General features: G+C 33.6%; 3 protein-coding genes across 3 annotated transcripts; 2 read left to right on the top strand and 1 right to left on the bottom strand.

The window, feature by feature from the left end:
- Window positions 1-9,043: 9,043 nt before the first annotated feature.
- On the top strand, window positions 9,044-9,724 carry LOC111409578. The gene has a single exon (XM_023039609.1). It carries the CDS (start codon window positions 9,044-9,046, stop codon window positions 9,722-9,724), a length of 681 nt encoding a protein of 226 aa, XP_022895377.1.
- A 25,932-nt stretch (window positions 9,725-35,656) lies between these two features.
- LOC111409579 lies at window positions 35,657-36,121 on the top strand. Its single transcript, XM_023039611.1, has one exon. It carries the CDS (start codon window positions 35,657-35,659, stop codon window positions 36,119-36,121), a length of 465 nt encoding a protein of 154 aa, XP_022895379.1.
- An 18,860-nt stretch (window positions 36,122-54,981) lies between these two features.
- Window positions 54,982-58,785, bottom strand: LOC111409326 (CASP-like protein 4A3). The gene is made up of 3 exons (XM_023039370.1): window positions 57,970-58,785; window positions 57,648-57,789; window positions 54,982-55,392 (listed from the first exon to the last, which is right to left on the bottom strand). The coding sequence occupies exons 1-3, from the start codon at window positions 58,692-58,694 to the stop codon at window positions 55,198-55,200; spliced, it is 1,062 nt and encodes a 353-aa protein (XP_022895138.1). The 5' UTR covers window positions 58,695-58,785; the 3' UTR covers window positions 54,982-55,197.
- Between the last annotated feature and the right edge of the window lie 8,659 nt (window positions 58,786-67,444).

Below are 67,444 nucleotides of genomic sequence, written 5' to 3' on the forward strand. Positions count from 1 at the left end.
ATGCAATAATATATAAAATACATTATATTATTATAATAAATCGGATCAGATTACCTATATCTATATTTGCTCCATTTAGTTAACGAATTATTGGATTTAGATCTTAATCGAGTTATCGAACTGATGTCCTAAATCCAATCCATTGACCACCCTACACATACATCGGCGTTGACACACCCCTCACAAGAGGGAGGCCCATGTTTTTTTTATTGGTTGTTGGCCCCTCCCTCTTGTGAGGGGCGTGTACACTTGTATGTCAACGAAGGTGTACAAATAGCAAAATTCTTTTTGTCTTATTTCAATTGGATTGGCTGTAGCATACTATTACAATATTCAAATTTTTCATTGTAATTTGGGGGGAAATGGTGCCCAACCAAACGCTAATGCCCCGTTTGATGCCCATTTTTGTAAGAATGAAAATAAAAAATTTAGTGGTTAGGAGACTGATATAAGAGATAGAAAGTCAAATATGATAGTTTGATATGATGAATGAAGGTCATATTTTTTATTTTTGTGGTCAAAGAATGGGAATCAAACGGGGCTAAGTGTTGATTTTGAATTGAAATTTTAATCCCCTCTTTTATTAGAATAAAATAGATACTTAGCCCCCTATTTGGATGGAACTAAAATCAAATTTTTAATAAATTTTGATAATAACTAATAAAATGTATGATTGAAAAGTTTGAATATCATAAAATATATTATTAAATAATTTTAATCATAAATTAAAATCTAGAGTTTAATTCATGTCAAACTGGTAGGCGTAGCAAATGGGCCGAGCGTCTCGTCGGCTCACGAAAACGAAGCTAGTGGGCAGCTCGAGCTCGATAAAAACACGACCCCGAGCCGAGCGGGCCGGTTCAGTGGACGAGCCGAGCCGAGCCCGCTCGGCTCTCAAAATAAACGAGCCGCTCGCGGCAAGCCCGCGAGTGACTCGTTGAAAAACGAGCCACTAGCCGGGCTCGTGGGCTCGTTTTGGAAAGTGACCGTTTCGATCACTTTATTAGTGACCGTTACGGTCACTGACTTTTGTCGGTGACCGTTTCGGTCCCTAAATTTATTTTTTATTATTTTTTATAATTTGTGAGTTGTGACCGTTTTGGTCCTTTAAAAAAAATTCTTCTTCTTCTATAAATAGTGGCATTTAGCCATAAAATTTTCTACAATTCACTCTCAACTCTCAATTATCTTTCTCTCAAATCTCTTGTGTTCTGTTGATTGTTGTGCGATTTTTATATACAATTTATACAATATATAATTCTCATTTCTCAGTTCTCACTATATTTATTGAAATTTCATCCAATTTTCATTTCTCACTATATTTATACAATTATTCTTTTACTAGTTATTACTTATTACAATTAAACAAATGGATCCACGCACATTTGTCGAAAACTTGTTCGGTGTGGGAGGAAACGAATCGCCTATGACACCGCAAAGTCAATTTCAGAATCAATTTGAAGGTCTAAATGAAGTACCCCTACTTGAAAATATTCCAGATTTGGATCTTTATTATCATGTAAGCGGCAATCCAAATTATCCAATTAATTTGGATGATATTAACGTTCCCAACGCGGAGCATGATTAGGAAGAAGAGACTGAATTAAACATTCCTGATGCGAGGGAAAAGCGAAAGGGAAAAAAACAAGCAAAATGTTGGGATCACTTTAAGTTGATTTCAACGGGAAAAATCGTCAATGGAGTCCAAGAATCCAAAGCAGTATGTAACTACTATCAACAAAGATTGACATGGCAAAGAGGAATTGGTACCACCCATCTCAACCGTCATTACAAAGTATGTGCGGCCAAACACGGACTTATTCCAGGCTGTCAAACACAATTGCAATTTTGCAGTACAAACATCGATGGTTCTACTGCACCCCTATCCACGTGGGTGTATTTGGAGGAGAAAGCTCGAACCGGAATGGTGAAACTTGTTGCTGGTGCTGAGTTACCTTTGGCATTAATTGACAACCAACACCAGTCTCGTATGTGAAAGAATATCTGCAGCCAAGGTACGTTGGGGTAGGTTGAAACACTCTTCGTTCCGATACAATACAATAATTTTCTTCAACAAAGCAACAACTAATTATGGATTTGCAAAAATATGGGGGTGTCATATCTTTAACTTCGAATATATAGGAATGGATTAATAAAAAAGCATATATAATTGTAACTGCACATTATATAGACCCACTTTGGTATATGCATAAAAAAATTATTGCTTTTAGAATTATTGAGTTTCCTCACAACGCTAATAATATATTTAATGCTATTATTAGTATTGTTAGAGAATATCATTGTGAAGGTAAAATTCGTTCATTTACTTTCGATAATACTAGTGTTAATAAAGTAGTTGCCGATAAATTGCATAGGGTACTACAACCTGATTTTGGTGGATATTTGTTTCACATTCGTTGTGTATATCATATTTTGAATTTAATTGTTCAAGATGGTGTAAAACATATAAAGGATGAACTTCAAAATATTAGGAATGCACTAATATATATCACAATCTCCCCAAGTAGAAAACAAGCATTTGAGAATTATTGTGCCGAAATAGGAGTGCCAAAAGCTAAAATATTTGTTAGCGACGTAGGTCATAAGTGGAACTCTACTTACTTGTGATTAAAGTCATGTGAAGGTTTTGAACATTTAATAACTGACTTTTATAACAATAGACATGTTAGAAGTGATGACGAGGGTATGTTGACTGAACGTGATTGGCAAATAGTTTTGAAAGTTAAAAGATTTTTGACATCTTTTTATGAAACCACTAAGATTTTATTGAGCGTTTACTATCCCACTAGCTGTATGGTGCTTGAATGTCTTTATATAATTGCAAGAATGTTTCATAAATACAGAAATGACCCTGATTTTAGAGAAATTATAATTGTTATGGAATTAAAATTTAGAAAATATTGGGAAGATTTGCCTATGTTATTTCCTTTAGCATGCGTGATGGACCTCTGATATAATTTATTGGGAACTAAATATATAATTGATCAAATTTCAAACGCCTTAGCATTTGATACACCTATCACATATTGAAATTTAGAGCAAACATTAGGTGAAATGTATGAATTATATGCGAACCGATTGGGTACCAATATTAGTCGGGTACCATCTGCACCTACTCCTTCCGCTGAAATTGAAGGAGAAGATGCAAAAATATTTAATTTATTTCAAGGCATTAATTTGTATAGATATGGTTCATTTGTAATGTGTTCATCTACTACCACTACCATGTCGTCACTATCTGTATCTCATTCTCATCAAACATCTACGGGCTCAAGCCATAATCATTGTCTGCTGAATTAATTGATTATTTCAAGCAGAATATGCCAACAGATAAAATAATTAAAAAAAGTTCAGACGAATTAATTGAATTCTGGCGAGGGTATGAACGACGTTGGCCAGTTATATCTGCGATTGCAAAAGATCTGTTGACACCTCCGGTTAGCACTGTTACTTCGAAGTCTGTTTTTAGTGCAGGTAAAAGAGTTTTGAGCGAGGTCAGGAGCCGACTAAAAGAAGACATTTTAGAAGCGTTAATGTGCGTCAAGGATTGACAGGATGCTCATTTTTTACTACAAGATAAATATGTCGAAATTGCATGTCGTCAAGTAAGTGATATTTGATTTAATTATATTAATGAAACTTTTCTTTTCTTATCGTTACTTTTAATTTTTTTTTAAAAATTGTACACGCTACAAAAAATTGTTCGTGTACAATTTTTAACTCCGCCTATTGAAAATTTAAGTAGCCGGTCCCAAGCCCGGATAAAGGAGAAGGGTTTATATTTTATCCATTTTAAAAAGAAAAATAAAAAAATAATAAAGATTTCATTTTATTTTTTTCTATCTCTTTTAGTTAAAAATAAAGAATAAAAAATTTCTTTCCACCAATTTAGTTAAATTTTTGTTAGTACTTGGTACTATTACTACTATATATCTACATTTTAAATTCTTTTCTCGAACAACAATGTGCGTACCTTTGCATATAATTTTCGAAATAAATTCCTTCTAAAAATTGAAAGGGTAATCGAATGATTGCCGTTTCAATTGTCAGAAGTCTTTCGCTTCGAAGATTATATATAATCTTTGAAGTGAAAAACTTCTATATAATCTTCAAAGTGAAGACTTATAACAATTGAAAGGGAATTCGATTACCCTTTCAATTTTTAGAAGGGATTTATTTTGAAGATTATATGCAAGGGGACACGCAACGTTGCTTAAAAAATAATTTTTAATACTGTTTTAAATTTTCTTTAAAAAATTTTACACGAACAAACAAACAAACAATATAATTTTTAACTCCGTCTACTCTAAATTTAAGTTGCTGGTCCCAAGCCCGGATAAAGGAGGAAGGTTTAAATTTTTTACCTAGTTTTTTATATATAATTCACGATTTAAAAATTAAAATTACTTTTTTATTTTCCAATTTACCTATTTGTTTCAAAAAAAAATAAATTGGAAAAACGACGTCTGCTCGCCAGCTGGGCTCGGCTCGGCCCACGAGTTGCCCACAAGCCACGAGCTTGCCCATTTTTGGACGAGCCATGCTCGGCCAAGTAATTAGTCAAACAATCATACTATATGTACATTTTTTTTATATCGTGGTTGCTTTGTGCCACGTGACGATATATGATTCGACAATTTTTTTTATTTAAAAAAAAAAAACTTTTTTGCCCTACACTTTTTGAATTCCCACACAATATACATCAAGATATAAACTAGGTAATGTAGTCTTAGCATAATATTTAGTCAAGTAAGCTTGAATCAAGCAACCCTACTTAGATAAATTTTATTGGGAAAAGAAAAAGGGAGACAAAAAATGAATTAGTTTCTTTCCAAAAAAGGAAGGTATTTCATGGAATACTATTGTTATTCTATTTCGTGCATGATATGAGATTAGGTTTCTAGAAATTGTATCATAATAGTACTCAATCTGGTTGTTTACGGCGAACCTGGTTGTCAAAGCCACAGGAGCCCCTTCAATAGCACCACCGAACAATCAGGGGGTTATTCAAGTGGAATAACTCATTATTCAATTTGCCAACTTTTACTCACGGAGTGGATCCCACCAATGGAAGCACCTGAATGACTACTTTTGATAAATGTAATTTATGCACTTATTTAGGCCACATTTATTAAACTTGTAAGTCGTCAAATTATTATTTCTATTTAACTTAGGTTAATTTTATTCTTATTTTTAGTGACAAACCCGTTTGAAGCAATTGAAAAGGAAGAAGGACAAAATCGAGTCAAATCTATAATTTGGGATTAAATTTCACAAGTTTGAAATTGAGGAGGACATTGGTTGCATGAATAAAATTCATATTAAGGACTAGATTTCATAAAAAGGGAAAAGTGATGCCTTGAATTGAAATATCTTATTAACTGGGCTGGTCCAAGTGATACAAGAGGGCAGGCAAGTGAGTAAATTTAACCAATGCTCATTTAACTTTAAATTTGGTTACTACTTGCTCATTCATCTTTCACGAGTTACTGAATACTCACTCATTTTTCTATATAGTTACTCATCCACCACTCGTATCTTCAAATAATTGGGTGAATTTTACGGCAACTTTTCGACAACTTTTCAGATTTTTTGGGCGACTTTTAAGGCAATTTTTTGGCAACTTCCGTCCATCAAAACTGCCGAATTTTGATACCGTTGGAAAGTCCACAATATTCTCTTCAATTACCACCCAAAATTTCTCCATAGCTCCAAAGGATTCGATAGGAATACCCACAAAGTCAACATCCCGAAAAGGTGAAAATTTGGACAGAGTTCGGGATGCTGATTTTGTGGATTTATTGTGACAGAATACTTTGGAGTTACGGAAAAATTTTGAGTGATAATTGAAGAGGACATTATAGGCTTTCCAAGAGTATCAAAATCCGACAGTTTTGATGGTCGGAAGTTGCCGAAAAATTGCCTTAAAAGTCGTCCAAAAAATTTGAAAATCTGAAAATCTTGGCAGATTTTCAGAATTTTTGGACGACTTTTAATACAATTTTCCGATCGAACCCCTTGGAGTGATAGGAGATTTTGGATGGTAATTAAAGAGGACATCGTGGGCTTTCAAACGGTATCAAAATTCGACATTCTTGGTGGCCGGAAGTTGTCTAAAAGTTGCCGCAAAAGTCACCCAATTATTTGAAGAGACCAATGGTGGATGAGTAACTATATGAAAAGATAAGTGAGTATTCAGTAACCTGAGAAAGATGAACCAAGTTTAAAGTTCCATGAGCATTGGTTAAATTTACTCGCAGACAAGTTGATGAAATAAGAAAAGAAGTGGGGTTCTTTTGAAAATAAAATAGGATTGGCTGCTGAATTTTATATATTTTTATATATATGTATATATATACACACAACAAACGGAGAGAAATTGGGGTGCTCATGGGAGGAATTACACGCCAACTGGGGAGAGAAAAAATCATAGAAAAAAGGTCGACGGGAAGAGGAGAAAGATAGGATTGCCAATTGGTTGAAAATATACAAACATTGAGGTTGCTTGGGCCGATTTTCATACATACAATTACGTGAATTGCCAGCTGCTTGATATATTATAAAAACATCAACAGGCAGCTGGTGGGGGGAGACAAGAACCATTGAAAAAGACGCCAACATTGAGGATTGCTGGGCTATATATACAAACTTTGACACACACAACAGGAGAGGACTGTAGGCTGAGAAATTGGTGTGCTGGAATTGGAGATTACGCGCACAGAAAAGTGACAACCAACTTTGGGGAATTGATTTTTATATACAAACAATACACACAATTTGGCATCAGCTTGTTTGGGAAATAAAATACAAAAGAAGGGTGCCTGGAGTTAGATATACATATCCATACACATGCGGAAGCCAAGAGAAAGTGTGGGATTAATCATGTTTCATCAATTTTTGGTGATGTCTTTCCTCTTTTATATGTTTAATTTCAATATCATGGTAGGTTAATTTTCTAATGTATTGGATGAAGATGAAACTCTTTATTATTTATTTTAATTCAGAACACGTGGTTTAGTTAAATTCTTGTAATTTCTTGATTAATCTTGCATGCTTAATTTAATAATTTGATTGCTTTATCATCAATTAAATATATAGTTGCTTATTGTAGTATTGGGAGGTTTACAATAAGTTTAGAACGCTGTATGATTAACATACGTGCAATAAATTTTAGGAATAAAATTTATCACGTGTACAATTTTTGAGATAATTGTGAAATTGAATGTGTTCTATTCATATGAATTCGGATTAGGAATAGGATCGGGTCGTAAATAGGATAGATTTAATTTGTCTTGGAAAGGAAAATTAATTATAATAGAATTATTGATTGTCAGGAATGCAAAAGAGAAACTAGCTACGTAGTCGAGAATTGGAATCGATAATAATAGGTGGATTCGTAATCTAATACACTCTTCCCATATACATTTTAAATTCGCATTTTATACGTTTTCATAGATTAAAGTAGAATAATTAAAAATCACAAAAATCAATTTTAATTTGTTCGCTTTGAATCTAATTAAGGATTAGTACACTCAATTAAATTTTATTCATTGTGGGACGATATTGTCAACGATCCCGTACGCTTGTGGGTTTCACACGAACAATTTTCACTGTCGTAGGATAGTAATTCTGCTTTTTCATTACATATTATTTTTTCACATTTTATTTTAAGGTACTCCATCTCTATTTAGTCATTACGGTTTCCATCAAAGAGTCGTTAAATTTTTATTTTTTTTCAAAAATATTATATTGATTAGGAGTAAACTCAAGATTATGGTTCAGTGGGGATGAGACACAACTCAGTAAAAAAATTATTTCAAATAAATTGGGAAAGAATCCGAAAAAAAAAATCTGAAATTTTGAATTTAAAAAAGTCGCATATATGGGAGACGGCACCCATTTGTCCCTTCTTATGTCTGCCCCCGATAATGATTTAAATAAGTAAGACACAGGCGTAAAAATAATCCGTCGTCTTGTTTTATAGCTACTACATTTTCATTACTATCAAAAAAAAAAAAAAAAAATTCATCAATGGAGAACCCATACAATTCATCTTCAAACTCATTTTAAACTGTACAATTTTCTAATAAAAAAGGAGAAGCAAAGAAAATCAATTTAAGAAAATTGAAAAGATGATTATGGCGAATAGTTGGAGTTTGGAATTCCAAAAGGATACTTTAATAATTTTTTTCTTGAACTTTGTCATATGATATCCAATATAATCTCAACTTTTTTTGTCTCAATTTTCCAAAAGATGAGGCCATCATTTTCTCGAGTCAAACGAGAGTTTATAGTCATTTTGAGATTTAGTTCTAAAAGATACAGATTTGTGTGTGTAAACATACTCAAGGAACCCAATTTTATTAGGGCTCAAAGCTCGAAAATCACGAAAAAATTATGAATTTCATGATACTTTAATTTAAAGTTTGAATTAACTTGATCGAATTAAGTCTAATTAAATTTTGGGTAAACCCACATTGATAGAAGAATGTTAACAAACGCTTTGAACAAATGAGTGTTGGCAAAATATGATTGGATGAAAAAATTTGTCTGTGATTTAAACAGTTCAATAATATAATGTCATGTGACATTATGTTAAGAATTATGTACCATTATGTTACTATAGAATGATTATTAAATTTTAATTGATCAGATTAGTTAATGTAAAATAGTAACCGAGTTAGTTTATATGATTTGATTGTGTTACATTTGAGTGACATGATAATCATGAATCAAGGTTAATGTTTAAATTTTATATATAACTCAAGAAACTTACGTGTGAACCCGAATTTAATTCTAGAAACTCACGTGGGAATTACCGCATAAATTTTGTGACTAAGTAACGACCGTCAAATATTTCCCTCACATTATAAGAAGCACCCTTCCCCCAACATACTCCTCGTCTCCCCATTAAAGAAAACCTTCGGGCTTCGTCTCATCTCTCTCTTTCTCTTTCTCTTTCTATACGTATGTGCTTACAGTTATATATTAATATACATAGAACAGTCTGACGCTAAACAAAATGGCGGATGGTGAAGAGGAGCTCTGCATTTGCCCGAGTTTCAACAGCTATTCGGCTCATAGGATTGCAGAAATTGCTAACAAAGTCACAGGACTTAACACAACCGATACTGAAGACGATGAGAATGATGATGATGAATTTGAGTTTGCTTTGGCAGGTGAAAACCAAAGGCTTTTGGCTGAGGAATTCATCTATGACGGCCAAATCAAGCAAGTGTTTCCCGTATTTAACCACGATCTTTTGGTAAGTTATGACGATTTTGATAAAGGTTTGTCTGGTGAAGGAGTGGAGAGTGTTAGAATTCCTTTGAAGAAGAATTTTATGGAAAAGTACGAGAATGAGTATCTTTCATCGTCCTCATCGAAAGTCGATGAGTTAGAGACTATACCTCTGGGAACTTACTGCGTATGGAGGCCTGAATTCTCGAAGTCATCGCCGAGTCAATGTAAAAAGAGCAAGTCTACCGGATCAGGATCGAAGCGGTGGAAGTTCCGAGATTTGGTCCGCCGATGCAACAGCGAGGACAAGGATTCTTTAATCTTTTTAACACCGAAACACAAAGAAGAAGAACCAAAGAAATTGTATATTCAAAAAAATCAACAGCGAAGCGAGTCGTCTCCGGCGAGAAATCCGCGGCGAATTCACTTCATGAAGCATGTTATGTACGTAACAGAGCAATAAAGGAAAGTGAAGAGAGAAAATCGTTTTTACCGTACAGGCAAGACCTGGTAGGATTTTTCCCTAACGCAAATGGATTGGACAGGAGGAGTTTTCCAGCTTTCTGGAATATGCATTGTTTTCGTAATGTTCATTATTTTCTTCCTTATAGCAAAATCAAATGTCTATTTACGGGAGAAATGTACTAGCCTTTAAAGCAAATAAAAAATGATTACGAGATATACCTCTGTTTGACCTAAAAATTCGAATTGAAAATCAAATAAAAAATCCATAGTTAATTTTAATTGTATATTTCGTGGTATCTTCAATTTTTAACATGCGTTCTATCAATTTATTAAAATTTATTAAAAATCTAATTTATATCTAAGTCAAATTGGGGCATAATATACTTGCTTGTGTTTGGGCAAATATATGTTATAAGATATTAAACGAAAACATGGTGGGAAATGAATATATTTTTATGATGAGTTAGTTTGTATTATGTTTGAGTTTAAAACTACCTGTTGACACGTAAAAATTCAGCCCAAATCGAACGGCCCAAAGAACGAAGCCCAATTGGAGGATCCACAAATCAGATAGCCCAAAGAACGAAGTACAATCAGACAATTCAGGATGAAGGTCCAAATAGGGAAGCCCATGAACGTGGTAACACCATCGCCCAAGCTTGCAAATCGCCCAGGATCTGAGCGAATGGAGTGCCATGCAGTCGCCTAGAATGCTACTCTATTCTCGCCCAAACCTTCGAGTCGCCCAAGGTTTTAGCAAACATGAAGTGTTGTGGTTATCAAGAAGTGCAGTTATCAAAACAGTTATTAAGCAGCCCTATCACGTTTCACGATTCAAGAAATTCAATCAAAAACGGTTGAACGACAAAGAGTAATGGCACAGTTAAAAAATGCAGTTCCATGACAAGTTGGCCATTACGAAGAAAGTGGGCAGTTATAGAACGATCAAGTAGTTTTTAGGCGGTTGATCACAAAGAGGTCATCCAGGGAGTATAAAAGGAAGGAAAAACATAGAGCAAAGGACCCCGAATAAAAAAACTCTCGAACAGAGAACATGTAATTTTAAATTTCTTAGTTTAGATTTAAACACTTTTTTCAGTAACTCGTGTGCTTGCGCCACTTGGAGGCATTCTGTTTTTACTTTCCGATTGTAAAGACACCGCCAATAAAGAACACCCCTTTTTGGGATTTTATCTCAAGAGGTTTGTCCCTTAAACAATCGTCTGATCCCTTTTTAATTGTTAGCGACGAACCCGCGCGAAACAATTTGGCACGCCCAGTAGGACAGTGGTGTTTGGTGTTGAAAATACAAAAGGTGAAACAATATGCCTCAGAGATCCGATAAGGAAGCAGCAAGTCAGGGAGGAGTCCAGTCTGTGATCGAGCGATATGAGCAGCATGCCTCTCCACGAACAGATGGACAGAATCAGAGCAGTAACAGTCGTTACGAACCAATGACAGAGTTGAGTCCTCGAACCATGCGCGCACTACCTAGAGAACTCACACAAGATGCCGTTGAACAGATAAATCTTTGAAGTATTCATAATATGGAAAGATTTACCCAAAATGGGAATGCACATTATGACAACATGGCCAAACAATTAAATACTTTGAACGAAATAATGAATAAGTTAGTAGACCAAATATGTCAACCGGTTATGCCTCTTGCAAATCACTTTCAAACTAGGATAATTGTGGGACATAATCCCTCAGCCCTAAATCCGAATCAAGGGATAGAACCACTTTCTGGTCCCTCTACTTCAAACCAAGGGAGTGGTGCAGTGCCAAATCAGAACAATGGTAGTGGTACGCCTAACTTGGGGGGTAATCCAAATGCAAGAGCTAATGTCCTAAACAATGGACAGAATACCCCACGTGTTAATGAGGAAATAGATGTTCCCTAATCATGGTAACTTTGTTGTCAATCAAGGACCAAACATCATGCCTCATGCAAATCAACCGGTTAACTAACCTGCAGGAATTCCATATGACCCCAACGTCATGTTGAGGAATCAGATTATGGAAATTGTACAGGATCAGATGGCTTTTGGGGTGCATCCTGTCATTAGGCCTACTTACACAAAGCCATATCCTGATTGGGTAGACCGAGCATATCCATGGCCTAGAGGGTATAAAGTACCAGAATTCTCACTGTTTACCGGTTTAGGGGAGGTGTCTACTTTAGAACACATAGGGCGATTCACATTGCAAAGTGGTGATGTAACTGATTACCATAAAATGAGGCTTTTCCCTAGTTCATTAACAGGAGTAGCTTTCTCCTGGTTCATCAACTTGCCAGCGAACTCTGTTCAAACATGGCAACAATTGGAAAAATTATTCCACGCTCAGTTTTATAAAACTGAGTCTGAAGTTACTTTGGCTGATTTGGCGAATCTACGTCAAATGTCGAACGAATGGGCAGAAAGTTTTTTCCAAAGGTTCAAGACAGTAAGAAGCAAGTGTTTTGTACCTCTGCCCGAAAAAGAATTTGTTAAAATCGCTCAGGATTGCTTGAGCTTTGATTTAAAAAAGAAATTCCAAGACAAGGAATTTCCTGACCTTTTTCAGTTGAGTGCGAATGTGATTAGATGTGAACGAGTGATAAGAGAAGAAGAACAGATGAAAAATTCTAGTAAAGGGACTTATTACAAAGACCCAAACTTTGACGTTCATACCATCAGCGACGAGTCATACTATCAAGCCGAAATATGTTTGGCCGAATTGGTCAAAGGAGACACGTATACTTGTCCTATAATGGCTAAGCCTAGACCATCAGGCAAAGATGAGCCCATGAAAGATGGAAACATAAAGGCTAGAATGTTCTCGTTCGATATAACCAAAGCTGACCTTATATTTGATAAATTATATGGGGATAAGCAGATAAAGCTAAGCGATAAGCGTAAATTGCCAAACCCTGAACAAATTAAGGGTAAAAAATATTGTAAATGACATAATGCATGGTCACATTTGACTAACAATTGCTTGGTTTTTCGCCATGTATTGAAGGATGCCATTGAATCAGGACAAATTACGTTTGACGATAAGAAGAAGATGGCAGTGGATGAAAATCCTTTTCCATAGCCACTTGAAGTGAACATGGTGACGTCTGGTTTAAAAAACAAGTTGCCAAAATTCAAGTTGGTCATAGATGATGGAGAAGAGGACCCTAGATCACATCCCAGTGTCTTTGAACGAATCAAGGGGAAAGAGCCAAAAAAAGACGAAGACATCTTCTGTGCAAGATGTAAAAGAAAAGTGAGTGGGAACACGGAGAAATCAGGGATATGGCAGCATCCCCATCGCCCTACTTTCTTCCCAAACACTCAACCTGGTAGAGGGCAAGGTACATCATTCTATAGAGGATCGCCTTTTGAGAGGCAGTTCAGGCCAGTAGATAATGGGAGAACATTCAGGCCGCAACTTCGCCGGCCAAATGTATGGCATTCGTTCCAGTATAATACAGGAAGGGCAATACCCTTCAATAAGATGACTAGAACCCAACAAAGGCATTTTCAACGAAACTATGGACGAATGATGAGGCAGCAACAGGGAGCGCCACATCCTAAAGCGCCTAAACTACTCAAGGTAGCCAATTAAAATGTTCTCAAAGATAGTGAAGAGACCGGTACAGATGAATCAATGAAAGAACTGCCAGAAACTTCTTCTGAGAGATCAAAGTTTGAGCGAGACAGAAGGGATGGAGAAGATCCAGATCAGCCCCTTACTATCCAATTCGGTACATTACCTCCTGTCGTGGCTAATAATTACTTACTGGCCAATGAATTCAAGAATAAAGAAAAAGAAGAAAAGGAGGATAACGAAGGAGAGGCTTGCGTGCTGGAATGTGAAGAAGGCCAGACTTCTAGAGAGGCCTACAATGATGAAGAAGACGACGGGATGACAGACATCGAAGAAGAAATCAACCTAGAAGCAGAAAGAAGAAGGAGAGGAGTATCACACAATACTCTGTTGAAGCAACTACATCGAGAGGGAGTTCGCGAAGTAAACTTGTTGGGAGAACCATCTGGGCATCCTTTCGATTTCTACGTACTGTACGGGACGCCCAAAAGGAAGAAGAGAGTACCTCGCTCTGAAAAGTATGGATCACCTCCAAAAATAATGCCCCCTCCCATAGGTTAGGTAACTGATGAGGAAGCATTAGAAAACAGTAAGGAGGAAATTCAGAAGACAGAGGCTCAGCACGATATGCTGCATGTCAACTTATCACAGGGGGATAATTGGATAGAAAACAAGCAGGAAGTAGAAATAGAGACTGCCGAAAAGGTTATTTTTAAACGGCCAGCCATGAAATTGACTAAACACTTGAGGCCATTGTACGTTAAAGCCCTAGTTAACGGCATCCCTGTGGCAAAAGTGCTTATCGACAATAGAGTAGCTATAAACAACATTCCATCTAGGATGATGAGGAAATTTGCAAAGACAGGGGGTGACATGATTCCAACAGAAGTCATCCTTACGAGTTTCAATGGAGGAGCAACTTCAGCTAAGGGAGTTACGCCATTGGACATAACTATAGGGACAACTACTAGAACCACAGTCTTCTTTGTAATAGATGGTCCTACTAGTTACAATGTGTTACTAGGAAGAGATTGGATACATGGAAGTCGCTGTATACCCTCATCACTCCATCAATGCTTGATTTTTTGGAATAACAAGGGCGAAGCAGAGGTGGTACAGGCCAATCATAGGCCTTTTGTCGTAGAAGCAAACTCGGTAGAAAAGTTCATGTACGAAGGAAACTATGGACCTGTGAGGGTAGTACAAGATGGGGAAGAAACTCAAGTTGTCACGCAAAGTGAAGAGCCATTTTCAGTGGACGAACTCACTGAAATGTTCAGACAGATGATGCCAAATATAGTGGCCCTAGAAGAGCCAGTAATTGGCAAAAGAATAATTAAGGAGTCTTGAATGAGTTCTAAGCAACAAGAGCAAACGGCCGATATTCAGGCCTTCAAAGCCAAATTAATGGATTTTAATAAGGAATGCAATGACATGGCGAAAGAAGAGACAGCCCTGAAAGTGCTGAAAGACAAATTAGCATTATTCGAGTTAGAACAAAGCATTGGCCGAGAGTCAATAAGGTGGACTGTTTAGAAGAAGAAGTAATTACAAGGGAACTGGATGACGAAGTGATGCGGATCATCAAACCTGGATACGCTCAAGCACAAGACCCTCTGATCAAAGTAAATATTGGCAATGAAGGAGAAGATCGTCCAACATTCATCAGCCAGATGCTCGATCAAGAGGTTAGTGATAAATTAATCGCTTTGCTAAAGGAGTATAAAGATTGTTTTGTTTGGGAATATGAACAATCTAGTTTAGATAGAGACTTGGTGGAATATAGGTTACCAACTAAGCCTAATTTTAAATCTCATAGGCAGCATCCTAGACGTTTTGCTCCTAATGTACTCCCTGAGATTAAGAAAGAGATAGAGCGATTATTGAAAGCAGGCTTTATTAGAACAGCCAGATATGTCGAATGGTTGTCCAATATCGTGCCAGTACTAAAAAAGAATGGTAAACTAAGGGTGTGCATAGACTTTAGGAATTTAAACATAACTTCACCCAAAGATGAGTATCCAATGCCCACGGTGGATTCTTTAGTAGACTCAACTGCTGGACACGTCATGTATTCTTTCATGGATGGGTATTCAGGATACAATCAAATTTATACAGCTGAAGAAGACATACACAAAACTGCCTTTAGATGCCCAGGGTCTCTAGGATGTTTTGAATGGGTGGTCATGCCTTTCAGCCTAAAAAATGCAGGAGCAACTTATCAAAGGGCAATGAATTTAATCTTCCATGATATGATAGACAAGTTTGTTGAAGTGTATGTAGATAATATAGTGGTCAAATCCATTAAAGACGAGGACTATTTCGAACAGTTAATATGTTTGTTTGAGCGAATGAAGCAATATAAGCTAAAGTTGAATCCCTTGAAATGTGCATTTGGTGTTAATGCAGGGAACTTTCATGGTTTTTTGGTACACAAAAGAGGGATTTAACTTGATAAAAATAAAGCTAAGGCCATTTTAGAGGCCAAACCACCTAGCAACAAAAAAGAATTACAAAGGTTTCTAGGCCAAGTATACTTTTTAAGATGCTTTATTTCTAACTGTGCAGAGCGAACTAAAGTCTTTTCGCCACTCTTAAAGCTGAAAAATCAAGACGAATTCGTCTGGAAAGAAGAACATCAAAAGGCTTTTGAAAGCCTGAAGACATATTTATCAAGTCCACCAGTATTGGTGTCACCAATCCAAGGACGGCCAATGAAAGTGTACGTATCGGCTGAGAAAGAATCAATAGCTGGAATGGTCGCACAGGAAGACCAATTTGGTGAAGAAAGGGCAATTTACTACTTAAGTAGACGGTTAATAAAATGTGAATGTAATTACTCTGCTATCGAAAAATTATGTCTTGCATTGTATTTCACATGTATAAAATTAAGGGCTTATTTACGGCCCTTAACCGTTTATTTAATTTCTAAAGTAAATTTAGTTAAGTATATGTTCTCGCGCCCTATTTTACACCAAAGGGTAGGCCTTTGGACATTAACTTTATCAGAATTCGAGATACAATATATACCTCAAAAGGCAGTCAAAAATCAGGCTTTGGCTAACTTTCTAGCCGATCATCCATGCCTTGACATGCCCAAAGAAATTGAATTAGAAATTAATTCGTTCGAGTTAAAACATTGGGTGTTGTATTTTGATGGGTCAAAAACCTCTAAAGGTGCAGGAGTAGGAGTAGCATTGATTAATCCTTTAGGGATTTACTACAAGTTCGCGTTCACTTTAGACAGGATGTGCACCAACAATCAGGCCGAATATGAAGCCTTAATCGTAGGCCTAGAACTAATGATAGAAATGAGAGTAAAAAATGTGATCGTTAGGGACGATTCTCAATTGGTAATTCACCAATTGATTGGTGATTTTAAATGCCAAAGTGATTCCATTATAAGTCAATATGAAATTGCCCAAGAATTGTTAGAAGAATTCGACCAAGTAGAACTTCAATGTGTTAATAAGATATATAACGACGTGGCAAATGAGTTGGCCCAAATGGCCTCAGGGTACTCAAAGGTTTTAAATTGGAAGTCTACTTGTGAGTATGGAACCATATTCCCCAAAGAAGGGCGAGAAGGATTGAACTTCACTGCATACAAGATGGAGATGTAATGGATTGGAGAACAGAGATTAAAAGGTTCCTTAAAGAACCTAATGGAGGGATTAGTAGGAAAATGAAGCTGTGTTTGCTGAACTATACACTAATAGATGAAGAGTTGTTTAAGAAACGCTCTGATGGTGTATTGCTAAAGTGTGTAAGTTTGCAAGAAGCCAGGACGATCATGGTTGAGGTGCAGGAAGGGATATGTGGAGCTCATCAAGTTGGCCAAAAAAATGAGATGGTTAATTATTAGGAGTGGATATTTTTGGCCAAAGATGGGAGAATTATGCGTTCAGTATGCAAAGAGTTGTTTAGCATGCCAAAAGCATGGTCCAATACAAAGGGCGCCAGCACGAGAGATGACACCTATTATTAAACCTTGGCCATTCAAAGGTTGGGCGATAGACCTGATAGGGAAGATTATCCCCCATCGTCCAAGCAACATACTTTTGTTATAGTTGCAACCGACTATTTCACCAAGTGGGTAAAGGCAGTACCTTTGAAAGAGATCACCCAAAAGAATGTCATAGAGTTTATCCGTGATCACATCATTTATAAGTTTGGAATTCCACAAACGTTGATGGTAGATCACGGAACATCTTTGAATGGGGATCAAGTGAACAAATTTTTGAGCGAGTTTGGGGTTAAATTAGTAAACTCCACACCATATTACGCTCAATCCAACGGACAAGCAGAATCTTCTAATAAGATTCTAAAAAATATCATTAGAAAGATGATAGACGAAAATGTCAGAAATTGGCACGAATGTCTGAATAAAGCCTTATGGGCTTATAGAATATCACCTCGGTCAAGTACCAAAATTACTCTTTTCCAACTTACTTATGGATAGGAGGTCGTTTTACCTATGAAAATCAACGTGCTATCGATTAGAGTGTGCTTGCAATATAAGTTAAATGATGGTGAGTATACCGAAGTACTAGTTCAAAATTTATTAGGGTTGGACGAATTAAAGTTGGACGTCTTAGATAGATTGCAAGTTCAAAAACAAAGAATGACTAAATTTTATAATAAAAAAGTCATAGCCAAGTCATTCAGCCAGGGCGAATTAGTTTGGAAGACGATACTCCCTTTGGATAGCAAGGACCCAAAGTACGGGAAGTGGTCGCCCAATTGTGAAGGACCATACAAAATAAACAGTGTGTTGCCCAATGGAGCATATCATTTGGAAGATTTAGATGGCACCAAGCACGTGAGATTCATTAACGACAAATATTTGAAAAAATATGTTCCTTCTTTATGGGAATGTGAACAGATAAAAGCGTAATCAAAACATATTGAACGATTAAGGATAACAAGGTCGGAGCGAAATACATTCAAATAAAGTCCTTTATTATCAAACGTTCATTACAAAGATGCAAAATACAAATAATGGATGCTCTACAAACTACAATTAAAAGTAAGCTAATCTCCCTGTCGATTGCCGAGTAAGAGGGTGGACTGGCCTCGCACCGCCTTCCTAAATGCATCGCTGCAATGGCGGGCAAAGAGGCTGAGAAGCACTCTCAGCAAGCAAGGTGGCCCGCAAGCACCCCAAAAATTGCCTTCCATCATCGAACCCCTTGTAAAGAACAAAGAGACGATGAGAAGAACTTTGATGGGAAAAACTTCGCTGCTGGCCAAAAAATATTTCCTATATCTCCCATACCAAATGTGATATCAAGACAAGTAGTAAAATTGGCGGACCAAACAATCCATCTTTATAGAAGACGAAGGTTTTGGATTGATTGTCAGAATGCCAAACAATGGCAGCAAATTGGTTTTGAAGAAGAGAATGAAAATGAAGATGGAAGATGGAAAGTGCAAAGCATACGTGCATTTATAGAGGGATGGAGATGAAGAGACTGAATATTAGCGGCCACATTCTGCCTAGTAAATGGAATTAAGTAGCCCAAAGTCTTGGGAAAAGAGGTGGAAATATCAAGAGAAAATGTGCAAGATTTTTAGCACAAAGCAGTTAAATGCTTGAAGGATTGGCGATTAAAAGATAAATGTCAAATAAATGCACAAGAAATTAACATAGATGTTCATTAATGATGAACAAGATTACAAAGGAAAAGTCAAATGCGAAATTACAAAAAGAAAAAGTTAAAGCGTTATATGTCTTAATTACAATTCGCCCCATACCGAATGAATTCTTTCCCTAAGTTTTTCCCAGTCCTCGTTCTGTCGAGAGGAAGTGATGTTCAATTCGGCCACAACATCATCATCAACTTCTAACTTCTTGTACTGCTCGACCAAGGACTTAGTTCGCTCAATTTCTTGGGAGGCGTTACGCTTTTTCGCAGCCATTTTCGCCTTGCAGTCATCCATTTTGGCTTGAAGTTCCTTCATCTGAGCAGCCAAACTAGCTATCAAAGAGTCTTCAATCATGACTTCGGAAGAGATTTCTTTCAACTCGTCCTCAGCTTTGTTGATCTCCTGACGCAAAGACTCTTTTTCAGATACGGCGTGAAGATATTGAGTACTTTTGGCCTTCAGTTCAACATTCTTGGCCAGCAAGGAGAGGACCTCGAAATGGATAACTTTCAACGTCGCTTTAAAATCAGCAGAAAGATTGAGCGACAAAAGTGTCAGTGCTTGCTCTAACTTTGCATTCAAATGCTCAAGCTTATCCTTATGTCTGGCAGCACTAACCTTACCAATGTCCATAATCATGAAGGACACGTACTCAAATATCGACTGCTTGAGGAACTTCATATCTTACTCTGAAGAAGTAGCAGGACGACCAGCTGAAGCAGGGCTAGATGTCTTGACTTGCCCCCAGGAAGCGAACAAGTCTTGGATGAAACGCACAATCTTATCAGCATCCTGCAAAGAAAATTGCCAATATTGAAGATTCTCACTACAACGAACAAGATGAAATAAGAATAAAAGTGAAACAAAGATTACCTCATCAATAATCTTGGAAGATGGCATATCCTCAGCCAAGTCTGCCATCTGTGGCTATACCATCCGTGAGGACTTCCCTTTGTCTGAGCGAGAAGATGTTACCACAACGGACAGACTCATAGGAGCATCTGCAGAACTCAAAAGCAACAAATCAGAAACCAATAGCACAAGTAAAGGTAAAGTATCAAAAAACTGAATTACCTTCTGCTTCGATGTTTGGGGGGTTGACGCCCTGGGAAGAAGGTGGCTCATCCATTGGTTGTGATGAGGATTCTGGGACTGAAGATGTCTCTTTAAGCGTAGTCCCTTCATCAGCTGGTTTGGATGAAGCAACCTCAGCGGAGGATGATGGAGCAGGAGCTGCCGATACCAAAGCATTTAAAGGAGAGGCTGAACTTTTCTGAGAAGTCCAAATAAATCATTAGCATACAGAAAAGTTTCAAGTATGGAAAAGTATGCTTGTGAGCAAACCAATTTAATTACCTTCCTCCTGATGATAAGAGGGGTATCATCATCATCATCAACATTATCCACCAGAATGGGAGATGCTGAGGTTGGCCGTTTGCGCCTCGGGGCACTTTTGGTTGCAGTAGGCTTGGCAAGGAGAGAAGAAGATGGAGGAGTAGACTGTTTAGCGCGACGAGGAGAAGGACTCCGGATGGACAAAGGGGTGACTAAAACAGGAGGAGGGAAAGAAATGCTCGGCTGGTCCAGTGAATAAAAGACACAATTAGCATCAGCCGCAAACAATCTGCGCTTCACTGACGGCCAGAGCTGTTCAAAAAGGGGATGGATGGCACGGCTAGAATTGAAGGGGGCTAATGAAAAATGGCTCGTCAAAAGAAGATTGTGAGCATTTATAACCTCTGCCTCCACCTTATTAATAATATGGAAGCAGTCTATCAAGTTTCTTGAATAGCAAAGAGGAACAGGCCAGGTTTGGCCGAAACCAAGTTGGCGAGCAAAAAATTGGGGAGCATATATTTCTATCCCTGTCTTGGCATTGGTCCCAGTCAAAATATCATGAAATAACTCCCTCCCAGTTAAAAACTGGATCCAAATGAGCAGAGAGGTGCTCGCGCTGTCTATAGTGGAGGGAGGATGCACATAGTCTGGAGTCAAAAAGGGAGGAAAATGAAAGAAGGAAGGGATTGAATTCAAAGAATAAAAGAATGAAAAAATGTCCCTTCTAGACATATTTACAGGAGCCAAGGGCTCAATGGCTAGCCCATAGCAGCTAGCAGAAGGACGAGAAATTGATGGAGCACCAAGCAATGGAAAATAGGATCTCAACCACATTTGAGTGAACCAAAGAGGTCCACTGCCAGTGAGAGATGCATCATTCTTCAATTGAGTTTGAAGAGAAGCCATGCCTCTATAGAGGGCAGTCAAAAAGAAAGAACATAAATTCAGAGGCCTGCCACGCGCCAATTCGTGCGCTATAGGTAAATAGCTCAGGGAGGGCTTTATGCTTGGCACACACAAAACATATTTACAAAGCCAAACCAGAAGAAAGGCCACTCGCTCAGTATGGGAAGGCTCAGCGCTCGAATGGTTATGAAGGGTTTGCAGGCTTGAATAAGACTCGGTGAGGGTTTTACCAAACTTTGGGGCGCCACCAGAAACCAAGATACCAGGAAAAATGGCATCGCCCAAAGGTGGCAGATTCACTAGGGCCCCAACATCCCTTAAAGTAATAGACATGGGGCCAAGAGGAAAAACAAAGGTATTATATTCAAAAGACCAAAAACTTAAAGCGATCGAAAAAAGTGTTGAATCAAAAGTAGGGGGTTGAAGAGAGATTTCTAACAAATCAGAAATCCTAGCATTATCAAAAAGTGCCTTAGTAGGACCATGGTCCACAAGGCGAGCATGCCACCTACGAAAAACTACATCAGATTTGGGCCAAGTGCGAATACCTCTTTCGCGAAGTGGCCCCAGCGGCAAAGAGTTTAGAAATGGAGGGCCTTGAGTACAAGGAAACAGCTGGCCCACCGCCACTTGTTCGATTGCCTCTGCATTGTTGAAGAAAGCACCTGGGTAGAACTCATTGAGTTCGATCTTGGCAGGTGCAAGAAAGTTCGTAGTTATGTATGAACGATTAAGAAGTTTCTGAAAGTCATCAAAACTAAAGGAGTCGCCAGATTGAGATTGTGAAGTAGTCATTAGGGACGAAACGGAGTTTTTCAGAGTTACGTAGCAGGGAAGCAAAGAGATGAACAGTAAATCGTGGGAGAGAAACGCAAAAAAGTGAGGCGTGATTTAATGGTGCAGTGAAATGGCGTATTTGGGGGTTATAAGGATTTGCAAAACGTCGCACCTTTTCAAGCTATGGAAGAAAACAATGATTGAAATTCTTGGGAATTTCGAATGTTGCTGGAAACACAAAGTGAATATGGCAAAATTTAATAATTGGTATTAATTTTGCCATATTGGGGGGTAATTGTTGACCCATAAAAATTCAACCCAAATCGAATAGCGCAAGGAATGAAGCCCAATTGGAGGATCCCCAAATCAGATAGCCCAAAGAATGAAGCCCAATCAGACAATTCAGGATGAAGGCCCAAATAGGGAAGCCCATGAACGCGGTAACACCATTGCCCAAGCTTGCAAATCGCCCAGGATCTGAGCGAATGGAGTGCCATGCAGTCGCCCAGAACTGTTACTCTATTCTCGCCCAAACCTTCGAGTCGCCCAAGGTTTTAGCAAACATGAAGTGTTGTGGTTATCAAGAAGTGCAGTTATCAAAGCAGTTATTAAGCAGCCCTATCACGTTCCACGATTCAAGGAATTCAATCGAAAACGGTTGAACGACAAAGAGTAATGGTAGCAGTTAAAAAAGGCAGTTCCATGACAAGTTGGCCATTACGAGAAAAGTGGGCAGTTATAGAACTATCAAGCAGTTTTTAGGCGGTTGATCACAAAGAGATCATCCAGGGAGTATAAAAGGAAGAAAAGACATAGAGCAAAGGACCCCGAATCAAAAAACTCTCGAACAGAGAATATGTAATTTTAAATTTCTTAATTTAGATTTAAACACTTTTTTCAATAACTCGTGTGCTTGCGTCCCTTGGAGGCATTCTGTTTTTACTTTCCGATTGTAAAGATATCGCCAATAAAGAACACCCCTTTTTAGGACTTTGTCTCAAGAGGTTTGTCCCTTACACAATCGTCTTATCCCTTTTTAATTGTTAGCGACGAACCCGCGCGAAACACTACCTCACTTGATCAACACGACCAACCTGTTCTAGGAAGGAAAATATTTCAAGATGAAACTCTAAATATGATATTGTTTAGGGTTGGACATGGTTCGGTTGTCAAAACCAAACCGAACACGAAATTTTCGAGTATTTAGTAAGTGAAACTGTCGAGTCCAAATTTAATTATGGAACCATTTGGGTTCAGTTCGATTCCCAAGTTTCGTATTATAATTAAATTTTTTAATACTTACGAAGTTACGTTAATTCAACTAATGATATACTTAATCTTAGTTCTTACAAAAATATAGTCCAATCTTATTTTTTGCGTCTATTTTAGCTGGGTTCTTTATAGATTTGATTGTTAAAATCATAGGAACGGGAAGATAGTGAGCTAAAAATAATTAAGAGAGGCGTTGTTGAGTTTCAATTTGATTTCTTCAGAATGATAGAAATGGCACTATAGTAAAGTAACAGATTTGGATAAAACTTAAGTCAATTTAATTAAATTGGCTTTAAACTAAAAATTAGAAATAGGAAAATTATATTTTTGGGTTTGAGCTAAATTAACTAGTTAGCAAATTTATTTAGAAAATTTAAACAATTTGGATTCGGATCTTGGGTTCTTGATTTAGAACCGAGAATCGAACCGAACCCGTCGGTTTTCAATTTAGATACCCGTTCGAGTATTTAACATAAGTAGAAGCGTTCGATTCGAGCGTTTTGTCCAACCCTAATATTGTTTTTAAAAAATAGTGGTATCTTCTTGAATTGATAACAATATTTGGATTCACAGTTTTGAGAACAAAAAATAAAGAGCCACCATTTGTGTTGTATCATAGAATTCATTGTTCTGTTGTATGAGCATATTTTATCGAGGCTGGAACCAGAAATATCCTTCAGTGTGGGCGAAGTTTAATCAAAGTCGAACTTTGAGTTTTCGAGACCTAAGACAAACTTTAAATGTGGGGCCCTTAAATTAAAGTATGTAATATGCATTTAATTTTTTGTTAACTAATCTATAAACTTTAAACTCAATAAAGATATAATCTATCGTGGAGTGTAAGTCGGGAGAAAGCGGAATGATGCAGGCGACTTGAAAGTTCCAAATCTATACCAAATACCAGAAATTATACCAGAATTACAACAGATCCTCAAATTGTTAAGTCACATGAATTCACAAATGGTAAAAAGGTATTGTAAAATAGGAAATTGGGTACAATATAAATACGAAGCTTGACAGATTATATTAGGGTTAAGGGCTTAGATGGAAAGAATGAGGGTAGAGGGAGATTAGGAGTTTCTAAAGGGTGGTTGCCTCTCCCTTTTACCCAATGATTTCTTCTTTTAACCCAAAACCAACAATTCTTTAAGTTGTATATGTATCTATCAAAAATATATGCTCACAGAAAGACAAGAGATTGGGAATTCTAGTTGATCTCTTGTATGGTTTCTTTCTTGTTGGTACATATTTTGTTGATTATGAAAGTCTGACTTGTATACCACTAACTAATTGTTTAGCAAAGCTCTTTTTAGGGATCATTTTTGCTTGAGAAATGTTCAGTGCGAGTAGATGCTTGCACTTGGCTTAAGGTGAGTTTGTCCCTATATTTTATATAGTAATGCTTTTTAGCACAAATGTTTAATTAAATAAAAGGAATTATCGTTCTTTTAATATGACCCTTGACGTGCTAATACTTAGATTGACGTTCTACACTACTAATATTAGATAACATTATTCTATATATTATTCTTCATTTGTGACTCCGTTTGTTCATTGGTGAGGGAGGTACTATGTTCGTATCAAACAAATGACAACTTGAAGCCAACAAAAATCGAGGTTTGTATTTATTTTTGCAATGTATGAACAATTATCTTGACAACTAGATTTGAATTGACATACTCCTTTTAAAATTATTGCACACAAAATTCTCATAAACTTAACATTTGACAATTTTTTGACTCTCTTTATTTCAAAACTCTTTATTTTTCGTACCTAGTACCTGTTTGGCTCTCTTTATTTCTTATACTCATCTTCATCCACACATTCACACAATAAAATATTTTGCATGTGAACCCAAAATTATTTCCTACTTTTTAATTACACATTTTTCAAAAATTACTATTTAAAACATTAATTTCCCCAGTCATTTCTCTTTGTAATGCCATCAAACAAGGGTAAATTTTAAACCACACAATAAATTATTTTATACGTAAAGCTAAAACTTTTCTATAATTTTTTAACCCCATAATTTGAGGATGAAAACGGTTTGATTTGGACGGCTTAAGACAAAATTTCAAACCAAGTGGTTTGAAATTCTTCCAAATCAAACCAAATCACCTCACTTAGCAAACCAAATCAAACCACTTTTTTGGGTTTGATTCGATTTAAAATCACAGCTTAACAAATAAAAATATAACATATGTCGAACTAGTTAAATCATAATTATTAGTTTAAAAACCACATTATAACTTAACTATCTACATCATTAAAAATATTATAAACTAAATTTCTAAACATCTAATAATTACAATGCAACAAAATGAAAGAAACAATTTAGTTTTAACAAATTTGCCAATACTAGTTAGGGCAACATCTTCAATTGTAACACATGATTCGTTCATTGTAAAAAGAGAAAATATATTGATTTAGTTATAATTATATGGTATAAGGCAACTAATATAAAAGAAAATGAATAGAAAGATCACCTTCTATAACCTTCTCTGAATCATCTAATGCTTTTCAAATATTAACGAATCACTATAATTTCCTTGTTACCTCACGACCAATTTTTAGTGCAAATTATAGTCTCAACCATCTCTGCACTCAATAAACCCCTAAAGGAATTGAGAATCCAATCACTAGTACAGAATGTAGATTCAAAAGCAATTGTGGATATTTGAATAGCTAACACATCTTTGACAATTTGGAGGACAAATTTATTCTTATTTGCATTCAATTTTTCCAAAGTAATATGTCTAAAGGCTCACTGGTCAAATCTTTACAATGATTATTTAAGTAATCTATCAAATCATTCTTTTCAACATGAGCTTCTTGCAAAAGCATAGATTTAGCCCTCCGTTTTGCCCCCATTTTTTTTTAAATTGATAGAATAGTGTTTTTTTTTTAAATGACTGATTAAAAGAAAGAAAAAGTTTTCGATTTATGTGTAATATTATTTTATGGAAGATTGTTGGTTGAAAATAGGAGAGTAAAAAATGAAATTTAATTTAATGGGGTCCAAACAGGGGCTTAAAAATTGAGGGAATAGGTATAAAAATAACCGAACTAGTTTGTGAAGAACTTGAGCTTCCAAGTTGAGTAGCATGCTTAGATGGAGCTACTAGTGAAGTCATCATTTCCTTGTAACATCCATTTAACTTGTGAAGTATTTTTCAACTTTCATTAACAACATGTTTGCTATTAGTACATCATAAATTAGTTCAAATTCAACTTTAAGCAATTCCAACTTATATATGGGGTTAAGAACTATTCCAATGAACAACAATTGATTAAACTTTTCAAGATTATTCCAATACTTATCATATTTCCTTCTCATTGTAATTGCCATGGCCCTATAATAAATTGATATACAATGTTACATACTTAGGTTTCATTTGCCATATTGTATTAGACCATATAAAAATTTTATTATAATAAATAGACATGGAAGTGAATAATATTATGTTGAATTGAAGTAAATAATATTCTCTAATCTTTAAACATTTTCAGTGTTATCTTGTTACCGTTGCTAATAAATTGATATACTCTTAACTATGCCTGCCCTATAAACAAAGGTATAGAGAAATACAAAAAAATAAAAATAAAAATAAAAATAAGAAAAATTAATTGCTTGCTTTCAATTGTCAAGTGATATTCGATCATTTTTATTTGAGTAATAAAAAGTATTTAAAAGTAACCTTACAAAATTTTAAACTTAGCCCTTATTCAATTTAGATTTTAAAAAAAATCAAAATTTTAGTAGATTTTGATAAAAGTTGATATGGCCCTTACTTGAGCCCCATTCTTTCGAAAAAAAAAATATATTTTTTAACAGTGCTTTGATATTATTTCAACCACACATCTTTCAATAAAATAATATTACACACAAATTCAAAAAAATTTCTTATTTTTTAATAGCACATTTTTCATCAATACACTATTCAAAAATTTATTCTTTTCCCCAAAATGGGGCTCAAACAAGGGCATAATATATGTTTGAAAAGTTGTAAATCTTGTCAAACGTGTAAAGAACATTAATTAATTGCATCTTTTGGTGCCATTCTCCCCAAATTTAATGAAAAATTGGCCCCACTATAACAGACATTTTTGACTGCCTTCTTACCTTTCAATTAAAAGTTTTAGGAATGGCAATCGGGTTCGCCGGCTCGGGCCACCCGTGGCTCAACTCAAGAAAGACCCGAGCCTAGGCTTGGGCCGAGCCCCATTTTGGGGACACGGGCTTTGCCCGAGCCGGCCGGTGAGCTCGCGAGCTTTTAAAAAAAATTAATTAAAATTGAGGCTGCCAAGGCAGCAGTTTTGCTGCCTTTAGTTACTGCCTTTTAAAGTAGCAGCTTAGGAGAGAATAAAAAGGGGGGGGGGGTAGAAAACGAGCCTGCCCGAGCTGAGCCTATTTTTTTTTTTGGCCGAGCAAACCCACAAAAAAGCTCGACCATTTTAACCGGGTCGAGCCCGAGCCGAAACTTTAGGCTCGCGAGCCGGCTCAACCCGATTCGTTTACATCCCTAAAAAGCTTTGATGAAAAGACCATAGTGCCCTTTAATATTTGCACTACATTTTTGGCATTGCAATATCGGAAAAGACGGGTCCGCTAATTGTTTTTGTCAAGTTTTGCTACACATACATAGGGCTGTAAATAAATCGGATATGGATCGGATCTATCCAAATTCGATCTGATCTGTTAAGAAAATTATCTTATATGATTCGATCTGATAATCTAATGGATATTTGATTGTTAAATTCATATCTGATCCCTCGTGTTATCAGATATCTAGGAATGGCAATGGACTGAGCTGAGCCAACTGGACTTGTATACACACGACCTCGTGGGACAAGGTGAGCGTTGGCTCGCGAGCTCTTATTTATTTTTGAACCGAAAAAAAATAAATGAACACAAATGCATTTTTTAAAAAATAATCTAATGAAGACAATTTTTTTTTTTTAATTTCTATCATATAGTAATATTTTTCTGTAAAGTGTTAAATATTTATGTAATGAAAACGATTTTGTTTTTGAAATACATTTTTTGCCATTTTCTTCTTAAAATAAATAAAATATAAACCCTCCTCCTTTATCCGGGTTTGGAATTGACTACATCAATTTTAAGTAGGCGGAGTTAAAAATTGTACACGAACAACTTGTTGTAACGTGTATAATTTTTTTAAAAAATTAAATATAACGATTAAAAAATAAGAAAATTCGATTAATATAATTAAATCAAATATCACTTACATGACGAGATGCAATTTTGGCATATTTATCTTGTAGTCGAAAATGAGCGACATGCCAATCCTTCACACATATTAACGCTTCCAAAAAAATATATCTTCTTTTAACTGGCTCCGAACATCGGTCAAAACCATTTTAATTGCACTGAAAGCAAACTCCGAAGGAACAGTGCTAACCGGAGGTGTCAGCAGATCTTCGCAATTACAGAACAACTGGCCAACATTTTTCATACTTTCGCAAGAATTCAATTACTTCTCTTGAAATTTTTTTTAATTGTTTTGTCTGTTGGCATATTCTGATCGAAGTAATCAATTAATTTGACAGGCATCGCATTTTGAATTATGGTCGATGTTTGATAAGATGTAGATATAGACGACATGGAAATAGATGAACACATTGTAGTAGCGTTATATTTATATGTATTAATGCCTTAAAATAAATTCATTATTTAAGCGTCATCTTCTTCAATTTCATTAGAAGTAGGTACAGAGGATACCCGACTAACATTGACACCTATTCGGTCCGCATATAATTCATACATTTCACGTAATGTTTACTCTAAATTTTTATAGGCGATAGGTGCATTAAACGTTAAGACTTTGTTGATTTGAACAATTGCGTATTTATTTCCTAATAAATTATATCGGGGTCCATTACGCATGCTAAAGGAAATAACATAGGCAAGTCTTCCCAATATTTGTCTAAAACTTTAATTCCATAACAATTATAATTTCATTAAAATCAGGGTCATTTTTATATTTATGGAATGTTTTTGTAATTATATAAAGGCGTTCAAGGATCATATAGCTTGTGGGATAATAAACGCCTGATAAAATCTTTGTGATCTCATAAAAAGATGTCAAAAATCTTTTAACTTTTTAAACTAAATGCCAATCGGATTTATTCAATATAGCATCATCATCGCTTCTAACCTGTCTATTGTTATAAAAGTCTGTTATTAAATGTTTGAAACCTTCACATGACTTTAATAACAAGTAAGTAGAGTTCCATTTATATCCTATGTCGCTAACAAATGTTTTAGCAATTGTCACCCCTATTTCGGCACAATAATCTTCAAATGCTTGTTTTTCTACTAGTGCATTCCTAATTATTTGAAATTCATCCTTTATATGTTTTAAATCATCTTGCACAATTAAATTCAAAATATGGTACACACAACGAATATGAAACAAATACCCACCGAAATCAAGTTGCAGTACCCTACACAATTTATCGACAACTACCTTATTAACACTAGCATTATCGAAAGTAAAAGACCGAATTTTAGTCTCGCAATTATATTTTCTAATAATATTGATAAAAGCATTATATATACTATTAACATTGTGAGGAAACTCAATAATTCTTAAAGTAATAATTTTTTATGCAGGCACCAAAGTGAGTCTATATAGTGTACGATTGCAGCTATGTAAGCTCTTTTATTAACCCATTCACATATATCCGAAGTTAAAGATATAACACCCCCATATTGTTGCAAATTCATAATTAATTATTGTTTTGAATCATTGAAATATTGTATTGTATCAGCACAAAGAGTATTTTGACTTACCCCAACATACATTGGTTGTAAATATTCTTTCACGTATGGGACGAAGTGTTGGTTGTCGGCAATAGTCAGAGGCAGCTTAGTGGCGGCAACAAATCTCACCATTCTAGTTCGAGCTTTCTCCTTTAAATACACCCACGTGGATAGGGGCGAAGTCATAAAACCGACGCATGGACTGCCAAATTGTAATTGTGTTTGACTGGCTGGAAGAAGTCCATGTCTGGCCGCATATGTTTTGTAGTGGTGGCTGAGATGGGTGGTACGAATTCCTCTTTGCCATGCCAATCTTTGTTGACAGTATTTACATACTGCTTTAGATTTTGTGAGGCCATCGACGACTTTTTTCGTTGATATCAATTTAAAGTGATCACAACATTTTGCTTGTTTTTTTCCCTTTCACTTTTCCCACGCATCTAGAATGTTTAATTCGGGCTTTTCGTCCTCATGTTTCGTTTCAGGAATGTTAATATTATCCAAATCAATTGGATTATTTCTTCCATGACCATGAATGTCATCATCTTCAGGTATGGGTACGTCATTTAGACCGACAAATTCATTCCGAAATTGACTTTGTGATATTATAGGCGATCCGCCACATCCTGTATTGAACAAGCTTTCAACAAATGAGCGTGGATCCATTTGTTTGATTTTTGTGATAAAATTCAAATATAATAACTAGTAAAATTATAAATATAGTGAGAAATGAGAATTGGATGAAATTTCAAAAAAATGTAGTGAGAAATGAGAATTGGATAAATTGAAATTGAAATTGAATAAATTGTAAAAACAAATGAATTAATATTGTATAATTGTAGATAATTGACTATGTAATCGAGATTATTTTGTACAAGAGAGTTGAGAATTGAGAGGAAAAAAAATTGAGGGTTAATGAAGCTATTTATAGAAGTGGAAAAAAAAAAGATCAGTGACCAAAACGGTTACTAAAAAATGTTCAGTGACTGTTAACAGTCACTTTTTCAAAAAAGTGAATGTTTCAGTCACTTTAATATACGAGGCTTGGCTCGTTTCTCATGAGCAACTCGTCATTTGTGCGAGCCGAGTGGGCTTGGCTCGACCAACACTCTGACCCGGGCTCATATTTTTACGAACCCGAGCCGTCCACGAGCCCTATTTTCACAAGTCGACAAACTGCTCGGCCCGATTACCATCCCTATGGATATTCGATCCGATAACCTGATCCAAAATTAAAAAATTTAGAAAAATGAAAATTTTAGTCAACTTGTAACCCTAGAATTAAAAGGCCTAGATAACTTTTTACCCAATTTTTGGCCCACTTATTTATAGATTAAAAATTTTATGATATTTTAGTGAGTATCCGATGTGAGAAGTGATAAGTTGAAAATAATGAAAGTAATTCCAATGTTGGCTCCTTTGGTTGTTTAATTTATAAAATAAATTAATTATTATTTTTATCTTATTTTAATTATTAAAAAATTAAATGCCTTCATATATTTCAATTAACAACATTATACTATTATCTAATATTGTTAGTTATTTGAAAATTATGTTTAAGTATAATACAAGTTTCAAAATGAAAAAAAAATTATGTATAATAAATTATGCGATAATATATAAAATATATTATATTATTATAATAAATCGGATCAGATTTTATCGGATCGGATTACCAATATCTATATTTGCTCCATTTAGTTAACGAATTATCGAATTCGGATCTTAATCGGATCATCGGATTGATGTCCTAAATTCAATCCATTAATAGCCCTACACATACATCGGCGTTGACCCTCACAAGAGAGAGGCCCATGTTTTTTTATTGGTTGTTGGCCCCTCCCTCTTATGAGGGGGTGTGTTCACCTGCGTGTCAACGTCGGTGTACAAATAACAAAATTCTTTTTTTGTCTTATTTCAATTGGACTGGTTGTAGCATACTATTACAATATTCAAATTTTTCATTGTAATTTGGGGGAAAATGGTGTCCAACCAAACGCTAAGGCCCCGTTTGATACCCATTTTTTTAAGAATGAAAATAAAAAATATAGTCGTTAGGAGACTCGCATAAGAGATAGAAAGTTAAATATGGTAGCTTGATATGATAGATAACAGTCATATTTTTCATTTTTTTGACCAAAGAATGGGAATCAAACGGGGCAAAGTGTTGATTTTGAATTGAAATTTTAATCCCCTCTTTTATTAGAATAAAATAGATACTTAGCCCCCTATTTGGAGGGAATTAAAATCAATTTTTTAATAAATTTTGATAATAATTGATAAAATGTATGATTGAAAAGTTTGAATTTCATAAAATATATGATTAAATAATTTTAATCATAAATTAAAATCTAGAGTTTAATTCATGTCAAACAGATAATTAGTCAAACAATCATACTATATATACATTCTTTTTGACATCGTGATTGACTTTGTGTCACGTGACGATATATGATTCGAAAATTTTTTATTTTTTATTTAAAAAAAAAACTTTTTCGCCCAACACTTTCTGAATTACCACACAATATACATCAAGATATAAATCAGGTAATGTAGTCTTAGGATAATATTTAGTCAAACATGCTTGAATCAAGCAACCCCAAACCCAGTTTGGTAAATTTTATTGGGAAAAGAAAAAGACAGACACAAAAAGAATTAGTTTCTTTCCAAACAAGAAAAGTATTTCATGGAATACTATTGTTATTCTATTTCGTGCAGGATATGGGATTAGGTTTCTAGAAATTGTATTATAATAGTATTCAATCTGATTGTTTAAGGCGAACCTGGTTGTCAAAGCCGCAGGAGCCCCTTCAACAGCACCCTCGGACAATCAGTCAATCAGGGAGTTGTTCAAGTGGAATAACTCATTATTCAATTTGCCAACTTTTACTCACAGGTGGACCCCACCAATGGAAGCACCTGAATGATGACTTTCATAGTCGTAGGAGAGTAATTTCTGCGTTTTCGTTACATGTTATTTTTTCACATTTTATTTTAAGGCACTCCATCTCTATTTAGTCATTATGGTTTCCATTAAAGAGTCGTTAATTTAATTTCATTTTTTTTCAAAAATATTATATTGATTAGGGTTAGATTCAAAATTATGGTTCAGTGGGGATGAGACACAACTCCGTAAAAATATTATTTCAAATAAATTGGGAAAGAAACCAAAAAAAAAAAACTGAAATTTTGAATTTAAAAAAGTCGCATATATGGGAGATGGCACCCATTCATCCCTTCATATGTCTGCCCCCGATAATGATTTAAATAAGTAAGACACATGCGTAAAAATAATCTATCGTCTTCTTTTCTAGCTGCTACATTTTCATTACTATAAAAAACAAAAATAAAAATTCATCAATGGAGAACCCATACAATTCATCTTCAAACTCATTTTAAACTGTACAATTTTCGAATAAAAAAGGAGAAGCAAAGAAAATCAATTAAGAAAATTGAAAAGTTGATTATGGTGAATAGTTGGAGTTCGGAATTCCAAATGGACACTTTAATAATTTTTTTTGAACTTTCTCATATGATATCCAATATAATCTCAACTTTTTTTTTTTGTCTCAATTTTCCAAAAGATGAGGCCATTATTTTCTCGAGTCAAACGAGAGTTTATAGTCATTTTGAGATTTAGTTCTAAAAGATACAGATTTGTGTGTGTAAACATACTCAGGGAACCCTATTTTATTAGGGCTTAAAGCTCGAAAATCACGAAAAAAATTATGAATTTCATGATATTTTAATTTAAAGTTTGAATTAACTTGATCAAATTAAATCTAATTAAATTTTGGGTAAAACCACATTGACCGAAGAATGTTAACAGATGCTTTGACAGAATGATTGTTGGCAAAATATGATTTGATGAAAAACTTTGTCTATGATTTAAAAAGTTCAATAATATGAGATCATGTGACATTATGTTAAGAATTTTGTCAATCATTATGTTATTATAGCATGATTTTTAAATTTTATTTGATCAGATTAGATAATGTAAAAGAGTTAGTTTATATGATTTGATTGTGTTACATTTGAGTGACATGATAATCATGAATCAAGGTTAATGTTTAAATTTTAAATATAACTCAAGAAACTTTCGTGTGAACCCGAATTTAATTCTAGAAACTCACGTGGGAGTTATCGCATAAATTTTGAGACTTTTTAAAATCAACAGGGGAGGTGGAATAAAAGCATATTTTAATTCACATGGGTTTTATTTTTAGGCACAAACCCATAATTTTGTTTTATAGTTTTATCATCATTAAATTCATGACCAAAACACAATGTTCGACATGGGTTAAATCAGGGGCGGACCAAGACTTTTAATATTGTGGGGGTCAAAATTTTAAAAATAATTTTTTTAATAAACAACATAATATCAATGAAAATAAGTTTATATTTATTTTGACAATTTGAAAACGCCGTATAATTACATCATTATTAATATTATTTAATAAATTTTGTTACTTATAAAGTTTTATTCATCATTTCATTGACAAATGCTGAGCTAACATTGAGTAAATTAAATAGAATATAGAAATTAAATGAATTGAAATAAAATTCAAGTTTAGTTCAGAAAGTAAATGAAATTCAAATTTAAAAAAAGTATAATTCGAAAGTAATTCAAATTACATTTAATCCGTAACGATCCTAAAAAATTTACGTCATATTTCATGTAAGACTTCCGAATGAAATGATATAAATTATATTGAAAAATTTATCGTGCAAAAATAATGATTAATTGAATTTTTCAAAAGAAAAAACGAGTTAGACGTCTTTTTTGAGGCGTACGTTTGATACATATTTAACTATTTTCGATATTCGTTTGGACCATTCGATATGAAAACGATGTAGTTTTCGAAACAAACTTTTATATGGCATAGACGATTTGTGGATTCAGGTAGCACACATCGCAAATGAATTTTTAAAGTTAGGATATTATCGAAATTCTTAAAATACCAATTTCAAATGCCTATTTTAATATGTCATAACTTTTGCTATAGTTGACCACTTCGCATGCCATTAATTAGTGAAAAATTAGGTCATGAGCACTTCGAAATGGTATTAAGAATGCAATATTTTGATTTCATTTGACATCTCGACGAGTACATCAAAGTAGATTGTAATAAAAAATAAAAAAAAAAGAGGCAAAATTTTGTGAGGTCATTTGACCTCATGTGATCTCATGTGGGTCCACCCTAAATTAAATTATGCCCGCACGAAAAATATTTCCAGGCTACACCCCTGTATGCTTACAGTTATATAATAATATACATAAAACAGCTTGACCATAAACAAAATGGCGGATGGTGAAGAGGAGCTCTGCATTTGCCCGAGTTTCAACGGCTATTCGGCTGATAGGATTGCAGAAATTGCTAACAAAGTCACAGGACTTAACACAACCAATACTGAAAACGATGAGAATGATGATGATGAATTTGAGTTTGCTTTGGTAGGTGAAAACCAAAGGATTTTGGCTCAGAAATTCATCTATGACAGCCAAATCAAGCAAGTGTTTCCCGCATTTAACCGCAATCTTTTGGTGAGTTATGACGATTTTGATAAAGGTTTGTCTGGTGAAGGAGTGGAGAGTATTAGAATTCCTTGAAGAAGAATTTTATGGAAAAGTGCGAGAATGAGTATCCTTCATCATCCTCATCGGAAGCCGATGAGTTGGAGACTATACCTCTGGGAACTTACTGCGTATGGAGGCCTGAATTCTCTAAGTCATCACCGAGTCAATGTAAAAAGAGCAAGTCTACCGGATCAGGATCGAAGCGGTGGAAGTTTCGAGATTTGGTCCGCCGATGCAACAGCGAGGGCAAGGACTCTTTCGCCCCTTTAACACCGAAACACAAAGAAGAAAAGTCAAAAGAAATTGCAAATTCAAAAAATTCGACAGAGAAGCGAGTCGTCTCCGGCGAGAAATCGGCGGCGAATTCACTTCATGAAGCATTTTATGTACGGAACAGAACAATAAAGGAAGGTGATAGGAAAAAATCGTATTTACCATACAGACAAGACCTGGTAGGATTTTTCCCTAATGCCAATGGATTGGGCAGGAGGAGTTTTCCAGCATTCTAGAATTTGCATTGTTTTCGTAATGTTCATTATTTTCTTCCTAATAGCAAAATCAAATGTCTACTTACGGAAGAAATGTACCAGCCTTTAAAGCAAATAAAAAATGATTATGCATGAGCTAGATAATCTTCTGTTTAACTTAAAAATTAAAATTTAAAAATCAGGTCAAATCATAGCTAATTTGAACAATATATTTCGTGATATTCAAAACTTTTTAATCACAAATTTTATCACTTTTTATCAAAATTTATTAAATGAAAACGAGGCAGAAATGAATATCAAAACCTTGGTTTTCCTCTTTCAAAAACTAGAAGATACTAGGAGATAAAAGAAGTACAAGGTGAGAAGTGACAAGTATGAGAATCTAAGGCTTTCTGAATGTTGGCTACTTTATGATGAGTTAGTTTGTAGAATAATGCTAGATGTATATTTCTTGTTAATATTAAGGATGACACCTTCTTTTGTGGATAAATCTGATTAATGAGTTGATGGGATGTGTTTAAAAATAAAGGCCACGATATTTAATGTCAAATTTGATGTCAAAGAAATTGCGCTTGTAGCATGTTTGTAGTTTGTATTTTGTTGGAGCTTAACACTACCTCACTTGATCAACAAGATCAATCTCTTCCAGGAAGAAAGACATTTTAAAATGAAACTCTAATACAATATTTATGTTAGAAAATATTGGTATCTTCTTGAATTGATAACAATATTTGAAATCACAGTTTTGAGATATATATATATATATATATATAGTGTGTGTGTGTGTGTGTGTGTGTGTGTGAGAAGAGCCACCATTTGTGTTGTATCATAGGATTCATTGTCTTATCCCATGTGCATATTTTATAAAGTAATGCCATTTAGCACACATGTTTAATGAAATATATATAAGAAATTATGGTTCATTTAATATGATCCATGACATGTTGATACTTAGATTGGTATTTTACACCACTAATATATACATAACATTATTCTATTATATTATTCTTCATTTGTGTCTCCATTCGTTGGTTGGTGAGGGAGGTACTATCAACTATGTTTGTATCAAGCAAATGCAACTTGAAGCCAACAAAAATCGAGGTTTGGAGTCGTTTTCGTAGTGTATGAACAGTTATCACGATAACTAGTGAACTAGATTTGAATTGACATACTCAATTTAAAATTATTACACACGAAATGTTATGAAACTTTTCATTTGGTCCATGTGAAATTCTCTTTATTTCAAAACTCTTTACTATTTATGCTCAACACATGTTTGACTCTTTTTAAATTAAATTTTTTTTATTATACTCACTTTTAACCACAAATTAAAACAATAAAATATTCTACACGTAAATCCAAAATTTTTCCTATTTTTAACCACGTATTCTTCAAAAAATATTATTCGAAACATCATTTTTCCCAATTTATCTTCATAATAGCTGTCAAACAGAGGCTCATTTCTAATCACATTCAAACAATAAAATATTTTGCATGCGTTAAGTCCAAATTATAATTAGCAATTTTTCAAGTCAAAATCAAGTCCTAATTAAATCGTATTAGGAGTTTATTGAGTTATAATCAAAGTCAAAATAGTTAAGGATTGGTAATATATGTTTTGAAGGAATTAAAGATGTCAAATATGTTCAAGAAGATCACATATAATCAAGGAAATGCAATTAAAAATCTAAAGAGTATCAACAGGGGCGAAGCCAGGAAATATTTTCAGTGCGGGCATAATTTAATCCAGAGGCGGACCCACATGAGGTCATGTGGGGTTAAATGACCCCACAAAATTTTGCCCCTATTTTATTTTTTATTTTTTTTTACAATTTACTTTGATGTACTCGTCTAGATACCAAATGAAGTCAAAATATTACATTCTTAATACCATTTCGAAGTGCTCATGGCCTAGTTTTTCACTCATTAATGGCATGCGAAGTGGTCAACTATAGCAAAAGTTATGACATGTTAAAATAGGGCGTTTGAAACTAATATTTTAAGAATTTCGATAATATCCTAACTTTAAAAATTCATTTGCGATGTGTGCTATCTGAATCCACAAATCGTCTATGTCATGTAAAAGTTTGTTTCGAAAACTGCATCGTTTCATATCGAATGGTCCAAACGGATATCGAAAATAGTTAAATATGTATCAAACGTACGCCTAAAAAAAGACGTCTAACTCGTTTTTTCTTTTAAAAAATTCAATTAATTATTATTTTTGCACGATAAATTTTTCAATATAATTTATATCGTTTCATTTGGAAGTCTTACATGAAATATGAGGTAAATTTTTTTAGGATCGTTACGGATTAAATGTAGTTTGAATTACTTTCGAATTATACTTGCTTTAAATTTGACTTTCATTTACCTGAACTAAACTTAATTTTATTTCAATTCATTTAATTTCTATATTCTATTTAATTTATTCAATGTTAGCTCAGCATTTGCCAATGAAGTGATAAAAAAACTTTATAAGTAGCAAAATTTATTTAATAATATTAATAATGATGTAATTATAAGGCATTTTCAAATTGTCAAAATACATATAAACTTATTTTCATTGATATTATATTATTTATTAAAAAATTATTTTTAAAATTTTGACCCCACAATATTAAAGGTCTGGGCCCGCACCTGATTTAACCCATATCGAACATTGTGTTTTGGTCATAAATTTAATGATGATAAAATTATAAAACAAAATAATGGGTTTGGGCTTAAAAATGGAACCCATGTGAATTAAAACATGCTTTTATTCCACCTCCCCTGTTGATTTAAAAAAAAAAAAAAAAAAAAAAAAAAAAAAAAAAAAAAAAAAAAAAAAAAAAAAAAAAAAAAAAAATTTTTTGGGCAAAAAAAAAAAAAAAAAAAAAATTGTTTGGGCCTAAAATTTCAGACGTGGCTCCGCCACTGAGTGTCAAAAAACCGCACAGGTTATGCTCCAAATTTTTAGCTGCAATTTACAACACATTTTTTACATTGAAAACATTCAAATTTGGAGAATGCTATTTTTAAAAGAATTGTAGCCATTTGAGTTGACTCACATTTTGAATAACCTCAATCGGATATCAGAAAAGAAGGTTATGATGAAAAACTAACAACTGCTCAGCTGCAGCTCGCCTAACGCTCAAGCTACAGTCGACGTCCAATGGCCCGTTTTGTTTCAAAAACTTGATTTTGAACCGCTTTTCACCCTAAACGTTTTTCCTCATATATATCCTACATTATGAATGTCCCAAAGTGTGTTGAATCATATTATTCCATAGAGATAATTCCCTGAAGATCCAAATTATCATTCCTTGATCTCTAGAATCAACTACCAAATCCTTGTGTTCATAAAATCTTTCAAAGCCAAGATATTTCTTTGAACCATAAATTATTCCATTAATCGAGATATTTATTGAGCCATATATTTTCATATCCTTAGACATTAAACCACTGATCAAGACACAAAGATCGTTTGATCAAACACCATCCTGAAGAATGAGGAATTCTTCATTTAATCCATCGAAGATAAATCGATACAGGATTGGGAGCTGTTGTAGGAATATAAATTCAGGAGGATTAAGGTGATGTACCAGGAGTTGGGATCTGGCATCAGGAGCACGCAGTCTAGGAAGACAAAGGTATAAACCATGAGTTGGAATTTGTTTTGGAAGAGCACACATCCAATAGAATCAAGGGAGACAGTAGGAATTGAGATCATAAGTTCTCCGAGATAGACGGGTCCGGACAATACTATAAGTTTGCTTCGATTTATAGTGGATCACTGATTGACGAAGTGTCCAAAGTTTTTACCCACTTGGTGTTTCTCTATTATCATTTTTGGTATTCGTCATTGCTTTAATTATTGATTGTGGCATTCAAATCTTAGAGTAATTGAACTTGATTGACCATCACCTAGAAATAATTAAAAGTGGTTTGTTGTTTGTTAATTACTTATTTCAGCAAGTTGGGTCTAAATAAATAAATAAATCAACTAATTAAAACTTTCAACACGTAAACCTAAAATTTTTGCATACTTTTTAATCACACATCCTTCAAAAAAAATCATTATTCAAAACATCATTTCCACACCCCCTCCCACTCCAAATATCTCTTTATAATGACCATCAAACATGGGCTTAATTTTGGCATTTTTTGATTGAAGAAGGATCCTTTGAGATTTAATAGAAAGTAGTACTGTCCGATTCACTTTCCATTTCTTAAAAACCATCCTTATATAATTGTAAAGAAATAGTTTCACAGTCTGATATTTAATTTGTTAAGACGACAAGTTAGTTTGATGTAACCGTCTTTACGTAACTTTCTTTTCGAGATAAATAAAACAGGGGAAAAGCCGGAAGTGATCTTGAAAACCAATTACGTTTTGAATAAATTTATATGGTCAATAAATAATGATGGGAGCTAACTTTGCTTGTATTCCAACTTTTTTTGGAAAAAACTGAAAGACTATTGTCATTACCATTTCATTTGGTTATAATTTTCATTTTTTTTCCCTTTTTTTTGCGAATTCATTTAATCCTAAACATAATTTATAAAAAATGGTTGAAGCTAACTTTGCTTGGCTTCCAAACTTTTTACTCAAAAACTGAAAGAATATTGCCATTAATTACCATTTCTTTTGGTTATAATTCCTCTCTTATTTTTGAGTTCATTTAATCTGAAAAGAATTTAAAAAAAATGGTTAACAATATATTCTTTTGCAAAAAAGTTGTGCACAATATCATATGTTTTTGTTAGCATTCACGCCTTTTTAAAACGTGCACAAGCTAGTAAGCTCACAAAAAATATTCATAATGAAATATTAAACATGTAATCACAGCATATGGTATGTACTTTCATTTTTATGTCGTATTATTTACAATTCACTTTCTTTATCATGGAATGTACAATTTACTCGCCACAGTATTAAACCACTTAATGGAATTAAAGTAACGAATTCATCTCTGAGAAGATAATCATCGATATATATGATTGAAACATCACCGCAACATTATCCAACATAATGTGATCATTTATCTACTAAATATCGAATTTTAATCCACATCAATAGGGGCAAGTGTTAGAGTCTCGTCGAGAGAGAAAATGATGGTAACAATTAGGAAATGGACGAAAAACAATATAGACGTTGTAGATGTTGTATAATAGTGATGATGTAAGTAATGTATTCAATTGAGACTTTTAAAGACTTTTGGAATTTAAAAAAGTTTAGGGATATTCAATGTAAAAATTTTTAGACTCTCAAAAAGTATTGGTGTACTTAGTTGAAACTTTCATAGACTTTTAAAAAGTTTTTAAAAGTTATGATGTATTCAATTAAAACTTTTTAGAAGTCTCTATACTTCTTGAGGTATTCAAATTTTAATAACTTCTAAAAACTTTTATAAAAGTATTTAAGATACTAATTTTTAAGCAAAAAGTACTCATATAAAATATCAAAGTTTATCTCTCATTAATCAAGAGATTTTGGGAAATTTTTCATGAAAAAAATTGCTATGTATTTTATTCAATATTTTCTTTCCTTTTTTCCTTCTAACGAACATTAGAGATATGATTAAAATTTATTTTTTCTATTAATTATATTTATTTCTATTTTCTATGAAAAATTAAATTGATTTCTTATAACTTTTTTTTCTATCTTCATGCATTTTTTTGGGAAAATATCTATTTTTTATTTAATTATAAATTTTATATGGCAAAAAGATATTAATCTTTTATTATTTTTAAAGGTATATGATATTAATAATATTGAATATTAAAATTATTTTTTTATCATGCATGTGTGCGCGCGTGTGTGTATGTATAATTTGATTATTATTAGTCAAAATTGAATGTGCATTGCATGTTATTTTAAAATAGTTTATAAGTGATGTAAAAGTTATATTTAGTACCAATTTGTTGGAGGATTTGATGAGTCTCGAACAAATTAAAGAAAATACAATTTAACATAGAAATTTAAAAGTAGAAAATTGTATTCTCAAAACTCAATTTCTATTATTCAAATTTTTTATAATGATGAAATACTATAATTGAACAAATCTTTTTATATTACATTTGATACATAAATAATTGTTAATACATAAATTTAAACACTCATTAAAATTGTTAGATATATAAATATGAATAAATGCATTTATAATAACTCTAAATTCATATAATTCAATATTGATCAAGTGAAAATTCATTAAATCTAGATTAATGTGAATGTAAATTAATTGAGAATTAATAACACACGCCCTTGTTTGAGCCCCATTTTGGAGGGAGGAGGGGGACAAAATAAATTTTTGAATAGTATATTGATGGAAAATGTGTAATTAAAAAATAAGAAAAAAATTTGAATTTGCATGTAATATTATTTTATTGAAAAATGTGTGATAGAAATGATATTAAAACACTGTTTAAGAATACATTTATTACAAAGAATGGAGCTCAAACAAAGGCAAATTTCATAAATGACAATAATTATGTAGTATCTATTACATATAAAAAAAATGAAAAGTAATGTATTATTGAAATAATTGAATTGTATGGAGGGGTTAAAATCGTCCAAAAAATGATTCTCCTTTGATATAATATTTTAATATATTATAGATTAATTTGATTAAGATCTTAAATTTTTAGTCTTTTTAAAATAACGTTTTATTTTATTGGGAGGGGAAGGGGAAAGAAAAAGGGAAGGAAAATTATTTCATATTATTGCACTAAATTCACATGAATTCTACTTCAAGTAAAAGTCTTCAAAAATCTTTTGAATTCTACAAAAGTTTATGAAAGTTTTAAAATGAAAGTTTATAGAAGTCTATAAGAGATTTTCACTAATTGCATACAAATTTACAAAAAAATCCAAGAAGCCCACGAAAGTGATCGCTTAAAAAAAAATCCATCAAAGTCTTCAAAAATTCCTATTGAATACACCCCCATAGTCCTTTTCGAAGAGTACAAGTGCCTACATGTAGGTCATTTTATTACCATATTTGTTACAACATTGATTTTAGGTGGTGTGTGATTTTGGCATCATCAAGATTAGCGTGGAGTTAAATGCACTTTCAATTAATTAACCAAACAACACAAGTTAGGAAAACTCAATTGAAATGCAAGGAAAAAATGATCACTATAATTGCAGGACAAATACTTACCTATCAAAACCACAAGTGTGGAAATGGGAAAATTTACAAGGCTAAGATTCATGACCCAAAACCACAAGGCAAACCCCAACCGAACTAAAGCAAAAAATTCTCACACTGAACCATAATGGAATCACCCCCACAACGGTCACACAAAGACAAGTAAAAGACTGTCGTAGAGAAGGTAATGAAGTAGGGAAAAACAGGCAAACAAGGTTAATTGGAGGGACGCTGCAAAAGTCGGAGACAAATGTCAGAAGAGAGAAAAGGGAGTGGTCACATAGAGAATTGAGAAGCACAGTCGAAGGGTTGAAGACCACACAAAATAGCGACAGTCAATTTTCTCTCAAGAATAGGGACAAAGAGTATAAACTGCGTTTTGTAATAATCTCTCAACTAAGAACATGGGCCAATATATATAAGGGCAAGAAGGTCAAGTAATTTGGGCCATTACCAAATGGGTTGAGCCCACAAACACATAATTGTAGGGTGGTAAGATTCTTGGCTTGTCTCTGATTCTTGAGTTATCAATTGTTTTGGGTCGATGACTATTAAATAATGGGCTTCTAACGAAACCTATGAATATTATTTCGACTCAACTAATTATCATAGCCCCAGGTTTATTTGGTATCAAAATATCCATAAATCTTCACTTTGATGCCAAATACACTTGCAAAAGAAAAACGAACTTAGTAGTTACAAAATGTAATTTCAAATAAAATTGAAACGTCGCATATTTTTACCAATATTTAAAAGTGTAAGACAATTTCTAAACTTTACTAGGGGAAGTCTCTTAGTGCCTACGTTTGTAGGGTTATAATTTGAATTCACTTTCTCGAGTTTATCAAATCTTTAGATATTACATTTCTAACAAAATGAAGCCTAACATCTATATGTTTAGTACGTTCTTTGAAACTCGGGATTTTTACACAAATGGACTATCAGAATATACAATCACATTATCAATTAAAACATAGAGTTCATTAAGTAAACCTCTATCCATAAAGCTTCTTCTATAGCTTTAGTGGCAACTATATACTTGGACTCGGTAGTGGACAAATCAACAATATGTTAGAGTTGAGACTTCCAACTCACACAAAAGTTACACAAAGTAAATATATAAGAAGATGTTAACTTTCTATTAACTCTATCTCTACTATAGCCAGCATCTGTAAAACCGTTAAGTTTCACACCCTGGTTAGCAACTTAGCAGACTCGTAAGATAACATCTCATCAAAAGTACTCCTTAAGTCCTAAATAACTACTTTAATGCTTCCCAATGTTTGGTGACCAGAATTAGACATATACCTATTTAACACACTAACAGTGAAAGTCAAATTAGGTCAAGTGCAGACATAAGTTGCATAATGGAGCAATGACATTAGAGTAAGGAACTCTATTCATAAAACCTTTCTCCTTGTCATTTGTAGGTGATTGTTTTTTGACAAAAAAAAATGGTTTCCAAGAGGCACAGAAGCATGTTTGCAATCACTCAGCCAAATTTATTTAAAATTTTAAGCACATAAGGAGTTTGATTTACAAATAAGCAAGAATTGAACCTATCCCTATTTATCTCTATTTCAAGGATTCTTCTAGTATGTCCTAGGTCTTTCGTGTCAAATTCTTTATATAACACTATATTGATCTTGTTTACCACTTTCATGTTAGGTCCAATTAATAACATATCATCCACATAAAGTAACAAATACACACACATTCTTTGTTAATGCAGTGTAGGTAATGCAAGCAATGGTTAAACTCACTCCTCTTAAAAAGCAATAGAAAGCACATAGGAATCAAACTTTTATACCATTGACGTGGAGACCGTTTTAACCCAAGAGATTTCATTAAAAAAAACATAGGTGATCATGTTTATCCTTACTTAAAAACCTTTGGTTGATTCATAAAAATCTTTTCATCAAGGTCACTATGCAAAAAAAAAAAAAAAAAAAAAAAAAAAAAAAAAAAAAAAAAAAAAACTGTTTTGACATCAAGTCGTTCAAGTTACCAGTGATAGTTAGCAACAAACGTGAGCATGATCCTAAAGTTGTATACTTAACAACGGGCAAAAAGATTTCATTAAAATCTACCATTTGCTTGTGAGTTTACTCCTTGGTTACTAACTTAACCTTATGTATAATGGGCTCACTCTCAGTGGTTTCCTCCTTTATCTTATAAACTCATTTGCATCCTATTATGGATTTATCCTTAGGTCTAGGAACTAAATCCCAAGTTTGATTCTTAGCAAGAGAACTTGTCTATTCTCGCATGGCACTTTGTCATTCCTTACATTTTTTACTCCTCATGGCTTCCTCATAAATGTTTGGCTCTTTATCAACCAGTTCTTGATAACTAGCATAGGCTATGTTATAATCAGACAACACTTGGGGTTTCGTATGTGGTCTCCTCTCTCTATCTTTAACTAATAGGTAGTCAACTAGAAGGTCTTTATCTTTAGGATTATCCTTTACAATATCAACACCACCTTCTAATTCTGTGTTCTACTGATTTTGTTGTGTATCATTCTCCACCTCACTCGAGGTAGTCGTGATGGGGACACTCATTCTCTCTACCTCAATCGGGGACCCTTCCCTGACATTTTCTTACTTTCTTTACTCTCCATGCAAGGCATTTCAGACTCATCATCATGACTTATGATTATTCTTACACCCTTCTATCTTCTATCCCATAATCTATATTTCTTATCTGCTTTAGGGTACTCTAAAAAGACGCATTTCTTAACTATAGATTCTAGTTTTCCCTCATATGATGAGAGAAAGCAGGAAAGTCAAAAGTCCTAGGCATAGAATAATCAACACATTTATCGTACCATTTCTCATACAGCGTACCACCATTTAAAGCAGTAGACAAAATCATATTAGTTAAATAGCATGCGGTCATAATAGCTTTACCCTAAAATGGTTTAGGCACACTAAAACTCAGCATCATACATCTAATTTTATCAAGTACGATTCATCCTTTCCACACCTCCGTTTTGCTGGAGAGTGTAAGGAACAATTCTAAAACTCTCAATGTATTGTGTGTGCTAGATGCCATTGACATTCTACATACAATGATCATAAAATGGCATGTTAGACACCTTATCCTTACCAAACACGCCATTATCATAAAGGACCTTGGGTCTGTTAACACTAACGTGAGCTAATCTATTGTGCCATAAATGTTAGTGCTAGTGGAATTTAAATCACTCATCACTTCAGCATGTGTAATCTATATGCCATTCTCCCTATCAGCCTTAAAGGCTCTAAGTGCTCCCTTAAATATTTTTATGACTCTATTATAGAGTGTACCAATTAAACTTGTACGCTGTAATTTCCCTAAAAAAATTAGATTCCTACCCATATGTGGAATGTACCTAACTTCTTTTAATGTATGGACAAAGCCATTGTCAGATCTGACAGTTACAATACTCACACCAGTGATCTTACATATAACTCTTCCCCATATAACTACATGTTCATTATCAGAGTCATACAAATGATCAAACTACAATTTATTTAATTTAACATGAAAAGAAGCACAGAAGTTAAGAATCTACTCGTGCATATGGGAGTTCATAGACAACTTAATTTTGGTTGGTTAAAAATTTAAGAGCATGTAAACTTCATCAGGTTCATCCTAGGGATAACTACGTTCACCTCACTTGGTTCATTATCCCTCTAATCTCTCAATTTGTTTTTCTTTTTTTATAACACCCACTTATGAAATGTCCTATCATACGGCAACCATAACATTTTCTACACTTTGCATTCTCGTATGATTTAGATCTACCTCAACTTTTCTTCTTGACACACCGTTTTACCCCTCACCACTCCTAAAGTAATATTTATCCCTCATTTGGTAAATCTCTTTAATTTCTTTAACTTTCATTTTTTTCCTCTTACTCTTCAATGAATCGATGACTGTATTGGGTGTAAGGGTCTCCATCCTATATTTGATTGCATTCTTGACTTTCTTATACACATTGGGAATAGCATTCAAAAGAATAATTACTTTGTATTAATCGAAAATCTTTTCACCACAATTTGTAATATCTTACAAAAGTTTATTGAAAATATCAAGATTGTCATCCAATTCTTTTGAGAGATCAAATTTGAAACGGAAAAAACTTTCGAGAAAAGTTCATTGGGCTTGGATTAAGTAAAGTAAAATCCTTCAAGCTTTTTCCAAAGTTTTTCAGCTGAGTCATGTTTACTAACTTTTCTCAAAACGGAACAAGATAATAGAAGTATATGTAAGTTTGTCATTTTTTTTTTCTGGTCTTCAGTCACAGTAGCAGAATAAGTATTATCAATGACTTAAAAGACAATTTTTGTTGTACTAAAATTTATTTCATCGTTTATTGCCAAATATAAAAGTCACCATTACAATTAAAAACACCCAAGTCAAAATGATGCAATTATGCATATTGATATTGTTTTGCTTCTTTTGTTCAGCTTTTGCTTCTACAGATTAGAAAACATTATTCTATAAAGAACTGACAACTTATCCCAGCAAGTAACCAATAACATCAATAAGTAACAACTGTATTATTTAATGCCTTGTTGAAAAACTAAGTAACCAACCAATTACTCTTATTTCATGTCAAATTATGGCTTTCTTTGATAAGGTGGTATCTACAACATTAGACAATTTTAAAGAATAAATACAAAGAAGCTAAAATTTTGTCATTGTAATCTCTAGTAATATCATACATGCACTTAGATATATGGTTGGGAATATGTCTTTTTGAAGGGGAGTGGGAAAGAAGCCTTTCTAAAATTTATTGTTAAATCAATTATCAATAGTTATAGTAGCATATACACAAAAACGTAAGTATAAAACTATAAATTCAAAATCTCCAAGAGCTAACATGCATATTAATTATGTGAATTCCCTTATATGTGTTCAATCTCGCAGAGTTGAAAAAAGTAACAAATAATAATGATGATTATGATGATGATGATACATAGAATGATTATATACAACTTCTGCCAAGATACATATGTACATATGTGTATGTATAGGTTGATGGGTAGAGAAGATGAAGGGACAATAAGAAGAAAATTAGCACAAAAAGTCGCTATTATTTGCTCTCATTAAACAAATGATCCCTATCACTTCGGACTTACATTTGCACCCTCATTACAACAATTTTATTCGGAGTTGGTCCTTTCAGTTTCACTCCATCTATTCCTTCCGTCAAATCTGGGTAATTGGTGGAAAACGTATCTATCGTTTATTTTAATTGCTCAAATCATCCATATCGTTTTAATTTTAACATTTGAATCCTCATATCGACTTTTTTTGTGCAAAAGATCATTATTGTCTATTTTTTTCTATTAAAGCATCATAAAATGACTAATTAATATGCCCTAATCTTTAAATTTAAAAATAGAAATGAAAGAAATAATATAAAAATATTGCAGTCAAAGTCCTAAATTTTTCAAGTGCAAAGAGTTCGACTTAACATAATTTAAAATATATTAACAAAAAAAAAAAAATCATCTTTCCATAAAGAAGAAAGATTTACTTTCCTCTAAGTTGAGTTTGAATTAGTACAATTAGGGTTAGGGTTTGGATTAAGATTTTGAATGAACCCTCAAATGGAATAAAAAAAATTTATCTTCAGACATCATTTTGTGAGGCAAAAGAAACTTGAACAAAATCAAAGCAAAATTCAAAAATTGATACAGTGGGTATGTCTCAATAACAAGACGACAGAAATAAAAATTTATTGAAAATAGCCAAATCCCTAAAAAGAAACTCTTGTCACTTCACTGAAAACAAAAAGATATTGGAACACAGTACTTGATTGAAGAAAAATAGCTAAATCCTTGGATGGCATCATAATAAAATGGGGAAAATGGGAGGTGGTAACCCGTGGTAGGGTGCAGAATTGGATGGGAAAGAAAAAATATTTTATTATTTTTTAATTTTTTCCTTTTCTATTTTTATTCATTTCCTGTTTTATATTTTTAATTCTCTTTTTAATTATTTTGGTGGTGGTGGTGGTTTGTAGAGTATGGGGATAGGGGTTAGATGTAGGTATGGTTAATTGGGAAGATTGAATATTTTTCCTTTGCTAGTATATTTTAAATTGTTTTTCATGGGATTTGTTTATACTTTTTGTAAAAATTGGAAATCTAACTACAATTATTTCATTTTTTTTCACAGAACAAGGGTAACTATTTGTTTTACTCTCTTGGTAATACCGTTTCTCGAAATATGGACAAATGAGAGTTTAACTCCGAAAGAAACACTTTTCTATTTGTTTATTTAAAGATGAGGGTAAATTAGTCATTTTTCGATGTTTCAATGGAGAAAATCGAAAATAAGGACCTTTTGCCAAAAAAAATGCCAATTTGAGTGTCCAAATGTCAAAATTGAAATGATAAAAAGTAGGGAAATTTTTTTATATACAAAATTGTGTGAATATGTTATTGAAAATAAGTGTGTAGAAATTAGAGTTTTCAAATAATAATTGTCAAATGCGGGCTAAGTGAAAACCATAAATCAATAGATAAAATGTAAGTGTTCATATTGTGTACATATATGTGTATGTATAGCAAACCAGCAGTTTAGGTGGAGTTTGAAATGTTGAAGTATGAATAAAAGTCAGAGGGAGAACAAGAAAATGAAGTTAGGATGTGCTGAAATTTAAAATTTTTCGAATGAACTTATGTCGCAAGAGGCTAAATTCATGATATTCACGACAAAGAGTATACAACACTTAATAAAATAAAAGAACACTAGATGTTTCACCCTAAATCTCACAAACTTTGTTATATATTCTTATCAAATAAAAAAATCGATGCTTTCGTTAAGAAATATAAACTAACCGAATCATGATCGGAATAATCAAATGATACATATCCACGAATGAAAAACTAAAAAATCATTTAATGAATATATTCTAAATAAATTTGACGGTCAGTATTTTCAAACAATTGAAAGCTTTGGTCAAAATACGTAATCAATAATACCTCACTATATGTTATTGTCTCAAAATACTATTTGGTATGCACAACAATCTTCTATATCATTTCATTTCATAGTGAGTGATGAATCACATCTATAGAGAAAAAACGATTAAGAATTGTAATGGTCCAAAGAAATTAAATTTAATTCATGTCCATATTTTGCTCAGTTTTCAAGAATATATATATATTAACAAATATTTTTTTTATTCACAAGATCAAATCTAGAGTAAGTTATTTATTTTGATCATAATCTATATTTCATAGTCAAAATAGTTTTTTTTCTTCTTATAACTATGTATAGGTAATATATGAAAACATATGTTGAAATAAAAAATTAATTACTTTTAAGCTTAGCTAAACATTTAGTATATGGTGTCTCTAACTATTAAAATAAGTAATTTTTAGATCTGACTACAAGTTTTCTATAATAAAATTTACTTAATTACCGTTAGTAAATTTAGTCAAACATGCATTAAATAAATTGCCTAATTTTAAAATAAAATATTCAAAATTCATAAATATTGTGAAAATATTATTTAATAATTGTAACATCTTCAACAAGATTTGATTAGTTAAGCATTAAGCTTGGATTAGAATTCAAACTAGAGTTTGACTAACACAAATATGTGGGCCAAAATTGAACAAAATATTTTTAATTGGAAACAATAAATAACTCCTACAAGGAAAAATTACATTTCAAAGCTAACGAACTTATCAAATTATTTCAAAATTCATGTATTAACTCCACTTAATAATATATACAATATATAATTAGTTAGAATTAATTATCCCACCCAATTAATTAGCACCCCCACCTAGCAAATCAGTAATATATTAATTATTGATATCTTAGGATCCCACCTATGACCCTATCCCACGGACCCAACACATCCCACTCACGACCCTACTCCATTCCTACGAACCTATCCCCATCTCATCCCATCACCCCACTACACTACATTTTCTCCATCGGGATGGCCATCAGTTCTAGGGATCGCTCCGATGATCGCTCCGACAAACTGCTCCGATGATCAACACTCCGAAGACCACACCATACCCCACGAAACCACCCTACCCTACAGTAAAAAAAAATCTCCAAAAATTATGGTGGCAATAGTGGTGCATCGTAGATGGCTAGATTTGTGACTAACTGTATTATCTATGACTATAGCTGTATTATATGTCATTATTTGTAATCAAATTTATCTTTAGTATAATTAACTGTGATCAAATTTACCTTCACTGTGATCGTTTGTAATTAGGTCAATCTTAACTATGACGGTATATGATCAAATTACAACCAGTCATAATTAATATGGAATTGGTCACAACTAGTCACAATAAGCACATATTTGATCACAGAGGGTTATCACAAATAAATCTGCATACATCGAAGACCAACAACACAATCCATCACCAGTCACCACCAGCATCACCTCACACTACTACCAACTTCAACTCAAATTCACGACAATAAATACTACCTTCACTGGACTGTGTTACCAGTGACTAACTGTGACCAACTTTGTATTCATTGTGACTGTTTTTGACTATGTTAGTCTAAATTTGTGACTATATATAACCAAGTCACATACAATTTCAATTAACATAAATCTGGTCTCGAACATTCACAATGAAAATAGACAACAATCGATTTCCACTGCCACTACCAAATATGCACCACCAACACCTTCAACAAATCCCAACAACCACCACCATCATCGGCTTCACCGTACAACATGAAGATTCACCATTCATACCTGAAAGCAGCAGCTCACCTCCTTTGAAGCCTCCAAACGCCGACGAACACTCAGGCCTACTACTGCATATTGTCAGCCATCAACCACCTCTTCCTACCAAATTCCAGCAACTACAATTTAACCCTACTAGCATTAACTGCAGCAACTACCACCAACTGTAGTACCCTAACGCACAAAAAAAAAAAAGCCCAAAGTCTAGTAGATACAAATTGTCTTCTGTGCAACACCACCTTCTCCTGCAATGCCCATGCCAGTACAATCACATCAATCGACCATACTCATCAAGGGGCATCTATTTATGGTTTAATGTCATAAAAAAAACAACGCACAATCCAAATTTATAAACTTGTTCTTCATACAACCAAACATGCACATTTCAGTTTCAATTTTCGGCTCTGACAATAAGCCCCACGATCGCAAACCACCTTCTGTGGCATGCCCACACCATATCGCATCTATTGCTACCATGGGCTTCGCCTTGCTGCACCAATGCACATAATGGTTCGTCATTGCGTGCGACGGTTCTTCTTTGTGGAAAAAAGGGGCAAGTAAGTGGGGGCTCATCACATGTGAAGACGTCGGACAGAAAAAGTAGGTGGGTATGATCCACTACACATAGCGATGCCGAAAAGAAGGGGCGGATGGGTGGGATGAGAGAGAGAGAGAGAGAGAGAGAACGAAGAGAGAAGAAGAAAATGAAATTGATTTGGATAGAATGGGGTTGAGTGTCGGTGGGTGGGTATGTAGATTAGGTTTAATTGAACTTTTATTATTATAATTATTAAAACCTAATTATTACCCGCTATGTGAAATTTAAAATAATCCTCCTTATTTATGAAAAGTGTTCTTTAAATGTAGGTTATTAGGTAATTTTCCATTTTCAATTTTCCATAAGGGCCAGAGGGGTGGGGAGGGCTATAGCCCATGCCAGCCCCCCACTACCTCCGCCTCTATAAGACTACTCATCTTGCACCAATGCCACCACTGGTTGCAGCTTATGCAATTTTGCATTTTTCCCCTTAAAGCAACTCTAAGAAATGACTAATTTTACGTTTTAATTATTGATAATTGAATTCATATACCTAATAATTAATAGTATTTTCATTTAGAAAAAGTTTATTCGTGGCCCCTTAACTTATTTTTGAGAGTAATAAGTTGGTCCTCAACATTTGAAAGAGAGTTAGTTAGTCCTCAAATTTTTTTGCTATATTTGCACACCAATCCCAATATTTTAAACATTTAAACCATCTGGATTCCAATAATATATGCAGCTCATGAAAATATGCCCGAGTTTTTGACCATCAACTCAAGTTAGTACAAAATCAAAGTCCATAAACAGTTTGATATGTGAGGGTCATTTAACAATTTAATGAAAATTTTATTGCATGAAAGACTGATTCTACAACTATAATAAAAAGTATGATTAATTTGCTTATTTTTAAGATTAAGGACCAACTAGCTAGTCTAACAATAGGTTGAGGACAAATAGTGAAATATTGCTCTTTCTCATGTTTCTGACTTCCATATATACTTGCATGATGAACAGCTTTTAAAAAAAAAAAGAATAGAGTTTTCTAGTATTAGTGATATTAGAGCACTAGTCTACATTTTAGGTCACATTTTATGTATTCAATTAAATGAATCACTTGATATTATATTTAAGTAAATTTATTGTTTAGCTTCTGTTTGATATAGATTTAAATCAAAATAGATTTATTGTTTAGCTTCTATTTTTGATATAGATTTAAATCAAAATTTACTTAAATTTTGATAAAGATTAAGGAAATATGTGCTTGAAAAATTGTTAAATGTATTGTTAAAATTAATTGTTAACTTTGACTTGAGATTAAAATTTTGAAAACCAAATAGAAGCTTAATATCATGTAGTTATCATCTAGATTGGTCTTCACACCATATAATCCATAATTACATTTACTCATGTAAGGGCGACTATGATATTGTGGGAAGAATGACCATGATTTTGGGGAATGGCATCCAGTAATGATCCTCCACATGGCAAAGATTCTTATTTTGGTTGACGGGCCTTATTATTATTGGGTTTTTTAGGGGAAAGGAACTTGAACAATCTTATGGACGTCCACGAGATTACGTCCACGAGATTGTTCAATCAACACTACCCAATTTTTTATTGGGGTCGGATTCTTGAGAACATTCTGATAGATAGTTGTCTACTTCAGGACCAATAAAGTTAGGTAGGAGTCGATGAGGAAAAAATATATAATATGAGGCTTTATTTATTTATTGAACAGTGACATTTACAAACTCAAAGTTCATTACTTTTTCTTTGCAGCTGATTATTTATATTAGTTATACGATGATTGATGGGCACATGTCATTATAATATTAAGCTCGCTCACTCTTAGTAGCTAGACTTCAATATCAACTGTTGAGAAGCCATCTTCTAACAAGAATAGAAGTACTCGAGACAATTCCACACGTTCTACGACTTGTAGCTGAGTTGATCCAATTGTGCAAAAGGGCAGTGCCTACCAAGAATCACTAAAATGTCTACATGAGACCCTCGAGGCAGGGTTTCTACCCAATCCATTCAAAAAGAACCTCGCAAGAAAGCGAAATTACCATCATAAAACCTCAGGAATTCCTTAACATCATAAACAACAAATAAGAATGTAAAAGATAATATAGGTCAGTGTGACCTGCAACGCAGAAATAATATTTCAATTTTTCCCTGAGTAAAGGGAAAACTTACAGAATTCATACAGGATTTGAAATGCAAAAATCCTGTCCGTTTGGATTTTATGTTTCTTTTTCATTTTGAATGATGTTTCAACACTTGTGTCTGTGAAAAATTTCCAGTGCAAATACCTTGTACTTATAGCAGAATTCATAATATTTAGACTCACTTGAGCACCAGCTTGAGTCAACTATCAAATCCACACATTTAATGTGGCAAAGCTGGCTGGCCGAGCTATATTCTTGTAGATCCTTGTTGATTCAGACAACACCAAAATTTTCCAGATACGAAATCTAACATCCACATATTTGATTACACAAGTAATATACTTCAAAACATTCAAGTATGTTAAAATCAAAATCCCATGTTCGTATATCTAATTCTCCAAACAAAATCTCAAGAAATCACTAGTTGTATACAGTTTCTATAATTCCATCACTTACTTTTTTGCTTCACAAAATCAGTAACTGTAGAGATTATGAAAAATAAATCCCATTAGTAGAAGCTATATAGATTTGGAGTTGAAAAGGGCATAACCGGATATAAGAGAACTGGAGGCTAAGGCCACAAATGCAAGAAAAGACATAGATATAGATGCAGTTGCCATATTTGTGAACTTGTCCTTGCCCCAGTTGGATTGCCAGTCATCAATTCTAGTAGCAGCCGATGAGGAAGCCGATATCAATAAATAAGCAATTATCTGAGATTACGAACGACATCCAATCAGAATACGAATATATACACAACAATAACGATAAAATTAAGCATTATTCTCAATACTAAGTCATCTCTTTAACAACAAGCTTTTAGATTAGGTCATTCCATAATATCTTGTTAGGTGAACCTTTGAAGCAATGTTGTCATCAGTTGATGGTAACTGAGCAACCACATTGCTGCAATCAAATAATTGACATAAATGAAATAGATAAAAATAGGATGAAAAATCGATTAAATTTCAGAAAGTTATGGTTACTTCCTCAAAGGAAGATATTGAGTATGCATTTGGTACGCTAGACAGATAAACATATCCATCTGTCATCTACAGCATACCAAACATGAATGCTAAGAGAAGATTCTCTTTAGAGTTCCAACAAACTCAATCTACTTTCTAATAACTTGGGATTGTTACTCTTATAAATAAGAGTCTGTTTTGGTCTATTCAAAACATGTCCCAACTACTCAAATTCTTCGTTCCTTAATTTATTCTCAATCAAGTGTCATTTCCACCTATACGTATATTATCAGTTCTTATCTTATTATGACCATACATCCATCTTAGCATCGTCATATCTCTCAAGCGGTGCTTGATGAATAGGGTAAAACTGCCAGGGAATTTAAAGGGGGGACTAGGCATTTTTTCTTGGGAGATGGCAAAAATATAAAAGGCAACCATACAGGTGCTGCCAGCATAGCTCCAATAACTGTCCTGATTGTTATTCCCTGTACAAGGTGAATAACTCTTTCTTCTTTACTATGGTATGCTGACACAAATATTTTATTCTTTAATAGTTCCAAACTCAGTACTTTAAATAAAAGTCTTTCATAGCATATTTATTTTTCTATTAGCACCCCACTTGCTAATGGATGACAGGCTCATAAAGTAGAGAATCCAGCACAAGAGGGGAGAAAAAGAGAAGAATATTGACAAAAAGTAGTTCCACTAGAGTGGTCCCTGGCCAGAGCTGAGTCCTCGTGTACTAACGCAAAAAGATAAAATCCAATTGGAACTAGTGCCTTAATTTCAACGCAGTCTCACAATCCATATCTATTTTAAACAAATTATAAGAAGTATGTGTTGAGACCCTTTAATATCTCTCCGTCTAGTAAAGATAAACTTACTTTTTTTTTTCGTCTATTTTAAATTATAAAAATAGCTTTCCTCATTGAGAGTATAGTTGATTTTTTAATTTTCTAATATATCTCTATTTAATATGAATTGTTATCAATAAATATAAATTATTCCTATTTATACCATTATTTAATATAAGGGTATATTAAGAAAAGTGTAAGAAAAATTTATATTTTCAGCCATATTAACTTTTTAATGTAAACAGAAGGTCTTTAAATTAAAATATGTAAGCTCTTCAACTTTACCATGAAAAAAGAACTCTCTGAAAAAAAATTTTATATACATGAAAATATAGAAAAAGTAATTAATTGATTATCTAACGACGTAACTATAAATGCGGTTGTAACCCCAGCACTAGTAGATATTACAGACAATCTTCGCTACAAATATCGTGTCTACTTTTCGAGAACAAAAAGGCTTCTTGTTACTTTCTTTTATAACTAATGGCTTGATCATTGCAAATACATGAATTTGCTCAAATATAGATTAGGTGATAAAAAAATCATTACCAAAAAGTTGTACCCTACTAATAAGATTTTATGTGTGAGTTATTATTGGTTAAGGAAAGAAAGAAAAGGTTGATTCCACCAAAAAGGAAATTGTGCTTCGTAAAGTTCAAAAAAGGTTAGTTAGATAGTTCCAATGGTAAGAATATTATATTCACATAACACAATAATATGAAGGTTAGATTGCATCCCCTATCAAGTTTTAAAGTAGAAAACTTTATCTATTTTTCTACAATTTTTTTAGACATGATCTCTCATGTGTAGTGTTAGTATTGTTCTTCGTTAGACATAATCTAAATTTTTTGTAAGGATTCGAATTTAGAACTTCTGCATCCTCGACTATCTCGCTCGAAAAAGCCTGATAATGGGCCAGTCTGGCTCCTAACAAGTCGGGCCGTGGACTATACCCCTTGAAGATAAATTGTGTCGAACTTGGTACTATGCCTACTACAACTTACTGATCGAGAAAGATCACAGAAAACTATGGTAGGCCAGGCTAAAAGAGACTTGTAAGCAAGCTAATTCGTTGCGAAGTTCAACTTATTCCATCTAAAAGTTTGTACTATCTCATGTGCAACAATAAAAATTTTTAAAACTTGCCTGATCGACGGTGAAATCAAAGTAACGCCGGAGCCCTGGTCGATGCCGGCCAATATATTTGCCTGTGACTAGATTGTAAGACAGATCTAGAGCCTGTACTCCCGAGTACACAAATCCTATCACGTTGATTGACATGCAGTACCTGTCATGCCATCATCCTCGTTTTCATACTTAAAAACATTATGGTGCACAAAAATTTGACTTTTAATCGTGTTTAAAAGTCGTTTTTTTACTTTTTTTTCTTGCTTTCCAGTCCATACAAAAATAAAAAGTAGCTAAAAAATTGAAAATCTCATATCATGTCAATCATGATCAAACTGACCTGAATTCCTTGTAACGTTCAAATGAATCAAGAGCCCAACCCTGATGTCTATCAGCTGCCATTACTGAAAGTGAAACCAAGCTGAACAAAAATCCAAGAACCCTAAATCCTAAAGCAGCTTTTCTCACCATCTTCTCTCTCTTGGCGGTTCTTAATATCGACAGGGACGGAATCACCCTCCTCCGCCCAGTTTCACTCCCGCTGCCGCCGTGACCATAACTTTTTTCTGTTTCCACGACAATTCTGGTTTTATCCGTCTTTGTTATTGCCGCCATCGGTTCCTCACGGACATCCTTGTTAAACACTTCCTTCACCGACGCCGGAGGAGGCTTCTCAGGTGAGTATTCCGGAGCTTTTTCTTTTCCAGGGGAAGACACATGAGTGAGTGAAATATTATAAGAGGAAATTGATGACCGAACCGGTGACTCTTCTGGAGACTTAATCGTCGGTGAGAGTGATATATGTTCGCTGCTACAGCTTTTGGAGTGATTTGGTGACGGTGAAACAGGAATAATAGTGGGTTTTGAATCCACCGGTGACTGTGTTACATCTCCTCTGCTACTGCTTTCGGTTTGAGCTGGTGAAGAGTCTACTACTATAAGTTCATGTGGTGTAGGTACATCAGTGGATTGATAGTACTCCGAAGACTGGATCGCCGGTGACGGCGATGGTGATATGGGTTCTCTGCCACTGCTTTGTGGGTGTTGTTTATTTTGGTTTTCCATATTGATTAATGAAAATGGATTCCAAATGTTGAAGAAATAGAATGGTTAAGGTGGAATCTGGTCCAGAGCTAGGTAGTGAGAAACAGACAACTTTATTTAGACAGAAAACGATGGTTTGGGCGGTTTGTTTTGGCTCATCATAATAAACAGTTTGGAAAAAAATAAAAAATTGAAAACCTTAGCCGCACCTATGCCTCTATTTGAGTAATATTATTGTTTATAATTTTATCGGCCAGGTCCTGAAATGTTGAATAATCATAATCTGACTTTGGTAACAATTAAAATTTAAATTTAAATTAAACTCAACAATTAATTTTGACCATATACATTACGAGCCCACAACTTTACAATCACGTATTTCATTAATTTCTATCAAAATCTACTAAAAATTTAATTTTTAATCCCTACCAAATAAGGGTTTAGAGTCTGAATAATTTAGTTAAAAAATAATAAAATTTTTAAATTAATATATAAAATTCATAATTTTTATCAATTTTTTTATTAATATACCATCCATTTTTGTTAAAATTTGTAAACATATTTGATTTTTAATAAAATTGAACAGAGTTTAATAGCGATCCAAAGTGATAGAGGAGTTTCATCCTCCGCATTCAATGACGAATTAAAATCAAATTTTAATTTACATTATTATTCTTACCAATCATGGTATATTGACCGTTGTCAAATAAAATTTACATTCCTCAAGGTTTCTGATAATTTAAGAGGCATTCTTTCACTTTTTAAAAATTATATAAATACTTCTTATTTTAAATTTTAAATAATGCATACTTCTCCTAATGTTTATGATAATTTTAGAGAAAGGACCGATCTTTAGAATTTTGAGACCCTAAAAAAATTATTACGAGACCCTTAAATTTTGTACATATTCGATCACCCTCAACAATTGGCTTTCTTTTCTACTGCATGAATAAATGCCCTTCTTTTTAGCATTGTAAAAGAAAAGATTGCATTTTCATTAAGCTAAATAGTTGGTCCATAGCCATAATGAGTTTTCTCAATCCCAAATTCTTCCAAAAATTTTATAGTAATCGATCTCTCTTCATTTGTACTACTTCTACTTTACCGTCTTTATTATAAGATGAATGTATGCATAAGAATAAGAATATTAGTCCAACAAACAAAAATTAAAATATCGTTTTCCTTTGCTAAATAGTAAGAAATATGTTGAAGGGATAAAATTATCATAGATAATTTCATTAGAGATTTTACATTTCATTTTAGCCTTTAGGTGCACGGCACAATAATAAATTTGCTTCAACTTTGTAAATCCAAAGATCGTGGATTGAGTAAGAAATTTATAAAAAATTAAGACAAGCCGCACAGAAAGATTCTAAAATTTCCAATATTGCAAACCCTATTTGTACGTAATTAGTAAAGCCAAAATGGATTTGCCTTCAGACTTGAGCCAACATTGTAAGAGCAAATAATGCAATTTTACATGATTCAAAATTACAAAGTGAAATAGAAAATGGACCAAAAGTATATTGTAGACGGTAAGCTTCTTACTTATATAAGTATAGCACCCTATATGAATGAAGCAATTTAGCATCATAAACACAATAGTTTCACTAAATATGTCACGCTACATGCTTTTGGGCGGAGTCAAATAATATTGAGGTCACCATACTTTAACAAATCTTTACCTTGACACGAATTTCAATACAAGTAATAAAACTTCACTATTCAACAAAACTATCCGCCTCTTCCACAAAAGCCTCTAGGGGCAAATTCAACAACAAATTCCAACCAAATCCAAACAATGCTCGAACTTGGCTACAATAACTTGATCATCATATCAGTGGGACTATATTAAGTACTAACTTGACTAACAACAATATCGCCATGAGCAATAACATCACGCACAAAATAATACCACATATCAATATGTTTCGTCCTCTCATAAAACATTTGATCCTTTGAGAGAAAAATAGCACTCTAACTATCTTAAAAACTCAGGTGATCTGCGATCTTCACTGAGTTCACCAAATAGTCCCTTTAACTAAATATCTTTCTTACAAGCCTCTGTAATAGCCTTGTACGCAGTCTCAGTAGTAGACACTGCAACTGTAATCTGTAAATATAATAGTTCTTCAAATGATAGCAAAACCACCAATAGTAAAAACATACCATGTAAGATATCTTCTCTTATCAAGATTTCCAGTAAAATCAAAATCAACATAACTAATAACTTAACATGTAGTTCTCCCAAAATGCAATCAAACATTAGTAGAGCCACACAGATATTTGAAAATCCACTAAACTACTTTCCCATATTCTTTACCAAGATTTGCCATGTATCAACTGACTGTAGTAATGTCTATGATAAATATGGACTTGAACAAATCACAGCATACATGAGAGATCCTACGACACTAGAATATGAAAGCCGTGACATATAATGAACATTATCTGATTGCGAAGATAAAACATATGAAAGTACTAATTAGCTTGGCCTTCCGTAATTGAACATGCAGAGAACTTTCTTAATGTAATCAATCTAACTTAGGTGTAATTTTCCTGTCTCTTTTTCTCTTAAAAACTACATTCCAAATTGCTTCATTGCTGTCCCTAGATCTTTCATCTCAAATTCTTTACTGAGATATACTTTCAAATCTCTTATCTTTCTCTTATCCTTGGTTGCTATCAATGTAGAAGAGTAGGTATACAAATGACCCATCATCATACCTTTTAAAGTAGACACAACCGTCATAATTGCATTTTTTTTTGAAGTCATGAGTAGTCATTAATGAGTCAAACTTATTATATCATTGTCTAGAGTACTGTTTCAGGCCTAAAATTCTCTGTCTACTGCATGTAGATGTCCTCATCAAGTTTTCCATATAAAAATGTTGTCTTCACTTCCAACTGCTCAAAATCATAACTAGCCACAATACCAAGCAAACTCAAATCGAACTATGTTTTATAACTTGAGAAAACATATTTATGAAGTCTACACCTGGAATCTAACTATATCCTTTGCAAACTAGTCTTTCCTTATACTTCAATTTCTAATGTAACTTCTTTCCTTTTGAGCACCCCATTTGCAAAGAACAACTTTCTTATCCTTAGGCAATATCACTAAATCCCATGTGCTATTTTTACGAAGTGATTCTATCTCTTTCTACATTGCAATCATCTATCTACCAGATTCGTCACAACTAACTACTTCTGAGTAGGTAAAAGTTTCTTCATTGAAATCAATACATTCTGCCTCATTCAAGGTACAGACAACCAAATCAGCATTCACATACTTCTTTGGAGGCCTAATATTTTTTGGGCCCGTCTTTAGCAATTTAACACTGTGGTGGGGCTAGTTTTGGTGACAAATCGTAATCCTCTTTAATTCTAAGCTAGACTGATACTCTAATATAGACCATGAACCATTCTCAAACTCTATATGTATGTTTAATTTCAACTAATTTATATCACAACAATATCTAGAATGTAAGCCATAAAGCATTGCACTTTCATCAAATATAACAGCTATACTGATTATGATTTTACTTGTTTCTCGACATCATAGCTTTCATATATTAACACCAAACTTATAGCTAAGAAATATGCACTTTCTAGAACTAGGTCCCAAATTTTCATTATGAACATGAGCGTAAGAAGAACGTACAAATTCTTCAAATCAAAGTAACTAGGAGAAGTATCAGACCATACCTCTTTTGTAGTTTGTTTATTAATAGCAATTGAGGGTGAGCGGTTAATTAGCACACAACATACTTTCTTTATAAAAGTCATATTCATCAATTCTGCCACACGGTTTTGTCACAAAGTCTTACAAACTGTTAAGTGCTTTAAAATTTCTCCTGGCTTGCAAATAACGTTAAACTCATTAGAACAAAACTCAAAATCCTTATTAGTCCGAGACATTTTGCCTACTTTCTTGTCTACTTCTCAATCAAGATCTTCCACCCTTAAATGTAGTAAACACATCACTCTTCTAGCTTTAATAAAAAACACCTAAATATTTTTGAAAAATCATTTATAATAGTTAGCATATTGTAAGCATATCCTTTCAAAGATACCCTAGATAATCCACAAAAATTAGAATGTATGTCATCAAGTGTTCCCTTCGTATTCTGAATGCCTTAGGTGAATTTGACTATCTTCTGCTTCCAAAAAACGCAGTGCTTACGGAACTTTAATTTTCTAGTACTCTGATAAGTGTGATTTTACACATTTATTAGGCACTTTAATGAGCTATTTATTGAAGAAATTGAGCAAATTCCTATTCATAATTGTGTAATTATGGTGTTTGTAGGCCAAAATCCCAAATTGAAGGAGAAAATGGCTAAAGGAAGGAAAAGAGGACCACAAAAAATAAATTTGGGGACCAAAGTGTACAAGTGCTAAAAGTTTAAGGACCAAATGTTGCAAATTTTGGAGTTCATGATTGAAAGAAAAAACAAATTTTCGGGACTAAAATGTACAAGTTCAAAGTTGAGGGATCTAGCGTGCAAATATGGGGAGGACTTGAGCTGCAAATACTAAAAATGGGATGCAATACTATAGCGGCGCCGCAACTCCACTGTAGCAGTGTCCCGGCTCCACACCTCTGTCCCTTGTAGCACTGCAGTGCTATTTTCAAAGCGCTAGGGTTGTGGTTAAGGACCTGTTTGCCTATATTTTTGTAGTTAGGGATCATTTTGTAATTACAAAACACGGTTTTTGAGTCATTTAAAAGGCAAAATTGATTAATTTTTCTCTCATTCTTCTTTCACAAAAAAAAAAAAAAAAAAAAGGACCCTAGTTTAGAGAGAAAAGGGGGCAAGCAAAAAAGAGAAGAAATGGTACACCAAATGGAGAAAATCTTGGAGAAATCAAAACCAAAATCAAGCAAGTTTCAAAGATCCGACCAAGGGACGGATTTATTTATTTGTCTTATATTTTACATTATATTCTTCTCAACTTTTGTGATGTATTCCTTTAATCATTTCATTTTATGCCCTACAAATACAATGGGCTAAACATTTTGGGGTTGGGATTCATGATTCCACTTGGCTGTCACTAAATTAATTCCTCAAAACAATTCAATCGAACATTGCTCACTTTTCTCGTCAAACCTGATTTTTCTATTTTAGTTAATTACCTTTCTCAAGTGAAACTAACCCTAATCAATTGGTTTAACCTACTATATCTTTATGTCGATTAAACACAATCGAAAGCATTAAATATTAATGCAAATAACTCAAAGAGTTACCTAGGGCTAGGAATATATTTCTATTTCTACAAGAATCTAGGGTTTCCACCACCTTAGTCTAAAATGTGCAACAATTTCTCAATAATCACACAAATCACTAAACATTATCACATAGTGACCACAATAATGATAATACACTCAAAACAATAGTAAAAACACAACCAAAAACTTGTTCGCTAAAATCCTACACCGCAACTGCACGGGTCATGTTCAAGTAATAAAATGGACCTTTTGAGTTCGGATTGTCGATCGCTCGAGGAATGTATACTTTAGATTACACGACCTTAATTAATTTAATTCTAACAATAAAAATGAACCCACATAATTAGAATATGATTTTGAAATAAGGAAATTAACTAAACACCAACAAAATAAGAAAATATAAAATCTTGAAAATTTCGGAGGACAACGTGGTTGGGATTCATGGTTTCGCTTAACCGTCTCCTAATTAATTTCTCCACAAGCCAATTAACTAATTACTCATTTATGATGTTAGATCCGATCTTTTAATTTTAGTTAATTACCTCTCTCGAGTAAAATTAATCATAATTGATTGGCTTTACCTACTATATCTCTATGTCGATTAGAACCAAACAATCGCATTCAATATTTGTGAAAATAGCTCAATGTGTCATCTAGGGCTATGGGTATATCTCTATCTCCTACACAAACCTAGGGTGTCTACTATTTGGTCTAAAATGCACAATCTTCTCTCGAACGATGTACAAATCACTAAACACATTCATTAATTGGCCACATAAATGAAAATGCATGAAATACAATAGGAGGAACACATGAAAATAAGCAACTTAATATTAAAGAGCAAATATTAAAATTAATCAAGGTTAGGTTAATCTACAACCATAAATCCCAATACAAATAATTAGCCCATATTATATATATGAATAAAAGGAGAATATTTTATATAATACATTGCAAGTTTTACAAAATAATGGAGATAATACAAGATTATAGATAAAACCCCCTTTTGTTGGATATTTGAAGATGAAATTGCTTGCTTTTAATTTCTCCAAAATCTTGCCAAATCTTTTGATTGAATCTCCTTGTGCTCTAGGTTTGATCTCCAAAGTACCAAGAATTGAAAGGTGAAAAATAAAATAAAATGAAAATGAAGAAGCAGAAGCCGGCTGAAGAAGATTGAAGAAATCGTGCCCAGCTGCTGGTTTTAATTATAAAACCTAGAAAAATTGCATCCATGGTCCCGCACGTTTTGGAAAATGAACAAATTGGTCCCGGACCCTTTTTTAATATAAAAAACGGCACCTAGGCACCGGAACAATGGCGGCTAGGTGCCCTGTTTCTGTCCAGCAGCCAAAAAATGGGTTTGGGTGTAATTTGCAGCTTAGTCCCTTAGGTAATTGCACAATAGCTCCCTCAACTTTGGTCTTATACAATTTGGTCCTCAAAATTTGACTTTTATATCAATTTTTTCCTCCATAAATTGCATCCAAAGGTCCTTCAACTTTTTGAATTATTTGCCTTGGTCCCGATTTCAAGATTTTACACACTTTGGTCCCTTTTCACTCCATTTTTTCTCATTTTGCTTTGTTCTATTTCTTTTGTGTGATTTTTACCTACAAAAGCATAAATTACATAATTGTAGTAGAAATTCGCTCATTTAATTAATTAATAACATATTTAGATATTAAATGAGTGTGTAAAAACACACTTATTATACTCAATGCATCAAGAAGTCCTCTCCTACTCTGTTTAACCATCCTATTGTCATTCATATGCCCTAAACAGATATGCCAAAATCTAGTAACATCATCATACAACAATGAATGAGTAGCAACAGCTGCATCACCTATGACTATAGAACCTTATAAGACATATAATTGTGCAGAACTTCTCCGCCTTTCATCACGACAAGGTCACCTTTGCTAACCTTTAGAATTTACAATCTACTTGTACCCTTTTGTATCTATAGTACTCAAAGAGGTAAAATCTATCTTTAGGTCTGAAATATGTCTCACATTACCAAGTATCATGACAGTCCCATCAAGCATTTTAATTCTGACACTTCCTATACCGATTATCTTACAATGTACATCATTTTCCATTATCACAACACATTTATAAACTGTTTTATATGTTGAAAATCAATCTCGATTGAGACACATGAAACATACAAGCTTAATAAAAAAATTCAATCCTCGTAGGGATTGGAATCGCCATCTCAAATAATTAGAAGTTCTTCGTTACTTTAGCTATTTTCTGCGACATTGGCTTCATCGAAATTTTCTAGTTTTTCCTTTTTGATTAGTGGTAGCTCTTTTATTCATATTTCACTACTTTTAGAAGTCACATTTGATGTGCCATTTTTCTTACAGTAACTACAGAAGTTGTCTCAATTTTTAAATTTCAGTTGGCCCTCATATCACCATTGGAATACCATTCTTGTGGCATCCCATGAACAACAAGGCCCTCTGCTTGAGCCCTAGATCCAACCACAAGATAATTCATCTTCTCGTTAGAGAACAGAGCATCATATACTTCATCCATGGTAAGTGTCACAATTGTAAAAATAGTATTTTCGAAAGTCATAAATGAAGAAGGTAGTTAACACAATAAAATCAACCCTATATATTCTTCATTGTACTGAACCTCTATGGTCTCCAGAATAGAAACAATTTTGTTAAAGACGATTAAGTGATCTTCTATAGACGCACATTCGACCATGCAATGAAAATACAGGTGCTGCTTTAGATGTAAGTTACTGGTTAAGCTTGTCACCATGCATAACTACTTCGGTTTTAACTGTAACTCAATAATGTTTTTTCTCCTTCAGAACGTGCTGTAATAGTTAATTTAACAAATGAAGATGAATTTGAATAAGACTTTTCGATCCTTACTTTTTTTTTTCTCCTGCGTCCAAGTTAAAGACATTTTATCAAATCCTAAATGTACAAGTCTATCTATGTGAGCACAACTTGCGTCTTCACCTATTATAATGCAAATTTGGTGTTGCGATCCAAAATAAGGACATCGTATTTCAAAGTTTCCATCGTTGAAAATCAAACCTCACTCTGATACCAATTTTTTATGAAAAATGAGGATTGACAATATATAAAATAAGAACAAGACTACAAGATTTACTTGAAAATTCAAGATCGGAAAAGACCACGGGTAGAAAAGAAGAAAATTCATGATATTAAAGATGAGTACAAGAGATGCCACCTCTTGGCCTAATCCCTCCGCTACCACCACAGACTTCCATTTTTTGATAATTTTAGTTTCGTCAAATATTTTGCTCCAATGGCTTTTGAGGTTAGGCCAAACAGAATTCAACTCACCATACTCTAACATGATGTTTATGAGGCCTTTTCCGAAATCTTGAGGCCTTAGGCCACTACGTACTTTGCCTTGGGCCAAGGTCGGTCCAGTTCAGAGACATCTACTCCTTTACTAAAACGGACCCTAAGTAAAAAATATTTTTGATAAGCAAACCACATTTGTTTTATAAATATTACCCTAGTCTAATTAAAAAGAAAAGAAA

This window comes from Olea europaea, chromosome 14 (genome assembly GCF_002742605.1).
Source record: "Olea europaea var. sylvestris chromosome 14, O_europaea_v1, whole genome shotgun sequence".
NCBI classification, from domain to species: Eukaryota; Viridiplantae; Streptophyta; class Magnoliopsida; order Lamiales; family Oleaceae; genus Olea; species Olea europaea.

What these genes read in the sequence shown, in the direction of transcription:
- LOC111409578 (XM_023039609.1), top strand. Translation starts at nt 9,044, where the DNA reads ATGGCGGATGGTGAAGAGGAGCTCTGCATTTGCCCGAGTTTCAACAGC.
- LOC111409579 (XM_023039611.1), top strand. Translation starts at nt 35,657, where the DNA reads ATGGAAAAGTGCGAGAATGAGTATCCTTCATCATCCTCATCGGAAGCC.
- LOC111409326 (XM_023039370.1), bottom strand. Translation starts at nt 58,694, where the DNA reads ATGGAAAACCAAAATAAACAACACCCACAAAGCAGTGGCAGAGAACCC. An exon ending in GAACGTTACAAGGAATTCAG is followed by an intron (nt 57,790 to 57,969) that starts GTCAGTTTGATC and finishes ATGGCATGACAG; the next exon opens with GTACTGCATGTCAATCAACG. An exon ending in TTGATTTCACCGTCGATCAG is followed by an intron (nt 55,393 to 57,647) that starts GCAAGTTTTAAA and finishes TCGTAATCTCAG; the next exon opens with ATAATTGCTTATTTATTGAT.